Source organism: Vanellus vanellus (genome assembly GCF_965231255.1).
Source record: "Vanellus vanellus genome assembly, chromosome: 15".
NCBI classification, from domain to species: Eukaryota; Metazoa; Chordata; class Aves; order Charadriiformes; family Charadriidae; genus Vanellus; species Vanellus vanellus.
The window spans coordinates 12768414-12826762 of record NC_138920.1 but is presented as its reverse complement, the minus strand read 5'-3'; the positions used below and the strand labels follow the sequence as shown (position 1 = coordinate 12826762).

Sequence of the window (58349 nt, the reverse complement as noted above, 5' to 3'; positions counted from 1 at the left end):
GGGCAGGGGGTGTGGGGAGGGCAGCTGCAGGGGGTTGGGTGCCGGAGCGCAGCAATCTTGCGACAGCGTGAGCCCCCGACCTGGGGTGGGTGGGGGGGTGCTCCCTGTCCCCCTCCCCGCTGACTCCAGGCTCTCTCTGCCCTGGTGCTCTCCTGGTGCTTGTGCAGCGGTCGCGGCGTGGAGCTGCGGTGTCCAGAGCTGAGCAGAGGCCCCTCTATGCGCAGAGTGAGCCGGAGCCGCTCTCCGGCTGCTGGCGCTGCGTGGGTGCCACCGACCCCCCGCGGCACCAGTGCCTACTCTTGGCCTGGGTGCAGAGGAGTCCCGTCCCTCCACCCCGCTCCCCAGCCACACTGCACCGGGGGGCACTGGGGGCTCTCAGGCCCCCAGCACCAACCAGCCCGGCGGGTTGCAGCACCTGTATGTGCATCTGGGTCCCCCCGTGCCCCGCTGTGCTCCCTGCTGCTCCCCGGGGCTTCGCTGCTAACCCGGCCCCAGTCCCCGGCAGTCGCAGACGCTGCCGTGGGGCTGTCGGGAAAGTCCGGATCTGTGCGTAGTTATTAACATATGCAAAGTCTGTTTGCCTGGTCTGACAGGGCCAGACCCCGCAGCGAGGGGGTGGCTGTAGGGGTCCCACTGCCCCCTATCCCCCCGGCATCACAGCACTCCCTCACCCAGCTGGCCAGGGCGACGCAGGCGCTGGCCATGTGGGGCCACTGCAGCCCGAAGCCTGTCCCTTCCCACTGGCCCACGCCACAGCAGGCAGCCCCCGCGCACAGGCAGCAGGGCACACCGGGGTGGCTCAAACACCTCTTACCTTTGGCAGCAGCTGCAGGGTCAACCCCCTCCCCCCCCGCCCCCCCACCCCGTCGTCGTCGTCCCCCCAGCATCTCTCACGCCAGAGAAACTGAGGAGCTTTTAACAAATGTGAACGGTTCCAGGAACCACGCAGGAAGCGGTGCCGAGGGCAGCCAGGGCGCCTGCCGGCGCCCGCCCTGGCCCCATGTATATAGTGTACATAATACAGTACGTGTATTTTTAAAGTGATCATATTTATGTTAATAGAACCAGATGAAGTCTATATATAGAGATCTATATCTATTCTGAGAGATGCAGGGCTCTGCTAGCACCAGGCCGCGGGGACAGAGAGCCGAGACGGGCTGCTCCTGCACGAAACGGGCGCCCATCGGTCGCACCGAGTGCTTTGGAGCGGTGGTGAAGGCTACAGCCTTCCCCGGCCACCGGCAGCCCCTGGGAAAGGGCCAGGTCACAGCTTCATTCTCTTCTCGATTTAGCTTCTTAAGAGTTTTCAGGGAAAAGAAGTCACAGACTTTTCTGAACTTGTTTCACAGCAGATTTGAGCTTCCACTCGAAGTGCAGCCTGCTAAGAGTTGCCCTCTCCCGGCGGTGCTGGCTGCTTGGCACCAGCCTGGCCCGAAGCGGCAGCGCTTTGTCCCCTGGCCAGAGCTGAGCCCCTCTGCTGGAGCGCTCACCTCCTCGGCCCCCCGCAAACCGCTCCCCAATGCCGCCCCGCACCCCAGCAGCCTCCCGGCCAGTACAGAGGGTATGGGTGGCTGCCACAGCATCCCCATGGGTGGCAGCGGCTGCCTGCTGCCCGGCACGGCTGGTCCCAGCATCCAGCCCCCTGCCTGCCCGTCCCTCCTGCCCGCCGAGAGCGGCTGCCGCCCCCGGCTCCTGCCTCACCGAGGGCGGGAAACTCCTCTGCACTGGGTGACTCCAGTCCCCGCTCCCTCTGCAGAGCTTCTCTACTCCTCCAGGTCCAGCCCAAAGCTATTTGGTGCTGCCTGGATAAAAAGCAGTGGGTTTTTTGATGTTGGGTTGGGTTTTTTTGTTTTGCTTTAAGATACTACTTGGACACACTCCCAGACCAAAATGAAGCCCCAGCTGCACATCTGTGCCTGCTCATACCTTGCTCCTACATTTCCATCACTCCCAAAGTGCCTCCCTTCTCTCCAGCAGCAGCCACAGCCACAGCCAGACCTTCTGCCACGGTAGCTCAGCTATCTGCACGGCTCCATCAGTCCGTGTTGCAGACTGGTGTGGAAGCTCGTTCCAAGGGCATGGGGAGTTCAGCGGTTACAGGAGGTGACCGTCAGGGTGAGCTGAGACCTGGTTTCAGCACGGGAGCTCCAGGCTGCTGAATGATGCAGGCGCATAGGGTGGCACTCCCTGGTCCTGCCACTGCCTCACCCGCGCGGGAGCTGTTGAAAGAGCAGGCAGGCGTCCGCAGGTGAAAGGTTCCTTTAGCTTTGGGAAGGGCAGCCCCACGGGAACCGGGATTTGCCAGTGTCTAAGCTCTCTGCCCGTGGAGCTGGTCCTACGCCGCCACGCACAAGCTCACATGCTGTTTCCAGCCTCCCAAAATTATTTGAGGCACTTCTGCAGCAACGGGGGAGGCATGCACAGCAACCTGCCCGCTCATCTCATGTGCTCACACCACGCTTGTTGGGCCTAGAGTGCTTGCCAGCTGCTCTGCCTCTCCAAAAGATGCCACCCGCTCCCTGCAGTCACCTTCCGATCACGGCTTGGTTATTGCCCAGCGGTGCCACTGGGCTGCGAAGCTGCGGCTGCTGTCCTGCAGCAGCCAGCCCGGTCCCCTCCCGCCCCGGCGCATGGAGCCGGTCAGCACCGGGGGCTCCAGCACCTGCCTCTGCTGAGGCTGCAGACAGCATCCGCCCCCGGCAGTGTGAGGGGAAAGAGCTGTTCCTTTGGCCGCGGGTACAGGGTAGCAGGGAATGGCATCGTCTGCAGCGCAGCCGTGAGACAGCAGGCCAGGGCACACTTCTCCGCTGAGAGGTTTGCTTCATCGCCTCCCCAGCATCACCAACAGATGCCATTCCCCCTCAGCACCACTTCAATCCCCGACAGTAAGGTCGCAGTCCCGGCTCCCCCGGGGAGCAGGAAGGCGAGCCCCTTCCATCGCTACCGCTGAAGAAAAGGCATTTCCCTTCCTCATCCTCCAGCAGGAGCAGGGACATGGCTCTGGACAGAGCCAGGGCTGCCTCAACACCCCTGCCAGGCAAAAATTGGCTGTGGCAAGAAAGGTGCTGGTTTCCGCAGCGAGTTCTCACTCGCCGTTGGCTGGAGAGGGCCAGTTTTAGCAGACAGCACTGCATGTTAGTTTACAAACCCAGCCCTGCACGTTTGGCCTCTGTGAGTGTTCAGTTTCCCCACGGAGCACCCTTCTGCCGTTCCACCTTGGTGAAGACAGTGTCCTCCTCTGGTAGACATGCAAGTTCCTCCTTGGCACATGCGCAGACACATTTCAGTTTTTGTTCCAGACAGGAAGGTCTTGACCCCCAAGTTCGTTTCACAGGCAGGCTGCTGCCGGGAGCAGCGCTCAGCAGACTCCCACCAGGCTGGTGGGATGGCAGCGTGGCCCACAGCAGGCGGGGAGCACACGTACCCACGGCCGCATTTGGGCAGTGCACAGCACTGGGCTGGCGGCGGCGTATGCTCCAGTTCCTGCTGTGGGAGCACTGAGCTGCCCAGTCCCCATCAGCTGGGCAGGACCAGGTCCCCGCACGCAGCAGCAGCAGCAGCAGCAACAGGCGGCTCACGTCGCTGCAGCCACCATGCGGTACAGGCAACAAGCCACAAGACAGCACTTGCAGGAGGTGCAGGCAGCATCCAGCCTGGGTGGGTGGTGGTCCATGGCTGGATGAGAGGAAGGACTAGATACTGCACAAGGGTAGAGTTGCACTAGAAGAGTCAAGACCCTCCTCTGTGTAGCAGGACTAAAAACTAGCAGAAAGACCAAAAGGTCTGAGATTTGCTGGTTACACCACTTTCTGTGCTACATGTGCAATATATTTGTTATGAATGTTATCACAAAGTCAGTTCATTCAATAATCTTTTAATCACTGTAGCTAGATGTTCTACGTCCATTCAAGTGACTTTTATTCGAGTGCAATATTTCAATAGACATGTAGTGACCTAGTATGCTTTGTGTTTTAGAGAATCTGTGTGCAGAGCAATGCAATTAAGTTTAAAACCTTGTAAATAAAACAGGTTGCAAACCAAAAAAAAAAAAAAAAAAGAGTATTAGGCTTGCATTTAATTTCTGTGAGTGTTTCAGTATTGTGCATTAGGCCGCCTCAGTACAGACCCCGTGTTCTCTGTGCAGGTATTAATGGAGGAGTGGCTCCTCGGCTGTTGAATGCTCCCTGTTAATGCTTTACTGCTTTAACTGTATTCATTTTTCTAGACTCCTGTCTGCACAAAATGCAATAAATGATTTTATTACACCCTTCACTTCTTGCACGGGGATTTTTCACTTGCTTCCAGGGTCTCCACAGCTATTTTACACTTGGCTGCTACCACTTCCATAAGAAGGAGCAAGCCCCGACAGGAAGCAGCAGATGGCAGAGGCAGCAAAACAACAGGAGAGGAACAGCCTCTCCCAAGTGCCACAGTTCCCATGTTTAAGCTCACGCAAATTTCTGATCACCCCAGCAAAGATGCTTCATGTGTCTGTGGGGTTGTAGAGACAGAGAAAGGGATTGAACAAAAAGAGACTGGAGGAGGAAAGGTGGAAGACAGACATACTTCCATCCAATTTCAGGTTGTGTAGCAACGGCAGCCCCAAGTCAAGGAAGGCCAGGCTAAATGCAGAGGGACTCGTAGCCCTAACTTCACGCAGCAGCCGTACAATTAGCAGCAACTAAGCACGGACACCAGACCAGCTTGTTGCTGGCCTGAGCGCAAACCCTCCCTTCCCACCACCAGCAGCCAGAGAGGCTTCGGACCTCTCACGCTGGCCCATGCCACACACTGCTCCCGTGCACGGGTCCCTCAACGGGCACATGAGCTGCTCTGCCCGACATCGTCTGAATCCACTGTGTGAGAATAAGGACCTCTGAGGTACTTCAAAACCAAAGCGTTATAAACTGAGACCAACTACAATACTGTCACAGTAAGGTTCGTACATTTTCTGCTTAGCATCCAGCGCAGGGCAGTGTCAGACAGAGCTTATCTGGAAGAAGAGAGTAATGGCAAACGCAGCGGAATAATGTATTCCAGTAGTACTCAAGCTGTCAAGTGTCAAAAATGCAACAAAACGTTTTTCCTGACTTTTTATTAAAAAGTAATGTCCTCTTGTTAACAGCACAGAGAAAAAAAATGCTACAACACAAACCACCTGGGACAAAGAAAATCCTCTGCTCTGAGAACACTGCTTTCTCAGTTTCTTTCGGTTCTCTGCAGGAAGCCTACAGACTCTAAGAAGGCCGTGATGGGCAGGACCACAGGGTTAAGAGATGTTTTGTGTTCTGGTATCAAAGTATGTTACTGGTTAAAAACACGGTGAAGAATTACTGCCTGATTTTCCACTCAACTGTCCACTGCAGCTACCAAAGTGGTGAAAAAAATGTATAAAATTATGGTATTGCGTCTTGGCACTGCCTTTCCACCTTAGATGGACAAAACACCCATTAACAGTGAGGTGAAGTTTCAGAGAGCAGACTTCCACCACCTGGTAACTGGCTGCAGGTATTCCCAAGGGAGGGCCAGCAGGGCCAGCAGCACATCAGCGTGGCTGCAGCTGAGCTGTTGGGCTATAGTAGCCAACCGTCCCAAAGCAAGATTGTAAGAAAAGAAAATTTATATGCCAAATTTAACAGATTGATCTTAACGCTGACTACTTGGTGTAGGAAAATTGACAGACCATTTGAAATCTCTGCCTTGGCTGGAAGCTCTTGTGTTTCAAATCTGCCACGGTACTCAGACCAAAGCTGCCAGTTTCCGTGAGCTGGGTGAGGTGAAGAGCGTTTCTCTGCCTCACTCTGCCAGGACATGACAGTCCAGCTTCAGAAGGACTGAATGGCACGGTCCTGGGTTACTGAGTAGTGGTCAGGCATGTGCTTCATGAGTTCAGCTGCTAGCGCTACCACTGTACTTTCCAACTGGCTTATATGCCATTTAAAAAAAAGAAATTAAAAAAGAAATCCAAAGAAAAATAGTGCCCATTCCAAAAAGGTGGGTCTCCAAGAAGGCCCAGCCAGCATACCGCTCTGTTCAGTCCCCTATTTCCTCAAAACCACTGACCCAAAACTATACTAAGACCATTCAGTGAGACCAGACTGCACCTCAATGTGAAGATGCACCAGCTACTGGGAGTGAGGAAAATTGAGGACTGTCATTGCAGCAGCTTCTGGGACTGGACAAAACAACCGATTATCCAAAGCGGCTCAGCACATCGTGCCGCTCAGAAAACAGAGCATATTTCTCCAAACACTGCTAACCAGACCAAGGTGAGGAAGGGCAGCACTAGCAACAGTCAGCAGCAATGCCACTGGGGGTATACTCTCACCAAAGTGGAGAGGACATGCATATCCGGGGGCATTTGTCCCATGTCAAAGATAGGAGACTCTTTAAACAGCTATAAGTATGGAATGGCAAAGGGAAAGGGAAAGGGCCTGAGAGCTCAGCTTTAATAGTGTCGCTGGTAGGAACCCATAGGTTGCTGGGCTGAGGACCCTGCTCGCCCCTGGGCCACGGTTTGGCTCACTAGGTGGGAGAGTGCAGGACCACTCTGGATAAGGGTGTCCAACGCTTTCTGTACACTAGGGTTGTCAAAGTTGATACCAGAAGATACTGGCCTTTGAGCAGGTACATTGCCAGGCGCAGGGAGGCGATTTTGGTGCTGACCATAGAGCGACTGAGCTTGTGGAGGAGCTCCAGGTCTTGGACCTGCATTTCTTGAAGGGCCTTGGAGAGCAGGAAGTTGCGTGCTCGGAGTCTGCAATCTCTGCTGAGTTTGGTTTAAATTTCCAGCACTCATCGGTGCTGACCGGGCCTGACCACTGGCCATGTTAGCAAAGTTCTGGTTTGGAGTGCCACCTGACGTGCCTGCAGAGGCTGCAGAACTGCTGTTTGCTACAGCAGCTGCTGCCGCTGCTGCCCCGCTGTTGAAGAGACTGAGGATTTTTGCTTGAAGCTCCTGCTGAGGATTAGAAGAGGACACTGGAACAGAAGGAGCAGAGACCAGAGGCTGTGAACCCTGATGAGCCTGAGAACTTGGAAGGCTGGACTGACTACCCAGAGATGATGCTGAAGGTGCCCCCAAAGACTGTCTTGACATGGATGCTGGGAAAGAAAGGAAAGAGGGTTAAAGCTCTGCAAATGCCCTTGAAGGGGCACCTAAAGAAAATTAATGAAACAGCTACCAAAGACACAAGCACCAATGAATACCCACCCTTTGAACAGCAGAGCTGCACAGCTCAGGGGAACCCAAACCATCCCGTAGAACTACTGCCCTTTGTGTAGCAGTCAAACCAGTTATGGAAGTCCTGTGGTTTCCCTGAGAGAATCCAGTATAAACATTCTTTCACAGAAAAGATCTGAATTGTCTCAGGACTCCCAAGGACAGGTCCATCTCAATGAAATGAGACGCTGTGTGAGGAAGTTAAGACACTAGGACTCTGCTGCAGTCCCAGGACTGTTTTAGGGTCCCAGCTCAGAAGGCCCACAAACCATATGATTAATAGCCTCATCTGGGGCTGAGAAACTTACCCTGCAGAGAATCAGAGCTTCCCCTCAGTAACCGTTCCTTCCGGTCTCTCAAGTAATTAATTACTTTATCAGTCTCCTCAGCAGTTAGATAGCGATTGTCTGCCAGCAGGTTCAAGAGAGTCTGAATCCCTGGAGGGTGACCTCCTCTGACACCCTCCTCCATGGGGGGTGGGCGCTCCCGCTCCTGCAAAACAGCTTCATCTGCCATCTTGGCAGCCTGCCGGGCAATTTCCTCGCGCTCCTTCTCCCGTGACTCTGTTTTGTAGCGCTCGTAATTCCTTGCCACTAGCACCATGGCATCAGCTTGGGGCATGTTGCGGTGTTCTGCACAAGGAAAAGAAACATTTTAAATAAACCAAAGTGATGTTAACAGGAGGTGCCTTGCCTCACGCTCACCAGCACATCTCATTCAGCAGGCAGGCACCGCTTTGGGATTGCAAGCGTAGGCTTGGAAAGCTTCCTAGGCACACAGTAACAGTTCAATTTCCTAAGCCAACAGAAGGCTCAAGGCTATCACCCAGCAAGGCCATCCTTTTCTTCCATAGCTGAGGGCTCTGAGAAGATAGTGTATCAGCCCAAGAAATGTCTTTCTTGCCTCTCACCCAATTAAAACGGAAAGCAGCTCCCTCCACCTCTCACATAAATTCTCTGTGCTCCAAGAGCAGACAGTTCCAGCCATTCTACTGCTAAAGCCTTGGACAGATATCCAAAACTTGCCCTCTGAAGGCTGCTAAAGCTTCCCAGAGCAGGACAGTGATGGGAATACTTTTTGGTTCTGTACTGCCAATGCCTTAACATAGTGTGTGCGCATACAGGAGATGGGGAGGAAAGAAGCACTGGCTCAATGTCACGTTGCTGCTTATGTTTACTACTCTGGGGCAATAAGCAGTAACCAAGTTCTTCTGTAATACAATGAATAATGGCCTATTCCAACTTTTTTTTTTTGCACATGCATTTTCAAGTTTTTGAGGTCATTATTTCCTGAACACAGATTTAAGCAGGGAGATCAAAAGAGAAGGCCTTTACCTTCCAAAAAGTGCCCAAAGCGCCGGGCACTTTTCACACCTGCAGATAATCAAATCCTGCCACCCTCTTCCTTGCAACAGGAAACTGGCGTTCATTTTAACATTACGCTTTGCACAAGTTGTGAAAGAGTTCCCTGAAACTAACGTGAATGGCTACGTGCAGTTCAAGCGAGTGTATTTAATCTCTAGAAAGAGCTGTGGATGAACTAATGACTGGTGTTCTATCAGATCTGATACGCCGTTAGATCCAATAAAGAAGTGAAGCTTTGGAGGGAGGACAGTTGTTAAACCAAAGGAGTTAGAGTTAAAACTAATGGCAGTGGAAAGCCCAGTGAAAGTGTGCGTGAGCTGTATTTGTGCAGGAAATGAGAGAACCCTTCTATCACATCTGCATCCGACGTTAAAGGAAACCGGGCTTCTTCAGTCAGTAAGCACGCAAAAACCAGTGACTGTGCATTCAGAAATTTACTCTCCTAGACGAACCTCACAAAACATTAGTTGAGAACACAATAAGGAAGAAACAACCTAATCAGAGCAAAAGGCTGCTTTCTGAGATCACATTCTGACAAGACCTTTTTTTAATGCCTACACCCACCCTCACGCTCACAATAACTAAGTCACACCCTGAGACAGAAAGTGATGCGACAAGTGTAAATGGCGCTAAAATGCTAAAAAGGTGGAGCATGTACACCAAATCACTTTATAGTTGTATCTTTTTATAACTCTTCCCAGTTTCACAACCAGATCTTTACCTTGACCAAATACGCTACCCTTATTCTGTTTTCCTTAAATCACATTTAGTTTTAAAATCCGTCCTGTAATTTGTCACATTCTAAACATGCTCTCTTTGAGAGTAACTAGTGATAAACTGAGGTTGGACTGCTATTACTCAGAAATCTACCAAGGCAATGCAGTCATTTCTAGAGCTGGGGTTCATGACTTGCCCTAAAATGCAAAGCCTGGTGATATTAGGTGCTAAGAATGCAGACGAGATTCTCTCTTGGCAGAAATTAGACAGTCCTTTTGACAAGGGACAAATAAAGTATTATGAAAACTTGTAAATAATGATATTCACATTTATGACATGGTGTCAAGTCATTAATAACTACTTATGTCACAGCAAGGATGAACTTTGTCCTGTGTGATTCTGCTTGAAAGAAAGTATTCTAAAGCAGCACTTTGAGTGGTTCAGGTGACCACAGAGCTACACAGCCTACTGAGACCTCAGTACCTTGTGGGGTGCCAAACATGATGTTAACAGTGCAAGAGCGGTGAACTTGATGTTGCTGGGTGATGACAATGGCAAAAGGAGACCCTCCTCTGCTCACATCGTCCAGGGCTTGCGTCAGTGACATCTCTGTGTTGAGGAAGATCAGGTCCACTACCATGCCCAGATCCCGCACCTTCCGCCCCACTGACTCCGCGTACTCCCTACCACAAAGCAAAGCCAGCAGAGTTTAACAAGTCAGTCGCATACAGAAACAGAAACCCTGGCACATTCACCCTCTCCGTCATCTCAGATTTGTTTTTCTGACAACTTGCCAAACTTCGTAATGTTTAACAGGACAGTATTAAAGGAATCTCATTACAATAATATAAAAGCCCATATCCTACCTTTAGTTTGGTCTGAATCAGTCATTTCATTTTAACTGAATTAGATTACAAATCAAGCCTCAGCTTAGCTGAGAAACAGAGTGTTTGCAAAGGGATTTACATTATTATAAATTTGCTTACATATAAATGTGTTTAAACTGAACTCATTAAGTGAGGCAATTTATGCCTGCAGAGATCTAAGGGGTACACGGCAGAGCAGCTAACCTACAGAATTCAGTTACTTGTGCTACATTCAGTATCTTAACTGTTCAAATACGCCTTATCCTAATTCACCGTATCACAGCCCAACTTCTGGACTTAAAGATTAATTTTCAGAGGAGAGCTACCCATCCACAACATTCCCTTGAGTTCCAAATACATTTTCTCTTGCTCTTTTGTTCTACTAGCTGCTTTCTGCTCTAACCCAGTATCAACACTGCATCTATGGATCCACTGTTCCTGTATCCACTCTCCTGCAGACTTCCCATTCCAAACACAAACCATAGCTCACATGGCTGAGCTTAAAGTTTTCAAGTCTTTTTTTTTTTTTTTAAGTTTACTATACTCACTACAAAAATTGCAATACTGACTGTATGAGCATTCTGAGAAATCTAGTCGGCATCCACCCTCACCTTTTGAAAGAGGTTCAATTTATCATCTTTGAATGCGAACATTGTAATGGTGACTAAAATTGTTCCCCCTCGCTAACTGTCTTTTTAAGGATTTCTAAGTTACACCAATTGCGTATCTAAGTTATTCAGGAGCCATCTTTCAATAGGTCTATAGTAGGTGACATCAATGCTTCAATATCCAAGATTTATTAACACACTCCAGCTCTTAAGTTTTGTAGATATTACAGACCAAACAATTCTTAGGATATTAAGTTGATCCTATTGCACAAGAAAATTCTCCCTGTTATCAAGTATAATAACCTGTGGTCTTTTAGAATATCTTCCAAAGACTTCTTGTCACCAAGGGATAAAGAATCTAAAATTTCGTTCCAAGATTTGTTCAACAGGTAATCAACTCCATTAAAAGCAAACCACAATTTTATTTCTAGTTTCACTGTTTCCCTTGTTCCTATTTCCTGGTTTGACTTCTACCACCAGATCAGGCAAGTGCCAGCTCTTCTATTCTGCCTCGCAGATACAGCAAAGTTAAATAAAAGCAACTCTTGATCATTTTTCTTAAGGGCAAAGGAGAGAGAGCTTTAGATTACCCCTTGACAAACATTTTCTTCAGACCCCAAGCCAGATCTATGATTTATTTATATCTTTGCCATTCTTCATTACATTTATTTGTAAAGACATAGACATCAGACTGGTGCCATTGTCACAGCCCCCCTCACACTGTACCAGACATAGGTGTACCCCTCTGTTCCCACCACAGTACCCACTCTCGAAAATAAGGACATTCTAACATTTTTGACACAAGTCCCTTTGACTCCTAAAGTTGTTTTAAGTCCTTACATTCCAAAAGAAAGCACACTGTTCTAGAGGGATCGCCTGCATTTTTGTTTCTAGATAAACAGTCTTGCATTTAGCAGAATAAAAAGACACACTATGTTTGAGTGGGGACACCTCAGTAAATGTTCAGACTGCCACGTGAGATTGCCCTGGTTACTACTTACACATGCTTTTGATACCCTTCATGACTACTTTCAGCAGTGATTTTATACTTATTGCACTTTGGATGAACGGTATTGACTGGTATCTGACCTAGTAATCAATCTGACAGGAGGTCTGAAACGAACAGCCCCATGACTCCACCCTGACAACTGCTCTGTACTATCTCCTGGTTGGCACACATTAATAAGTTCCGCATCAGTCAACCCATTAATAACAAGTACAGGGCCCTATAACCTGTTGTGACAGTAGGCTGATATGAAGAGTAGGTAGAAAAGTATCAGGAGAAGGTATAGTGATAGGTGACAAGGAAATAAAAGTAAAGCACAAGATACATTTCTCCATCTAATCAACATATATTCCCAGAACAGCAACAGAAGCTGTCACTTTCTGAGGGCTCTAAAGCCACCCTCCTCAATAGCAACCTGTAAGACACACAGCCTCAAGGCAGGACTAAGTTTAATTCCATTTTTTTCTACCATGCAATAATAAAATTGGTCATAACTATTTTCTTACTTTGTCTGTTTATTCACCACTATCACAGAACAATCCACAGGTCGCTCTGCATCAAAACGTCTCTTGATTTCCTCGTAGTACTGACGGTACAGCTCCTCTCGGCGCCGCTCCTCACGCTTCAGACGGTCTGAAAGCAAGCCACAGGGACAGAACAAGTAATGCCTTTCGGACATGCTTGGAGCAATGAGGTGCACACAGCCAGTCTGTCTAAACTTCTGAACCATCCAGTGTCAAGAACGTAACACACTCAGCACTGCAGGCATCTCCCGCATCCTCCCAGAGGCAGAATGTGAATCTGCCCTTTATAACGTTACAGGTACTCACCTTCTGAATTCACTGGTGCTCTATCAAAATGCTCTTTGTAACGGTCATAGTAAGAGTCATCCTTCCGCCGACAGTAGTCTTCAAGGTGAAGGTAACGGTCATAAGCTTCATCTCGTCTGCAAGATTTACAGAAGAAGCAAAGGTTTCCATGCTCCAGCACAATCTCAGGCAATAACTTTGGCCAATGCATCACATGCAGACCTTCCTCAAGTTTAATTTCTGAAGTACTGACCTGCTCTCCACAAGACACGAAGCAGACACCCAGCTGTCAACAGTCAGAGCAATTTCCGTATCTTAAATGCCTGACACTACTGAAACCAGTGCAGCCATTGAGGTAGGATCACCATAAAAATGAGTTGGCAAATAAAATCCTGCGGAAATTACCTGTACAAAGGGTCCCGAGGGTCTCTCATATCCCGTGGATCCCTCATATCGCGTGGATCCCTCATATCCCGTGGATCCCTATATCGATCATAGAGCGGCTCCCGTGGGTCACGAAGATCTCTAACATCACGAGGGTCCCGCAAGTCTCTTGGATCCCTGATATCCCGTGGGTCTCGCATGTCCCGTCGGTCCCTGTGGTCTCTGGCATCACGCATGTCTCTAGCTCGAATGTCTCGAGTGTCTCTGGAATCTCGCCCGTTTCTACCATCCCTGCCATCTCTGGGGTCTCTCCGTGGGCTCCCCCGAAGAGGGGAGCGGTCGCGTCTGGCATCTCGGCCATCCCCATAGGCATATGGCTCTCTGAGGAAAACAGCAGGGACATTCCATTAGACTGCTGACAACACGAGTACTGTTATCCCTATATCTCTTACCTGAGGTGCCAAAGTGACCCTTCTCTCAGGAGCTGAATCCTCCCTCCTATCCCACAACAGCAAGAATTGCCCAAAAAACATATTTATTGAAGCAGCCTGGGAAAACTTCTTAATTCTAGTGTTTATCATAGCCAAACAAGACCCAGAAAGCTCCTTAATGAATCATCACTAAAAGTGTAGAGCACCTGTGGAGGAATTGAACAGGCACCTCAGAAAGCACCATTTCAAGGCCTCTGGCCTCCAACATTAGCCACAGATCATCTACCAAACATATTTTTGCAAATTCTTTGAGAGAATTCAAGGTGTTGAAGCCTAATACCCACAAACATGCAATAGCCAGGAGCATTCAAGGGATCCATTAAATTCACTAGTCAATGACAGCAGAACACCTATTATTGGCATATAATTAAAAAAGTGATTGTTGTGACCAAAGACACTGGACGTTCCATGGTGTGGTTTGGTTTGTGCTGCTAGCAGAGAGCAATGATAGCTACCGCCGTATCCTGGATTTGAAGGGATAGTTTCCGTAGAAAGCCAGTCTTATGTTTACGATGCCCCATGTTAAGAGGGTACTAAACCCAACCAGCATGGCATCCTTAGCAGCAACAGGCTTCTCTGTCACATCTGAATGATCCATCTCATTCAGACTTCGTACTGCACTGTCTTCGGAAGCAAGGAATAATAACGTTCCAGTCTTCATCTTTTCCCAAAACAGCAGGGTTTTTTCCAGGTCATATTTTGTTTTTCAGGAAAAAAACATAACTTCACTGTAGTCTAAGCCAAACATAAAAAAGTCTTGCAGAGAAACTACTGAGCTTCACGCATTTGGAATGTTCTTTTCCCAAGATACTCACAAACATCAGAAAAAAAACCCAGCTTTTTAAATCTTTTTATTTTGAAAAATTGACAGACTTTGAGAGTCCTCTACCAGCCTCATCCAGTTTATGAAAAGCAAGCAGAATATAAGTCTGCTTCTGCTCCAGAGCATTCACATAGTAGTCACCTGGACAGAACTGCAGGAGCAGCGAGTCAGATGTGCCCAAGTTCAGTGTCAGGTAGAGCAGACAGTACAAGAAGGATGCGCAGAGTTTGTGAGTGGACTTTGGTGGTTAGACACCCAGCTGAGCAGGGACATACAGAGGAGCGCTGGCATTCTCTAGTTTTATGTCAGATACAAAATAGATCTTGGGACAAACTACAGTGTTGCTACTAAGAGCATATATAGTCCCCTCCTGTAAAAGAAACACTGTATTTGCACACAAGCACCCTCAGTCTCTTGGACACACAAATCTACTTCTTGTTTGTGGTCTGTATTGAAACCATATCCCATGAGAGATAAACATCATCGCCCACTTCCCTCCCAACCTACAATGAATGACGGCAGAAGCTCAGGGGAAACTTCTGATTTGCTCTAATGGATATTGAATAACTGATCTTTCTGTAGTTGTAAGACTAAATAGCAAAAGAGCCAGATGCAGTGTAATTGTTTGGCATATGACATTTATTCCAGCTGGCGAGGGGGTGCCCAGAACAGGCCATATTCATTATCTGCAGAGACAAAAAGATCCAGAATGAACATTGCACAACTGCAAGAGAAGTACAGACGTGGCGCAGGTCCCCTCTGCTCTTGCACCTGCATCACTGTCCTGCTGCTTGTGGAGAGGCAGCACCATGAAGGCAGAGCGGCCTTCTTCCGTGCCTCTGTCACCATGGTCCAACTCCTGCAACATCAGCACTGCTGACCGCATCTGCTCGGGACTCAGTACCGCTGGCCCAGCACCGCCACCTGCAGCGCAGCATGGGACTCTACACCCCAGCATCAGCAGCTGCCGTTCTCACACCTGCAGCGTGGTCCAGAGTCCACTGTCCGCAGCCATGCCCAGGACTTGATGCCCATGACCTCATTGCCACCTGTGCCCACGGGGCTGCTTGGGACCAGCAACAAGGGCCGGCCATGGTGTCTGCAGTGCCAGCTGGAATCCAGTGCCTGTAATAGTGGCACCAAAGCCTTCGGCAGCCGTGGCAGTAGTCCAGTCCATGGCCCGGTGCCCACAGCACCACTGCCCATGGCTCATGCACCTCCAGTGCTGACATGGGTATCTGCTCTTGCATACATGCAGGATGACACAGGTCCAAATGCCCCTGGCATCAGTGGCTGCTGCTTGTCCCTCTGCAGTGTGGTCCAAGGACCAACAATGATGGCATAGGCGCCTGCCTCTCACAGCCACAGTGCTGCCTGGCACCTTCACTGTTACGCACCTGCAGTGCCACTGAGGCCAAAGACGTGCCATCAGTGCCTGCTGCTCATGTACTTGGAGTGTTCTTGGGGTCTCACAGCAGCACTGTGCACACCTGACACTGCCCAGGCCCAAGGGTTGCCACATCTGTAATGGGAACGTCCAGCTGTGTGCCGAAGCACTTCCCAGGCGATGCCCACATGCTGTTCTCTGCAAGCACATTTGGCCCTGCGCAGGTTAAGTGCAACACATACAAAAGATCTAGATGATACCAAGGATTGCAGCTGCTCATTCTGTTTTCTGGTGGTAGTTGTCTTGCTATTTGCGCTTTTTCCCCATTTTTGGTAATTTAACAGGTCAAGTTAGTAGAGCACACCAGACCTGTGAGAGTTCGATTACCTTCAAGTCCAACATGCAACAATCCTTTGTGTTGAGAACTTTACAGTATAGGTATAGAAGATGCATGCCTTACACCAAACTGTAATCACAGCATGTTGTCACAAGCTCCCTAGTAATGCCATGGAAAGGAAACTGAAGTCATCTTCCTGTGACAGGACAGTCCATGTCTTCTCCAGTTGCCAGTGACTTGAAACACAGAGGAAATGCAGGAGCTGCAACCGCTGTGCATACCGAGGGGTGGGAAACCAGGAGAAGCTGGCAGGTATACATCTGTAACTGCACAGAGGGGACTGGTTCCAGGTACTGACAATGCAAGCACACGTGTGGATGGGACAGTGCAACAGAGACATTTGCTCTACCTTGTGCTTCGCTCATGCACTCTTTTCCAGTCTCATTTCAGCATTGGAAGTTTTTGACATCAGAAGAGGCAAAATCCCAAAGTCCTCTGCAGCATGGCACTGGGAATGCTACAGCCCCTCGGTGTTCTCTAGACATGCCTCAGCTTCTCTGATACTTGAGGCAGGAGAAAACATCAAGTGTATTCTTCCTCACAAGTCTTTTACAACCTGTGCTGCAAAACATAACACTTAGCTGTAGTAACAGCAGCAGACACGAGGTTTCCCTCGTGCCTCCTGAGGTGTCAGCGCCAGAAGGGCTCTGAGGTGGAGCGGCCATGTCCCAACTGTCTCGCTTGAGTATCTCCATTTGACTGGGGAGGTGGTGGTAGGGAAGAGACACAGACATTTAGCACAGGCCACTGGGCTCACGCCCTAAAAGCCTGACCTTCCTAGTATAACTCACTGCTTCCAGGTACTTTACCTTCGTGCCGGACTGGACCTTGATGAAGCCTTATTCATATTTCTTCTTTCCACTGCTTTTTTAATATCTGTAAAGAATAATCAACCCATCTGTTCAATGCTATGGAACAAAAAAAAGATCATCAGCACAATTCAAATGAAAGCAACTTAAGCTCAACAACATCCAGATGGTGCAAGAAAATCCATTCAGCAGAGAGACATTGTCACTTTGACAATATTTTATTAAGTTTAGGTAGTACAACATAATGAGTTTTTCATTATTTCTCTGACTTCAAAATAGGGTGGACAGCTTGGGTGAAGTTTTAACCCTTTACATTCAGGCCTACATCCAGACTTTTCACTCCATAAGAGAACCTCTTTCTTCTGCAGTCTACAAGCGAGCAGAAAGCGACTCATGGACTGCAGGAGAAAAATCAGAGTCTGAAAATCTCCAAGAAAGGAAGCTGATGGCCAGCACAGTTTTACGTTCACAGCCAGTCCTGTTCAATGGAGCATGCTGCTACCCTTGTTGAAAATAACCCAAAGGTTCTCAAGTGGCATGTGCAATTGCCTTCCAAGGGACTACTGCAGCGTTAAGTTGTACAGCCTCCACCAGTGAGGAAATGGGATCCAAGGAGCCTGAAGCACAAGCTCCTTATGAAGTCAACATGGTGCATTCAAAACACCGCTGTTAACATGATGCAAACTGATGCAACAGATCAGAATTTTGAAAATTGGTTGGCTTCTGAGCATCTCCAGGAAAAACACCATGAAGTCAAATACAAAGAAGTAAGAGCTGAAGAAAGAGTCTTGTCCTCAACCAGAAAAAGTGAAGTTGCCCAGAAATGGCAGGGACCCATATTGTTCTACTGTGAAGAAAGCCTTCTGTAACAGCTGACTGAAGATGAAATAATGTACTGGAAGGGGGCAAGAACAAACAGAAATGACCTCACATCTTTTACTCTGAGAACCTTCTAAGGAAAAGAACAAAACAAGCCTAGGGCCTATCTGCTCCCTGAGAACCTATCAACAATTAAAATTTCTTATTAGTTATTTACATTAACTAAATTCAAAGCCCTTGCAAGTGAATAAATGTGCCACAACGTCTTTAGGCAGACTCTGTCTTAACATCTTCTGTAACTTCCCAAGCTATCCTTCATCACTTTCAAGATCAAAATTAGAATTAAGGGATTAGTTCTAATTTTTGCTCGTTGTCAATCAAGAAGCAGCACGTCATCTTTTGGGGGGCGGGTGAGAGGCAAGCGCAATCTGAACATTAACTACAAATGCAGCATAACAACATTCATAGGACCACAAAGCAGTCTCTCCAGGATCAAATACAGCTGCATTGTCTACTTTCACAAAGTAAATTTGATGGACATTTATTCCCTACATATTTTTATTCATTAAAAGATAAGAAAACACTTCTATGCATTTGTGGAAGTATTATTATAATGCAAGACTGTAGGTTAAACTCTCTCAAAGCCTTTTACCTTATTGTGTTATTAGCAATTAGATTTAATACTCAGACTGCATAACTGAAACAACTGTTTTCCTTGCATTTATTTTTTAGTTGAGAGGTTCCCCCCCCTTAAAGTCAAGTGTTATCTTTAAGCAAGACACTATCTGCTTTCTTTGGTTTAAGATTATTTTTATTTTCTGTTTTAAGATGCCATTGCAGAAACCTATTGTTTTTACACTCAATACCATACATTTATTTCAAATAAAAAAAAAAAGTACTTAAATCTGAACAAAAATATTTTACTAGAAGAAAAAACACCTTTGACAGGGATCCTTCTATTGTGCAAAATGAACAGATTTAATAACATTTTATTTAATGCCAACAGCATTTACAGGTTAAGCATTTGAACATTGACAAAACTTCCAAGAAAAAAAAAAATTAGTCTTCTGTCCTGTAGGATTTTGTGATGACAGGGCCACTGTAATCACAGAGTGTAACCTTCTGAATAAACACAGCTGACAAGAGTTTCTTGAATCACGTTCCTATCTCAAGTGCAGCAGTGCTTAAGTGCTAGAGCTTATCTTTTAGCAAAACATCCAATTCCAATTTAAAAGTCTGCAGAGCACAGAAACCACCAAAGCTCTAATAAGTTATTCCAGAAACAAATTACTTTGCTGTTAGAGAAAACTATTTATTTCCATTTAAGGACTTGTCATGCCTATGCCTACTAGATTAAAACTCGCTTATCTTCAGGTCTGTCTGTAACACACAGATCACATCACCCCTATATCTTGAGGCTTTTGCTAGGGCTTGTTCTTCAATTCTTTAAGCCTTCTTCAGATTTTTCTGAGGCTTCTCCAATTTAGCATTATCCTGTTTGAACCAGGCATACCAGAACTGAACACAGTATTCCAGCAGAAGAAACCCACAGGTACCAAAACCTCCCTACTTACAAATCTGTTTTGTACAGCTAAGGATGACAAAAATCACTCTGGCTGGGTGCAGATCTTCCCTTTTGGTTTTACTGAAAGCTCAGTTCTGCCTGCATCCAGCTTAGGAAGAAGTCCAAGTCATTTCACCATCAGCAACTCAATCTTCATTATTTCATTCTCTTTTTAAAACATGATTGTGTGTTTTCTTTCCAAGTCACTTAAAAAAGCACTATATGGCCAGGAATCATTTTTTCCAGAACACCACTCAAAACACTGAGCAATTCCATCTACGTTACACTGAGATTAATTTGAAATTCATTTAACCCTCTGTTGGTTTTAATTGTTCTAGTTTCTTGAACAAATAAAACAGCTTACAGAAGTCTTTTACATAAACACTCCTACTTTCAGCCATAAAACTTGCAGTATCATAAGTTAGTTTGACGGGATTTATTTTGATTGGCATTAATTAATTCACTTATCATTGAGAGTCAGGTGAAAGAATCCCTTTGTTATCGAGGATGATGCCAGGCTTATCCCATTTATGCTGCCTACTGGCACATCTGCAGCACTCTGCTAGGTCCCTGGAAACTCCCTAGTTTTCCAAAGCTTGTGGAAAAACAGCATTAATAGCCTAGACAGGTCTTCACTTCACTGGGCTTCATAGATGTTAGTTTTTATTTTTTGGAGAGGTATAGTTTTGGTACCATTTTACTTTTTTTAGTTTGCTATTGAAATGGAAATTATATTAAAAACACCTCCTGCCTCTTCAGAAATAGACAGCAAAAACACTAACTGAAGGCTAGGTGGTCCTTTCCAGTTGGAAAATTTATCATTTCCAAACAGCACACCTTAACTTCTAAAACAGCCGCAGTTGTTCCTACTTAAGCTTCTAGACTTCAACAATGCTGGCCTATTTTCTTCTTGTATCCTTCTACCCTCCTTGTCTATTCGCTTCCGTTTCCATCTTCATGTTCATATTTACTACTGTATACACACATTCCCACAAGTTATTATTTATTGCTCCTTTCATTCCTTTCTAAGTCAAAGTGTTTTTCTTCAAACTAGCATAGGCTTACTTGGAAGGTAATTTTTTTACTTGCACTTAACAGATTACTCTTAGATTTCTAACCATTCATTTCTGTTTGCTCCCAGCATATTTAGCAGAATTATTTTCATCTTTATGAGAACAGCTTTTTAAAGCACCTACTATTTATAGCACTACTTACACATTGATTTCACATGTGCAAAAAACCCCAAGTTTAGATTACTTATCTAACAAGCCACTAAGTGCTGTGACCAATTCCTCTGAACCTGTCAAGATGAAGCCAAATACTGGTTTACAAATATTTTTTAAAACTAAGCGCATGAGGTTTCAATGACCACTTTCCAGGGCTTACAGGTTGAACAGTTACTTACACAGGGTAAGAGAGCTTTTGAAATACTAACACACAAAAATAAGTTCAGAGTAAGACCTAGGTAGCAAGAGAAAACACTGCAGATGAACCACACAGCACGTACAGCAAATAACTCAGAAAGCAAATACATACCTAGTAAAAGTGATTTTTAGACTAACGCCAGGCAAGTTTCATATAGTGATCTTTCCAGAGAGCTTTAAAACAAAAGCACTCTTTCTACCAGAATGCATGCTGGGGTCAGTAGGAGAGCACGGATCAGTTTTCCTTACCTAATCTATACCCTTTATAAAGGCGACCCTTCTCACCGTCCAGAGCGGCCTGGACATCTTCTAGACGGTCATACTGCACGAACCCATAGCCATGGTACATGCTGAGGGCTGGAAAAGTTAACAGCAGGGCAAGACCGGTTACAACTAAGGGACAGTACTAACCCGCACCCAGGCCATCACGTAACCCCACCAGATGAACAAGCAAAGGGGCTCTACCCAGAAGTGACTGTGCAAGTTTCCTGGGAAAACCAAATCTACCAGGATCAAAATGCAGAGCTCAAAGACTCTGAAATATATTTTGTAGATCAACTTCCTTCTGACAAGGCAGTGACCAAAATACAGCCCATGAAGTGACCAAGACTTGATTAAGAGACTACAAAGTCACTTGGAAGAATACTGTAACATCAAACTGCAACCCCAAAAACTAAAACATAGCTGATATATATGCATTACGTTTCAGCTGTACTGAAGGAATCAGAGAAAATGCAGACAGAGAAAATTATCATTAAAAGGTCACTTTTTAGGAACATTAGTCACTCCTCTCATCACCATCAAATAGCATTTGACAAGCATGAAAGTTATACTTCTCACTGAATTCCCAGCCACAAAAAGGCATAAGATAATATACTAACCCCTGATTTTGCCATATTTTGAAAATATCTCTTGCATTTCTTCACGAGTCATGTGGTCTGTGGGCAAATTGCCGATAAAAAGTCTTCTCTCTAAATCCTGAGGATTGGTGCTGTTAGTGAAGTCGCTCTGATTGATGCTATTGCTCTTGCGTCCTCGAGCCATTTTGCTTTCGTTCCAAATCCAACTCTTCGCAAAAAAGAAAAATGGCCATGCATATAATTTCAATCCATGACATTAAAATTAAACTGGAACAAGATTAAACTTAACAGCTTTGCAGACTAGAAGCCAACTGGGTCTGCTTGACGCAAACTTCACTCCAGAGAAATCTTAATACAAGGGATACAGAGGTCTGGCAAAAACGCATAACGCAGCATTTTGGTCGAGCTTTTCTGCAATACTGAAAGGTATTATTACCTTGCAGGTAAGTTTTAATGGTTTAACTCTAAACTAAGATACAAATAAAACTCATTTTCCACTAAAACCTCTTAACTTTAAGCTTTTCAATACACCCATTGTTGTCATATCTATTTCTTCAGTCCACTGGTAAGAAGCGTTGAAATTTATGCAATATTTTAATAAACGGAAAGGAAACACTCATCCCAACATTGCATAACAGGACCCAAATATTTCAATACAGGCTTTGAATGAGACATCAGGAAGTACTGTTTAAATGCTCATGAAGTGATCCAAGCCTGGTCACTTAATAACTGTGAAATCTTAGCTTTCCAATACCAGAAAACAGAGTTTCTCATTCATACCCCTACTAAACATATCTTTGTCCCCACAGAGACGTCAGCTTCCACAGAAGGCGGGTCCACAGCTGGGAATTTAACCATCCCCCGTGTAACGGCTGTACTGCTACCTCATCTCCCCCAGTATGGTAAAAGTATGCTTCTGTCCTGGTTTCAGCTGGGATAGAGTTAATTTTCTTCCTAGTAGCTGCTGTGTTTTGGATTTAGTACGCAAATAATGTTGATAACATATATTGTTTTATTTGTTGGCCATCATGCTCAGTATATAAATGGGGGTTGCCCGGGGGACAGGAATCTGCGATCACTGCTCAGGACAGGCTGGGCAATCAGTTATCAGGTGGTGAGAGCAGCTTGTGTTGTATGACTTTATTTTGTATATTTTTACCATTATTATTTTCCTCTTTTGTTACCGTTCTATTAAACGGTCTTTATCTCAACCCACGAGTTTCTTCTTCCACCCTCCTTTTCTCCCCCTTCTCCCTAGCTCCCCTCTCACCATCCCGGTGGGCAAGCAGCTTCATTGTCCTAGTCACTGGCTGGGGTTAAACAACGACAACTTCATTAACCCACACTATTGCAGACAAAGCTGGAGCAGTCAGCAACATTCACTGCACAAATTTGCCCAAAGAATTACAGCAAAAAAACACCAAACAAAAACCATCATAACAAACTCCACCAAGCTAACAAAAAAACCCCAGCAAGCCCTACCCAGGATTCATACCTTCTGGTTTAAAAGTCATCACTGCACAAAGCTTAAAAAAAATGAAAAACACTGAAACTGTCAAGATGAACTTGAGAGTTTGAAAACTATTTAATAAAGTTGTCATACTTCCTAAACATTCATCTACAGGAAAGCAGGATGGGATTTTCTGTTTATAATATGCAAGAAACCTGGTAAGAGAAAGCTGATGAAATTGAGTATATCAACAGAAACTTCTACTGTAATCGTGAGATGCCTATAACCAACACGCTCCACAACAGTAACCTATATTCATTACATTTGAAAAGTAGCCACTAAATAAACAAGGTAGATGTCCAAAAATACAAAACAGTTTTACATACAGTTTACATAAATACTAAACTGGCATGAAAAATACATCTACTCCAGATCTGAGACATAAAATTTTGGGGTTTTTTTAAGATCAATCAACCTTACTCTCATATCACTTTTCTCCTTGTTTTAGGAAACCCTGCAGGGACAGAAGGTAGACAAAGCATGTCAGTCTTAAACTTTTTTAAATGAACTGAACTGCCAGAACGGGGAGGAGGAAAAAAAACCCCAACACTCAAACCAAAATCAAACAAAGTAATTTCTTCCACCATATTTGCTTCAATCCTCCTGTAAGTTTGTCCACACACAGAGTTTTACCCTTCCTATCAGAAGTACCAAATCTTATCCCATTTTTCTGTATGGGAGCAGTAGATGTTTCTTCTATTCTACTATTACAGCTTGAGTTCTCATCAGTTTATAGGAATTAAGTTTTCAAAATTCTCCCAAAATGATTAAGTAGCTACAAAACATGGAAAGACCCATGTAGTCCAAGCTCCCATTTGGAGCAGGCTGACATCCAAGCTGGATTCAGTTGTCGTAGCCTTCTTGAGCCAGGCTCCGAGCACTACCAGGAACGGGGACTCGGAGCCCCTGTTCAGGCAGCACGACCTGTGCATACAGTCTCAGGATGTCACATATACACACAGCAAACAGGGGTTAACAAGACTCATAACTGCTGCTGGCAGGACATTTCACTTCCAATATAAAAAGCAGTAGGAACTTCCCTTTTCTTAAGGGTGGGGATAGTAGGGAATGGCTGGGGAAGAGGGCGCAAGAGCTTTCCATATGAAGAAAACCAGGGAGCTACTTTTCCACTTGCAGGTCACTTTCAAAGCAAAACAATGAATCTCAAGTGCTCAGAGGGGTTGAATTACTACACAACTTTCATATAAGAGCATTTATTGTCTCTTACCTTTTTCCACTCAGTAGTTTACATAGTTAAGGGCCATTTAGTAATCACACAACCAGTATAAGAGAATTTTAGAATGTTGTCCCAGCTTTAGGCACACTACATCAGGTGAATGACTAATTTCCACATTAAGTCTTCTACGAACGCAGCCAGAGAGGTCAACTATACACCTAAGCAGCTTAAAGGTGGCAATCCCCCCGTGCAGAAACCCAGCACCAGGCTGAGCAGGTTACTACAACAGGACAGCCCACACCAGCTCATGGGCCAGTAAATCCTCCAGAAGTTAATTCAAGCCACATTTCCCTAAAAATCTTATATTTAAAACCAAAGTTATTTATTAATAGTGATACAGCTTCAGAAAGCAAGACAGAGCTGAAGTAGGATGTTGAAACTAATTTGACACAAGTGAAATGTGACACAGAAATCTGCAAGTTCCTGGGCAAGGCAGAAACAATAAAGCCATCCACCACAGAAAGGAATGCTGCTGAGGAGCAGTGAGCTTCCCACCCAGCACCAGCCAGCGGCTCCCAGCACCTCAGAGCCAAGCTCTGCCAGGCAGCCACCCCAAAGGCCAGGCCTGGGGCCAGCAGGGCCGTTCTCGGGCACCCACTCCGCCTTGGTCCGCTGTGCCCTGGGCAGCAAGCAGATGCAGAGCTGCCCACAAGGAAAACGTTAACATGGAGAATGCTTTCACCTTCCTTCCCGAGGACCCTTACTACTGCTGCGAGAACGCGAGCCAGGCTTCTCAAAGCACAGCTCCCCAGGCCCCTCCTCACCCGCTCTGCCCAGCACCTTTGCGCTTCTCGCTCCTCACAGCTTTCTCAAGCAGCAGTGAGGAAAAAAACCACATCCCTGACTCTTCACTGGTGCCCGCGGAATTCTCACAGCAGGCCGGGGGCTGCACTCCTCACGACAGCGACAACGACCTCACCCGTTGCACATCTTGACTAGGAAAAAGACGCTTTTCAGCTGTGTTATCCCTGCGTACCTACCGGCCCCGGGCCGCTGGGGGAGCAGAGGAGCTCCAACGAGCCCGCACTCCCCACTGCCACTTCCCGGACGCGGTGAGGCAGAGGCGCGGGCCTGCCCGCGGGCCGCAGGGCCCGCCCAGCCCGGCCCCGGCCCGGAACGGACTCGGCCCTCCACGAGATTTGCTATGGTACGTCTTTTATTCGAGCGCTCCGCGTAAAGCCGCACCGGAGCCAGAGGGCCGCCCGCCCGCCCGCCCGCAGACTTACCGCCGCGCCGAGCCCTGTCCGCCTCAGGCCGCCGCCCGCCAGGACAAAGGCGCCAACCGCCACTGCCGCACGGCGCCGTCGCAAAGCGGAGGGGGAGCGCGGCCGGGATAGCGACTCCTCAGCGCTTTACGGCCCGCCGCCATAACTACCGAGGCAAAGGGCCCGGCGAGCAGGGCTGCGCGCCTTGCCTGGCTCCCGGCATGCCCCACCAGCCGCCGCTGCCGCAAGGCAGACTGGGACTTGTAGTCCCGCGGAGGGCGGCAGCGCGAAGCCGCTGGGTGGCGCCACCAGACCCCGCGCGAGGAGAGGAGAGGCGGGGCGGGGCGGGGAGGGGAGGGGCGAGGTGTCCGGGACCGGGACCGGGACCGGGACCGGGATCGGGATCGGGATCGGGACGGGGCGAGAAGGCCGGGACCGGGACCGAAGCGGACCGGGCCCTCATCGTTGCCGTCGCAGCCCCGCTCAGCGGAAGGGTCGGGCTCCTCGGCCGCCCCGAGCAGCAGCGCCAGCCCCGGTCAGCCCCCGTGGGCTGGGGGCTCCCGCCGGGGCTCCTGCCGGGCAGGGACCACCGGGCCCCGCCACTCCCCCGCCGCTCGGGGCCGGGAGCAGGGAGCACTCGCAGCCCGGACCCGCAAACGCGCCGGGTGCCCGGGGCTGTGGGGACTTCCCAGGCCGGTCCCGCGGGAGAGGGGCCCAGAAATCCCCTCCCCATCTTTGCCTCCTCGTCTCCGCCCTCGAGACTCCCCTGGGACCCTTCCCGCGTTCGAGCGAGTCAGTTTTGGGAAGTGACGGCAGGCCGGGGAATCCAGAGCACGCGGTTCCCGCCGCCACCAGCCCCACCGTCACCCCCGGGGAAGCACGCTGCCCTCCCCTCCCGCCAGAGAGACCGGGCGAAGGCCACGGGCAACGTGTGGCTGGCAGCCTCCGAGCCGGGGCTGAGGCCGTGATGGCTGTCGTGGAGCGCGGCCACACAGGCGTCACTGCAGCACGGCCATGACGGCAGTGCGGTGTGTGATGGGGATGATGAGAAGGTGCTGCTCCCTGCCCGGCCACACACCGCACGGGAAAGGAGAGTCCGGGGAAAGTCTCCAAAGTGGGCAGGGGAGCCTGGAACTTCCCTGGGGACCGCTCAGGGACTCCTCCGAGGGAACTGAGCCAGAGGCGGGTGGCCGGCCAGAGGCACAGCCGGGCCTCCGGCGCTTTTGCCCCTTTTCGTTTCTGGGCTGACGTATTTGTGGAGATTCCACGCAAAGGCCCGGTCCTGCGGGCAGCGATGAGGGGGGTCTCCAGGGCCACAGCCCTGTGTTACTGTTGAGAAAATGAAGTGAAACCTTGAACTTCTGCTTCAGGAATGAGCTGGCGGGGCCAGCACGGATGCTTTCCTCGTCATGGCCCACAGCTGACTCCCACCGCTGCCTGCACCTCCTTCACCCCGGGAAGGTGCTGCCAGGGCAGCGGCTCGATGGGGCTGGCAGGGAGCTGGCAGGAGCCACCTTCCCACCTCCAGCTGCAGCACGACGCTCACACACAGCCACCGCACAGGACCCCCCAGCCGCAGCGGCTCTGCCGAGACCCCCGGGGGGGACCGGGTGTCCCAGCAGGGACGGCTGGCGGGGAGCTGCCCCCGTGGGCTCACCGCCCCCCCCCCCCTCCCCGCCCCGTTCTCGCCCACCCCGGCCCGGCCCCGCGCGGGGAAGCCCCGGGGGCGGTGGCGGGCGGCCCAACGCCCCCTTCCTGGGCGGGAACGGGCCGGGGCGTTATAGGGCGGACGGCGGCGGTGGTGGGGTGTAACGCCATGAAGAAGTTCAGACTGTTGGGGCTCCTCGGCGCAGTGCTGCTGGGCGTGAGTGGGGCTGGGGCTGTTCTTTCCTTTCCTTTCTATCCCTCGGGGCAGAGCTGCGGGGCTTTCCGGGAAAGGGCATGGTCCGGCTGTTCTGGTCCGTCCTCTGAGCGCGGCCCGCCCCGGCAGGAGGCCCGGGGCGGTGGCGGCGGAGGAAGTCCCGGTGGCGCCGCCGCCGCCGCTCCGCACAACCCGAACCAACCGGGTCCGGGACGCCCCGTCCGCCGCCCGGGAGAGCGGGTGGGGAGGGCGGGTATGGCGGGCATGTCTCTACCCGCGGTCCCTCAGTCCCACATCTCGCTTTCACTTTCCATCCGAGGGAGCGGGGCGCGGCGGGGTCCGCAGCCCAGCCCGGGCCGGGGATGGGGCGCGGGTCCCCGCGGGCAGGGACGGGCAGCGTCGAGCACTGGGGTTCCGCAGCCCTGGGCACAGCCTGAGCCCTCGGCCGGTGTCCCCCCCAGCCCGGGACACAGGTCGGGCGCTGGGAGGCTGCAGGGGTGCAGGGGATGGCCCTTACACTTTGCTTTCTGCCCAGTGTCTGATATATATTATAGGGGGACCAGTTACCTTCCACTGGGTCAGGGGTCCCCAGGTAGGATCTTGGGGTGCCCCACAGCCCTATCACTGCCCCATCGAGCCAGGGCTGCCTGAGGGGCCCCACAGGATTCAGCTACTTGATAAGCTTCCCTGGGGCTTTCCGGCCCGCAGGGCTGGCCCACCAGCCTTGGGAAGGGGCCAGCAGTGCTCTGGGAATGGGAGGCTCAGGATCCCCCTGCCTGGGACCCCAGCACTGTTGGCAAGGGCACGGGGTGATGCGAGATCCGAATCTGTTGGGAAATCTGGGGAAATGTGGGGCTGCCCTACCGGAATCACTGCCACCCCACTTCAAAGAGAGCACTAGTGGCATCAGGCAGTGTGGGCAACTCTGCTGTGGTCTGTGGTTAGCACAGGCATGGGAAGAGCTTTGCGAGGAAGCCCTTGCCTCGGGACGTGGGTTAGCGCACAGGTTAGCACATGTGTGCTTGTAGAAGCGAGGCAATGCTGGAGCACTGGGGAACAGCATGAATTTGCAGGTCTTGTTTCTTCCAGTGCTGGGAACCTGGTAATGCCATAACATGCTTTGATAAGCAGTATGAACACAAGGGCAGGTGCTGCAATCGGTGTCAACCAGGTACGGAGACCCCTTCCCCTTCCTGGGGCCACAGGGCCCGGCTGTGCCAGGGCCCACTGCCTGGCCATGACAGAGCAAGCCCAGCTTGGTGTGACCAATCCACACCCCACCCTGTTGCCATCAGTGCCAACAGCTTCACCTCCCTCTGTCATCTCAGCGCTACAGCAATTGGGGACCTCATGGGTGCCCTGGGAGAACCCCTGGACCTCACCAAATCTGCCACAGCTGTCTTGGGACTGTCTGTGCTCTTGCAGCTGTAGGACCCCATGGGATGGGCAGCTTGCAGGGAGAGCACTGCCACTGGCACTACCAGATTGTGATGGTATTTGCCAGCTCCCGCTGTCACTCAGATTGTTTCCCAGTCCTTGGGGTGCTGGAGGCAGTGAATGCCCCCCCCCCCCCGCTCTCCTGCCCCAGCACCCAGCAGCCCTTTCCACCCGGCTCCATGTGTAGCCACCTGAGTGGCATTAGGCTACCAAGATGCTGCTTGGTGGCGGTCCTGGCATCCACAGCTGCTAGTGTTCCCCTGTCCTGCTGGAAGAGCTGCTGCCTGGAGAGGGGGAAAGCCCCCTTGTCCCCTCCTCACCAGCCTCTATTGCAGGGGAAAAGCTGGTCTCTGAATGCAGTGGCACGGAAAACTCTGTCTGCACCCGCTGTGAGAGCGGGCACTATCAGCAGAGCTGGACCAAGGAGAGGCACTGTGCCCCCCACGATATCTGTGAAGAGAGTAAGTGCTCCCTGTGCCCACTGGCGCCAGCCTGGAGGGGCTGGTGTCCCCTCGGGCTCACTTGCCTGGTGCCTTACCTTGCCCATGCTCCCTTTGCCCAGACGCTGGCCTTATCGTGAAGACGCAAGGAAATGCAACGCACAACACGGTGTGCCAGTGCCGGGCTGGCATGCACTGCTCTGACAGCAGCTGCCAGACCTGTGTGGAGAACCAGCCCTGCCAGCGCGGCTTCGGCTTTGTGGCAGGTGAGTCCAACCAGCTCCTCCCTCTCAGTGGGACCGATGCCCTGGCAGCATTGACCTCAGGTCCTCCAGGAAAAGGGGGACTCCCCCAGCAAGGTGCCCCTAGCAGGGCTTCGGGAGAGCGGTGCCTGCTGCTGCGCCCTGGCAGCATTGCCATGGGGAGGGCTGCTCACCTGACCCCCACAGCCCCTCACCTCCTGCAGACCATACTGACCTTCCTGCAACCCCTGCTTTTCTCCAGCCAAGGCTGTGGCCCGGATGTCATCACCCTGCGAGCCCTGTGCAGAAGGCACCTTCTCCAATGTCTCTTCTAAAACCGAGCCGTGCCATCCCTGGACAAGGTATTGTCTGAGTGCTGACCACATCCTTCACCCATCCCCTGCTGTCCCCAGTCCCTGTGAGCACATCCTCTGCTGACAGCCTCCTTAGGGTTTTTAGGGATCGGGCAGCTGGGATGGCCTCTGAAGGACACAGCATCAGGCTAGCGTAGGGCAGGAGCTTGAGGAGCAGAGCTATGATGGTGGTGAGGTCCAGGGCAGTGTGGCTGAGCAAGAGGCAGACATCCAGGCTGTTGTGACTGTCTGTCAGCATGTGCACAGAGTGCTGGCTCCTCCAGGGATGTTCATGCTGCTGTTTGCACTGGGGAGCAAGGGATGAGGGGCTGTGGGGACCCCCCCCCCCCCCCCCCCCATGCCCTGCCCAGGCTTTCCCTGCTAGCACGTTCCTTGGATGTAGTCATCAGCCAAGGCACCAGCCCTCTCCGTGGGGAGTCTGGCTTTGAGAATGCCATGGGCTGGCATGTTGTCCCTGTCTTTAGAAAGCTGCTTCAGGGTTAATTGCGCTCCCTGGTAGAAACGTGAGCCCTGTTTCCAGGCTGAATTAGTCTCGCTTCAGCTGCCAGCCATTGGATTTCACTTTGCTTTTATCTGTGCCCAGAAATTACCTCCCCATGGAGCCACTTGTAGCCTGTCATCGAGTCATCTCCGAGCTGTTCAGCAATAGCTGCAGTGCCCAAGCTCCAGGGTCTCCCTGACAGGGCAGGTCTCAAATATCTGCTCCCTCCTCTACCTTGTCCCCAAACTTCTCCCCATCTTTGGCAGTTTCGGCAACTCCAGACCAGGACCCCAGGGTGGGACCCTGCTATGTACCTGTTGTCTCTGTCACACAGCACCGGCCCTGGTGTTGGCTGGGGGGGTCCCCCAGCCACTCGTCCCTCCAGAGCCCGTCTTGGGACACTTTCTTGTGCAGTTCTGGTGGCTGCCAAGCCCTGGCAGTTCCTCCTCAGGGGCTTTCCGTGTGCTCAGGCTGCTGCTGTGGTTACATGGTCTTGTTCTTCCGTGCAGCTGTGAGGAGAAGGGGCTGGTGGTGAAGGCAAAAGGGACGAACACCTCGGACGTAATCTGCGGTAAGTGCCCAGGGCTGGTCTGGTGCAGAGCAGAGCTCTCCTGGTGCTCCAGTTCCCACAGCTTGGAGGAGCTGACCTAGCCCATGGGTGTTTTGGGGAGGGAGTAGCGCACTGCTGGCATGATGCCTTCCTGCTCCCCTCTGTCCTCATGAGGGAGTCCCCGTGGGACTGGGCTTGGAGCAGAGGCAACCTGGGAACCTTGGTGTTGTGGTGGGAGTGTCACATGGGTGCTTCACTGGACCCCATCTTCCTCCGCAGAGTCGGGCAGGCGCTCCTCGCTGTCGGTGCTGATCCCCATCACGGCTGCGGTCGTCACATGCCTCGTGGGTGTCTGCATCTACTGCCTGGTCCACACAGGTAAGGGGCTGGCACACGGGGAGCAGTGCCTTGGCCAGAGGGGCCACATGGGGCTGAGGAGCCAAGCAGGCAGGATGACGGCAGCTCTGCTGAGAGTGGGGCAACCCCTCTGGGGACACCGCCAGGGCATGGCTCCCAGAGCCCATTGCCCTGCCGGGTCAATGGGCTCTGTGCTCGGCAACAGGCATGTTTGTGCTGCTGCAGCCCAAGCCGGGTCAGCTCTTGGAGGAAAGCAGTGGTGCCCTGTGGCTCCAGTGTGGCTGCTCTGCCGTGGCCCCCAGCTTCTCCAGCCTGGCAGCAGCAGGCACAACATGAGCTGCAGGACTTGCGGTGCAGCAGCTCCAGCTCTGATTCCTGACTGTTGCCTTCTCTGTCCCTCTTTCCATCTAGATCCCAGACGACGGGTGCAGAAGCAGGTGAGTCTGCCCAGAGCCCTCCTCCAGCAGTGGGTTGGGGGGTCCCTCCTGAGCACAGCCTGGGATATGCCAACAGCAGAGCAGGGGCTGTGGCTCTGCAGGGCAGGAGGGGTGGGGGCTGTCCTAGGGCTGCCTGGCTGGGATGTGACAAGGGCTGGGGCAATGCTGGCATGCTGCTGAGACAGGAGAGGACCTACACAGGGTGAATTCTGCCCTGCATTGGGAGCATAGCAGCAGCCTGTGGAAAGACGTGGCTGCAGAGATGGGGGATATAGCTGCCTGCCCCTGCCCCTTGTCCCTGTGCAGATAGAGGCTGGGAAGCCCACAGAGAACCTAGAGGCCCAGCAACCCATGGAAGACGGGGAAGACATGCACCCTATGCAGGAGACCCTGCTCAGGGGCCAGCCTGTGGCCCAGGAGGATGGCAAGGAGAGCCGCATCTCGGAGCAGGAGAAGCTGTGAGGGCACAGGGCACTGCCTGCAATGGGAACACAGACTGGGGCCAGCACCGTCTCCTCTGTCCGCTCTCCATCTGGGGAGGAAATCTAGCATCTGGCCTGGCTGCATATGCTGTGACACTGCAGCGGACCATGGCATGACCACCCGCAGCAGCACTTAGTCTGGCTGCCTGCCCAGGGCTGCTATGGCGGGCAGGGGGGTGCAAGAGCAGAGCCTGGTCTCACCGCCCACCCTGGGTGCTGCAGCAGAGCACAATGTGGCTGCTCAGGTGCTGACCTGGCAGAGCCTGGTGCGGTGACCACACTGGGGCTGCCGTGGCAGGGCAGAGCATGGCTGCTCAGGCGAAGACCCCATGGCAGATCCCAGTCTGCCTGACCACTGGGGCTGCCAGGGCCCCCGGAGAGTGTGGTCTGCTGACGTGGGACCACCATAGCAGAGCACAGTTCAGCCACACACCCAGGGAGGCTGCGGTAGCACCCGGCTGGGCCGCCTGCACAAGGGCTCTGTGCTGGAGCTGGACCCGGGGGGTGATGGAGGGCAAGTGGCTGCTGGTGCAGTGGCAACCTGGGCCAGGGTGAAGCAGCCCCATGTCGCCCTGGGCGCCCTGTGTTGGCCCAGAACAGCGCGGCAAACAAAAGCAGGACTTGCTCTCCTGGCAGTGGGACGGGGGAGGGGGGGGGGGGGAACGACGACGACACACGACAGGGACTGGCGCCTGAAGCAGCGGGGCCGAGACCCCCCGAACACCGACGTGCGGCGGCCGGGAGATGGTGCTGCGGGACCGGCGTGGGGCGGCACCGTCCGCCACCACCTCCGGTAGCGGCGGAGCGTGGTGCCGCCCCGCGTTGGGGGGGGGGACGGGGGACACACGGTCCGGGCTCTTCGCGGCCGCACTCCCTCCGCCGGTCGGGCCCGAGGGGGGCTCCGCTGGTCTCGGGGGGAGGGCTGCCCAGCGCGGGACATCCCCGTCCACGCACACCCACGCACGCACCGAGGGCACGCGCTGCCGCCGGTCCCCGCTGCCTTCAGCCACCCGCGGGGGGAGCTGCCGCACTGACGGCCGCGGCCCCGTCACGGCGAGACTCGATTATTCTCCACCGCACCGCTGGACAAAAAGCTGTAATTAAACTTTACTCTTTTCCCCGTGCGCTGAGCAGCGTGGCCTGCAGCCTCTCCGCTTCACTGGCTCCTGGGACTGGTGCTCCTGGGAGGGATGCTCCGGGGACGGGTGTGCCCAGGACAGATGCTTCCAGTAGAGAAGGGAAGAGACACCATCAGCTGTACTTCACCCCTGCCATGGCCCCAGACCTTCCCTACACGGCTCCCCAGCCTCCAGCACGCCCCAAGCCTGGGCGTGCCCCCCCCCCGCAGTTAGTGTCCCCCGCTGCTGCCAGGCAGTGTGACAGCTCCCACCCGCTGACCCCTCCAACACAGCCCCACCGTGCATGCCCTGACCTCAGCCCTCCACGGCAGGGACAGGCAGAGCTGCCTGCAGTAGGCAGGTTCAGCACATCTCGCCTTGCCAGTCCGTTACCACACGAACGATGTGGGGCCCATCTCACTGCAGGGCAGTGCTGTGGGTGGGAGGGGGTGGAGGGGACAGCAGAGGAGCTGTTGAGAGCACTGACTCGCTGGCATAGGGCTGGACTGCAGTGGCACCGAGCCCAGTCCAGGCTCCAGGTACAGAGACCAGCTGCAGCTGTGACTCGCCACCACCCAAGCGCATGCAGCGTGGCATAAGAAAGGCCGTAAATCCCAGAGCCAGGAGCAGCTGGAATACGGAGTGACTTTTACTGTAAAGGCAGCGGCACATTATTTAAGGCTCCTCTTAAAACCTAATGTTAGGTTTAATAAGGGAGATAAAAGCATGTCAGCAGCTCTCCCTCTCAGGGCTCAATGCTCCCACATTGCCAGCGGTATGGTCCCAGGACTGGGCTGTGTCCCCTCAACACCAGCCCAGTGAACACCCTGCCCTGGGGACAGACGTGACCCTGATTCCTGCTGGCCCTGCCAGTCCTGCTGGCGGAGATAGCTGGCATCATGTGGGCCACAAACAGCCCCCAAAGGACTGTTGACCCACAGCAGCGGGATGGCCCCTCTGGCTCTTTGCCTCCCCCAGTGCTGACCTCTCTCTTCCGACACGCAGTGTGTTTAATGCCGGCTCCCGCGTGTCAGACATGTGCCATCTCATTAGCACGTCTGTCCCCCAAAGTGAGAAGGGAGAGTGCGTGAGACCTAATTGAATGTAACTAATTATTCACTCTGCAAATGCTCTGTTTAAATGGGATTGTGAGGGACAGAATTACTCATTCTGAAAAGGGGAGAGAAAGAGAGAAAGACAGAGAGAAAACAAATAGAGGCGGATGCTGGAGCTGCAGCTCCCTCTCTCCCCAGAATACCAATTACAGGATGAAGTGATTGTATAAATCTTTACCGAGTGAACAAACTGTACTAGTCACTTACTCCTGTCCTCTTATTATGAGGAAGCAATGAAAAATCATCCCACTCTCCGGTCCAGTTAAGGGCTCCCAGTGGCTGCCTTGGATGCTGTCCGCAGCTGGAGAGCTTGTCCTGGTGCTTTCCCGGGGCAGAAGTGCTACAGAGACAAGGCTGAGTGCTCATCAGGGATGCACATCACTCCTGCACCCCTGGCCCTGAGCGGGGGCAGCGACTGCATGTGCCCTGGGGAGCTGCGGGGCTCCTGCCCCAGTGGGAGCCAGGTGATGCTGTGCAGCACCCCAGGGCACGGAGAGGCTTGGGCTGGTCAAGGACCCCAATGCCACACGAATGACAGCTCACCTGGGGACCCCAGCACCCGGCACAGAGGCACCCCAGACCTTGTGCCTGCAGCTTCCCTGCCCTCCCCTTCGGTGGGTCCAGCCCTGTCAGGCCCCTGGCCCCTCTCTGCAGGCTCCCGCAGAGCTCAGAGACCGCTCCAAGCACTCACCGTACGGGGAAAGCACAGTGCTTCCTGACCCCTGCCCATGCCAGAGTCAGCGTTTCTCACTCCCCAGCGTCTCCAGTCCACAGGCTGGAGAAATGTGCTCATTAGCAGTGATCTCCATCACTCTTCCCTGTCACATCGTTTAACCCCAGATCCCTCTCACAGTTTCCTCCAAACACACCCATTTCTGTCCTTAGCAGCGGTGTGGGATGGGAGAGGAGGTCCTGGCCATGCAGGGCAGGGAAAGCAGACAGACCCTCCCCCTCACCCTGCCCTGCAGTGGGAAGCACCCGCTACAGCAGCTGGTGAGGACCCAGCCAGTCCCTCACTCCCTGCAAGCAACACTGGGAGCCCTGTCGTCGTGAGGCACCCAGCACCCTGGGGGCTGGCTTACCAGGATGAAGGCCACCCAGTCTCCACATCTTGCTGCTGCCAGGAACAGAGACAGAGCAGCCCCAGCATGCCCCAAGGAGGGACCACTTTGCTGCATGGGCACCTCGGGATCCTGCAGCGCTCTGGGTGCTGTGGCTCCCCAGCTCGGTCAGGGGATGAGAAACTGCTGGAGAAGTTGTGCTGTTGGGTCACTGTGGGGGAAAACAGACCAGCAGTAAGTCAACAAGGAGAGGGCAAAACCTCCAGCCAGTCCTGCCTCATACGGGATGGGGATTTGATTGTTGCCAGAAAGAGTTTCCATGCACTGGAGATGTGTGTGGGTGGGTGTGAGGGAGAGATAACATCATCATAACAAATGCAGCTGTGCAGCTCCATTCTGTGCTTATTGGCTTTCTTCTGTTTATCTATAAATAATTGCAGGGACACAATAGACTTTTAAGACTGCCAAAGAGTTTGTCTCCCTCCAGCAACCGTATTGCCACAGTGCTGCCACCTTATCTGCTTGTAGAAAGATGAGGGTGGGAAAAATATTTACTGTCGGGGATATTTGTCATCTGCAAATTACCTCTGCCGACAATCCGCAGCAGGGATAGGACTGACAGCGCTGATCTCTATTGCAGGCACGTGAGCCCTGGGGCTCTCCACGCTGCCCCAGACCCACCTGAGCCTCCTCCCCGTTAGCTGACAGGGTGGGCAACACTGCGCTGGGAAATCCACTGTGTGTGCAATTCCATACCACAGGCTGCAGCGGCAGCCCAAAGGGATGAGAGGTGCAGCAGACAATGCTGAACTAGGTACTCAGCAAGTGGCTTGACACAGAGGAGCACCCTGATGGGACAACTGGGGCATTGAGGAGCTCAGAGGTTTGCAACATTGGCAGCACCTTCCCAAGCGCACATCTGCACCCCCATACTGCACAGCCAGGGCAGCATTCCCCCAGCAGAGCAGCCCCAGGCACCGACCACCTCAAGACCCCCAGGTCTCACTGCTTTCCTGCAAAGGACAAATGTGCCATGTTCCCCTGCCGCTCTCTCAGCGCTCAACATCCCCGCTGGTCCTACTCTGCCCGCTGTCTCCAGCCCCACCAGCCATCAGAGTTCCTCATATCCTGCAGCCCAGAGGCTTTTGCACAGCACTTATCACCGCAGTATCCAAGAACCGATCTAATTGATGTGACACCAATTATTCAAGTATCACTAAATGCAGAACTAATGCATCTGTGTGTACAAACCTCCTAGACCCTGACCATGAAATTATAACTCTGACATGAAAGGAGCCAGAGCGGGAGCATCAGCTCTCAGCTAAGCCCCTGCCACTGCAGCGCCGGCCAGCCCTGCCGGGACACCTTCCCGATGGCCATGCAGAGAGGTGGCATCTCACGGGACGCCTGCAGCAAGGTCCACATCCAGCTGGCTTCGTGAAGAGCCAGGGCCCACAGCTCCCCACAAATCTGGTTGAAGCCATGGTGGGTCCGGCACAGCATCAGCCACGTGAGGACTGGTAGAGCTGCCACAGCCATCATGACAGCCGGCCCGGGGAGCAGCGTGCTCTGCAGGGCAGCGCAAGAGCCATTTCTGGGCTGCTCAGCACAGCCCGTGCAGCTAGCAAAGCTCTTGGCTTGGACACGGACTGGTGCTGGGAGAAGCCGTTCATTGCATTTGAAATTTTACTGTGAAATTAAGCTATGCCTGGACACGCAGAGCTTGGCATAGGCAGCAGTTTGTGTTTTGTAAATTGCTTTCTACAATCAATTAAAGAAAAGAGATGGCTGGCGGCCTGGGGGGGGGCACACAGGGTGGCCCCTCTTTGGGCTGGCTCCAGGTCCCTGCCGTGCAGCCCAGAGGAGCAGTCTTGGTCCCCAAGCAGCCTTGGCACAGGGGGACCGCGGGGCTGGGGAGAGCCGGCACCCGACAGAACAGGACACGGGCTGCTGCCCTCCACCGCTGTGCCGTGAGGGAGGACAGCCCCATCAGGGGCTGCTCTGCTGCCCCCATGCCCGCACCGATTACCTGGGTGAGGGGGCTCTCGCCCTCCTGCTGCTGGAGCCTGCTCCCCTCTGCACCCCACTTGTGGCTGGGGTCACTGCTGCCCCAGCCTGGGATGGACCAGCCACCGCTGGAGCCACATCTCACTGCCACACCGCACACCTTCCTCGCACCGCTGGCACCGCCACAGTGGGGGTTTGCGGGGCACAGCTGCACAACATTTACCACACAGCCACTGAGCTACCCCACTACACGGGACATCGTGCAGACCCACAGGCTGACCCCTGGCATTGGCACCGTGCTGGCTGGCAGCAGCTCGAGCTGGAACCCTCCTTGAGATGAACCTCTGCCCTCCCAGTCTCACCCCAGCTCTGGAATCCCCATTATCCCGCAGGTACTGGGGGGGACTGCAGAGCCGGCAGCATACCATGGTCCCAATACCGCTTCGGGGCAGCGAGGCAGAGAGGTCCCGTGTGAACTGGAGGATGCAGTGAGGCACAGTGGACATCGCAAAGCTCTGGCACCATCTCTCATCACATTTGGACAGCAAGTGTGGCGAGCGTAACGCGAGCGTTGCGTGAGCGTTGGGCTGCTTGGATGGCCAAGGGCTCACCCTGGTTCTGGTTTGCTCAGTGTTTTCATTAAGGACCTGGATGATGGAATAGAGAAAGTGCTTATTAAATTTGCAGATGACACGAAGCTGGGAGGGACTACAAGTATCTTGGAGGACAGGATTAGAATTCAAAATGATCTTGACAAATTGGAGAAATGGACTGGAAAAAATAGGATGAAATTCAACAGGGACAAGTGCAAGGCAGTACGCTGAGCCGGGAACAATCAGCTGTGCAAACACAGGCTGGGGATGGCATGGCCGGCGGCACGGAGCCCAGCCGGGCATGAGACTGCGCAGGCGCTCGGGCAGGAACGGGGCAGGCAGGAGGCGCGCTGCCTGCTCAGCCTGGCGGTCCTTTGGGAACCTGATGACTGTGGCGCGCGGGGAGGCAGGAGGAATGGATGGAGGGAGTGAGAGGTGAGCAATCACCTCCAGCCTTAAGCACAGACTGACCCCTCAGAGCTGCACCACGGGCTCTCCTGGGGTCCCACACGTCTCTCTCACGCCAGCCAGGAACCATGGTGAGGAGCAGGCATCCCCCCCAGTGTCCACCATCCCTCTGCCTTTGCCAGCTCAGAGCCTGGGCAGCCGCTGCCCTGCAGTGCCCCAGGGAGAAACCCCTAAACTGACCACAAAAGCTGCTCAGACTTTCCCATTACAGCCTCACCGAGGCACAGCCCCGGGTACCGGCACAGCGCAGCGCCGAGAGCCAAACCACCCCCACCAGCTTTGCTCTGACAATGCTCCCATGCGTGTTCCCCACAGCGCACACCCCTGCCGCCCCAGATGTGCCCAGAGGCAGCGGAGCCCAGCAGGTGCCCAGGGGTGGCCGTGGCTGCCTGGACCGGGCTGAGCTCCCACAGAGCCCCTCCTGCTGCCTTCCCTTCACTCCAGCAATTAGAGCTCCAGCCAGCACCCTCCCAGCCTGTGCAAACACCGAGACTCATTTAAATAAATTAAGAAGACATAATAAATCAAAGGGAAATGAGGGGCTGTGCCTGGGGGCAGGGGAGTCACTCGAGTTTAATTACATTGGCAAGCCTCTCGCAACGGAAGCGCGGCGAGTCCCACATGCGGCGAGCGCAGATGTGCAGGAGCGGGCACAGCTCCACGGCAGGGCTGGCGGCACCGCCCCGAAGCCCGTGCCCGGCACAGCACCGGCACAGCACCGGTTCCGCCGAGTCAGGAAAGCGAGACACATGCCTGCAGAGATGGATGCCGGGCACTGGCCGCTCCTGGGGCCCCGGCAGCAGGTGCCCGCATGTCCCAGCAGACGGCGAGAGCCCTGGCACGTGGCCACTGGCAGCTCCTGCGGAGCCGCTGGCAGCGCCCGGTCCCGTAGGGGAGCTGCTGCGGCAGCGCACAGAGCCCTGCTTGCCCCTGCCAGCCACGCAGGGCCACCAAGCACGGCTGAGGCTCGGGGAAAAGCAGTGGCACCGGCAACACCCCTCCGCCACCGCGCGAGATTTACAGCCTGTCCCCCGCTGTTTAAAGACTCTCGCTCACGGCTGCGGTGGGGACTCCAGAAAGAGCCTTGTGTAGAGGCAGCAAATTTATGAGACTGGCTCCGAATCCCCAGTCACATCAGGGGCCAATTCGTCTTCCCAGGGCTGAGGATGAAATTAAATTATTGTAAAATAAATCTGTAAAAATGATGAAAAGACCATCACCCGGCGGCAAGGGCGGGGCACCGGGAACACACGCGCAGCCGTGACGGATGGGGCTCACCGGGTGATAAAGCGCCCGGGACCCGGTAGCTCAGGGATTTTTGCTGTAATCTCACTAAAGAGATGTTGTTTACAGGAAAAAGGGTATTTTGGGGAGGAAATTGCATTTCAAGGTTAAAGGAAAAAAAACGGAGCGAGTCTCCCAGGGAGCCCACTTACGTGCGAGACGGCGGCAGACAGAGACAAGCGCGCGGGTTCCGGAGAGCAGCCGGGCCAGGACCTGGGCTGGAGGCAGCGCCGTGCACACACGTGTGCAAAGGGCCAGTGCCGTGCGTGCCAGCCAACATGGCCCTGGCCTGCTGGCGCAAGGCACAGCTGATGCCGGGCTGCCGAAGCGCCGGCTCTGGTGTAAGGCAGGAGTGGGGCTGTGGATGCAGGCAGGGACCGGCGCTTGCTGGCCCCGCAGGACATGGCTGTGGCAGAGTGGGTGGCACTTGCCATGGGGTCCCGATGGGGGAGGCCAGCATCCAGGACAGCCCGAGGAGGCTGAGCATCCCTGTGGGTGCTGCCGGCCCACCCTGATGGAGGAGTTGTCACCATGCGGCAGCCAGTGAGACAGACGCTGCTCCCCAGCCCAGGTGCCACCGAGGGCTGCCCTGCCCCACAGCGGAGGGTGCCCAGCCTGGCTTGACGCCGGCAAACACTTCCCCATGAAAAGCACTGCAAGGAGAGCCCCAGCGACCAGCACTCCCCACATCTCAGCTCCAGTTCGCACGGGGCAGGGGGCACGGCTGAGCAACTGCACCACATGGGGATTTGCAGCTGCCCAGTTTCAGTCTCACCCTATAAGAAAGACGCTGGAGAGATTATTTTTTTTCTGGGATGATTGGAAAAAATAATAACTTCATTTTATACTGTGTTGGCTGGCCGTTTAACAATGGGCCATTAGCACGGCTCAGCATGGGGAAGGGATTTATTTAGGACACATGGTTGCAAAGACAACCCAGCACCAGGTGCTTAATAGTGTTTCAGAGGTATCAGAGTGTTGCAGTGCTCAGAAAATGCAGCTGTAGGGAGTTCAGAGACTTTATTCTTCACTTCTGTGAAATCCCACAATACCAGTAGAGATTTCTCAGCTCTGCCCTAAGCACAAAATCAGCATGGAGAAAGCAGTGGCTTTGCGGGGCTGAGGTGCCGTCCAGCTCCCAGCCACGGCGCATCCTGGCCACCCCAGCGCTGGCAGGACTGGCTCCTGTTGGCACAGCTCAGCCTGGCACCAGGTACATCCATGTCCTCACCCCCGCCCAGGGCCCTCCTAAACCCAGGGGGTCCCCTCTGCCCCCGGCAAACACACTCTGAGCACGGCACAGGGGAAGGAAATGTTTCCCCGGCTCTGGGAAAGCCCTGTCCTCCCAGGCATGGCTGGGCGCTGGCAAGCGCCTCCCTCGCTCATCCCCAGCCGCTTGTGCCACTGCCCCGGGCAGCCCCAGGGCACCAGCAGGCTCTGCCTGAGCCTCCCCCGTGCTTTGGTGGCCTGGGCAGACACGGTCGCCCACCAAAAACCTCCTTGCTCCTGCAAACGCTGCGGCACAGCCCCAGCTCCAGCCCCTGTCCTGCCACCAGCTGTGAGCACCAGCACATCCCTGACTGCTGATGGGCATGGAGCTCCTGAGAGCGGGGATGGGATGATGGCCAAGTCCTCCTCATGCCCAACCACACTGCCCAGTGAGTGCTCGCTGCAGAGCCCCTGCCCTTGCTGGGGCAAGCTGGCGAGGCTGTTGGGGAGTCCCGGCACCCGGGGTCTCTATGGCTCACCGAGAGGTGCTGTGTGTGCAGCAGCCACAGCCACCACCCCTTCCCCAGCACAGCCCTGGGAGAGACAGGATGGAAGGGCAAAGCGCTGCAGGGGCCCTGGGGGATCCAGCCCGGCCGGACCCTGCAAGCGGAGCGGACTCACCTGCGGCACACGGCATCAGCACAGCAGCGCACAGGCAGCTGCAGGGTGCCAGTGGTCCAGGCACCCACGGCGGTCCTCAGCAGCAGTGCAGACCCATCACATCCCAGACCCAGACCATGCCTGCACTCTCCCTGCCTACTCCACCAGGCTGCAGAGCACTGCTCCCTCCCGGTGGATTCTTCCCCGGAGGAGCAGGCTGGGCTTCCTCCCACCACACCGCCCCAGGCTGGGCAGGGAGGCAGCGCCTGCCTCTCCTCCTCTTACCACCTGGGAGGGACGTGGCGGCCACTGCCCCAAATTAGCCCCATGTGCACCTGATGGTCACATCCACTCAGGGAGCCAGCGAGCTCCAGCTGGCTGCCCCCGCTGCTCGCACAGCCCCCAGTGCATCCCGGCGCTGCCCACATCTCACCCAGGGCTCCCACGGCTGAGCGGCTCCTGGCCTTCCCCAGCCCCTGTGGCCGATGAAGCGGAGCCCAGGAAAGGCGTTTTGCTGGACCCAGAAGCCCGCGCAGCCCCTCGCCCGCAGCCTTGCCAGCGAGCGGGGCCGGGCCGTGTGTGCCGCGGCGTGGCGAGGGGTCCCGTGGCAGCAGGCTGCGGGGCAGGAGCTGGCGGCCATCCCGTGCAGGCAGCGAGGCAGCAGTGTGCCGGGGTGGAAGTAAAGAGTTACTGAGCGAGCAGACGTTCAATAATTCATGGTCACTGAACTGCAACAGGAACAACGACAAATAATAATACAGGAAAATGGGGAAAAACCTGAAATCGTTAGGCCAATGGTTCAAGCATGAAGAAAACGTGCCGAGGGAGCGGGGTGGCAGTCACGCCATGCACAGACGGAGGGCTCGTTGCCAGCTGCACCGCGGCACCCTGCCCCTGGCCTGGCACCCTTGGCCCAAGGGCCCCCGATGGGGCTATTGCCCCACAGGGGCTGTTCTGGGGCACGTGCCCACCCCAGGGGATGCCGAGCAGTGCCACGTGCCACCCCTCAGAGCCCTCCAAGCCTGGTCGGCATGCAGGGAGCTTGTTCACGTCTCCCAGAGGCAGGGAAGGCAGATCTGCTCTCCCTAATTATAATTAGTGATGCTTACCATGGGAGTTTGCAAACATGGTTTAATTAGAGCAGCCGGGCTCCCTCCGCACGCTGCACCCTCCCCGGGGTCAAGGACAGAGCAGAGCAAGGGAAACAGGAGCTGGGGGATGCTCGGCAGAGTTTGGCTGCTGGGATCATGCAGGATTTACCCCTTCTCTCTGCCCACAGCTGTGGCCCGGAGGGCTGGCAGGGCTCGGAGGGCTGGCAGGGCTCGGCTGGGCTCTGCTGGCGGGGATTGCCCCCTGCCTCTGCACAGACCCTCTCCCGAGGACCCGGCACCACCAGGGACGGGGAGGACACCTGCGGACACTGGCTCAGCCAGAGGCCAGCAGACACTGCACTAGGAAATTTAATCTACAGCTACAAGAAAGGGCTGTGGAGTCTCTAGATGCATGAGCCTGCTTCTTCTGTCAAGAAGAAAAATAGGAAAGGGGCATAGGGAATTAGACAAAAGCCACGAAGCAGAAAGGGAGGGTGCGGGGGGAGTCGGGGACAGCAGGCGGTGGCCCACGGCAGTCCCAGCATGGGCACGGCTGATGCTGCCGCTGGGGTGGGGTGGGGTAGAGCGCCATGGTGGGAAGGGCTCGGCTGTGCCTCTCTCCAGCCGGACCTTCCAGCAGCCTGCACCCTCCCAGAGCCGGCGTCGCGCAGTCTGCGCTGGGGGCTCCTCAGCTGCTCCCCTCCCTCCTGCCCCGGCCCTGCGCTGCCTCCGCGGCAAGTTTCTGCAGTGCCATGAGCTGCTGGGGCTCTCCCCAGCTCCACAATCAATGAGGCAGACAGTGTTCACGGCTGTCCCCCCCTGTCCTGTCACCTGTGAGAGCTGCAGAATGCTTGTCTGCACTGCCCCGACCCCACTCTGCGAAGATGCGGTTGGGGACATGACTTGTAGTTGTGTTGCGGTGCCACTGAGCGCAGTGGGGATCCCACAGCTCCCTCCCACTGGGAGCATCCCGGCCAGACCCGTCCCAGCTGGGTGATGCCACTGTCTGCTGCATCCTGTGGGCTCATCTAAGCCGGGCCAGGCTGCCACGTTGGCTTGTCCTTGCAGCCTGGTCATGGCCCATGGCTGGTGGCCACATCCTCCCCTGATGCCCAAAACCCTGCAGAGCTGGGACCAGGATTGTGTCGCCTGGGCACACGGGAGATGTGAGTGAGTGCCAGGAGGAGACGAGGCTGAGCAAGAGCCAGCCCCTGGCGGGCTGTGGCTCTGGGTGCAGACAAGCTGACCACTGCCCATGTTGTCCCATGACTGAGCAGGTTATCTGGAGGGATGAATTTTGGCAACGTGAGTAAGACCATCCCGAGCTCAAGGACAGTTGGCCACGGAGGCCAGGCAGCAGCAGGCGGAGCAGGGGAGGAAGGGCAGGATGCCTGGAGATGCTGCATGGACAGTGGTGATTTGGTCAGAGCTCCCTGCAGGTCCCAGGCACCGCAACCAGGAACCTGGATGACTAATTGCCATTGTCACCAAACCTAATTAGGAGGTTGGCCACAGCCAGCTGGAAACTGTAGGTGTTAATTCTTTCTGGCGGGATCGGTGTCCCGTCCGGAGGGGCTCCTGCCCCCCAGCCTGCCGGAGCAGCTCCTCTCCCCAGCTGCCCGCAGAGACCCTGCCTGCCCTGGTGCTGTGCCCCAGTCCTCTCCCCTCCAGCCGCGCACGCACGGCCGTTCCCCATCGGTAGGGTACACGCCGCCCGGATGCTGCCCGCCAAACCCCCCCTCCACAGATCCGCGCTCTGGGCCCTGCGTGCAGTGCGGGGCATGGCGAGGGTCTCTGCAGGGAGAGGCTGGGGGGGTGCCTGGGTCCTGCTCGCTCTGGGGGGGCCGGGTGGACGCGGGTGTATCCCCATGCAGCGCACGGCGCTCCCGCTGCCCCTGCGAGGCTGCGCGGCGGCGAGAGGGAGCCGAGCTCAGTGTCTCGGTGACAGGTTTACAAATCACCATTGCTGTGTGAAGAGGGAGCTTGGCTGCCTCGGCATTCATCCCCGCGCTAATTACTGCCTCCCCGAGGAACCCGATCCATCTCGTTGTAATTGACAAAAGGCAATTAAAAAGCAGTTGTGAATAAAGGGGGACATCTCTGGAGGGCCTGGCAAGAGAGATTTAGGTGCTGTGCTCCCTGCTGCCTTGGACACGTTCCAGCGGTGTGGTTCAGGAGTGATGCTCAGGGTGGCTGTGCCCCCTCCTGCCCTGCTGCCAGCTCAGCCCTGGGCATGGGTGCTATGCGCTGCGCCCAGCCCAGCCCTCTGCTTGCCCACATCTCCTCCTTGCCCTGCCATTTGCAGGACCAGCCATTTACCCCATGCCCGGTCTCCATACAGACCCCGAGAACTGGCTCTGTGTGCTCTCCAGCCACCTTCCCACGGGCAGGGAGCAGGGCAGGTCCAGCAGTGCCCTGCACCTACCTGGAGCCAAAGCCAGCGCCCGGCAGACAGCCCGTGCCAGGGGCTCCCGTCCAGCCCGTGCTGGGATAAGCCCCCGGAGCTGGGAGAGCCCTCGCTGGGAGCTGCGGGAGACACAGAACATGGGGAGAGGACGATGGAGGCGTGCTGGGAGCAGCGCTGCGCCTGCTGCCGGGGCGCCACGGCCCCGCTGCCTGCACCGCTGCGGAGTGTGGCCTTGCAGGAGACAAAGGGCAATCAGCGGCGAGTGGCACGGAGCTGGGCGTGAAGAGCAGCTGATTGAGGAAGAGACGCGTCAGATGCCTCTTGTGCAAAGCAATCTCCTGATTGTGGAGAGCCGCAGGTGCGGGTGCTGCCAGCTCACCTGCGGAGACGGAGATGCAGCCCTGCCTGCAGAGAGGGAGGCAAGGGCAGCGTGAGGGCAGGGGGGACGCGGGACAGCGTGTGACCAGCGTCCCTGCACAGCGTGTGTTCTGTGCCCCTCTACAGCGGGTGCCCTGCATCCCGGCACAGCAGTGCCCTGCGCCCCCGCACAGCAGTGCCTGATGTCCCTGCACAGCATGTGCGATGTCCCTGCACAGCGGGTGCCCTGCATCCCCTCACAGCAGTGCCCAATGTCCCTGCACATCAGTGCCCGATGTCCCCGCACAGCAGTGCCTGATGTCCCTGCACATCAGTGCCCGATGTCCCCGCACAGCAGTGCCTGATGTCCCTGCACAGCATGTGCCTTGCCTCCCTGCGTGGCCGTGCCCTGTGTCCCTGCAGGCATTTCTCTCCCGAGGGCCGGGCAGCTCTGCTCCAGCCTTGCAGGGACCGACCACCTGGGGACCACATGCCGGGCAGCCCCGTGGGGAGGAGAGGGCAGGGGGACCAGGTCATGGTCCCCAGCTGAGGGGGCAGCGCCTCTCGGCGCAGCGAGCTGTGCCTGCCCCGAGCTGTGCCAGCTGCTGGTGGTGCCTGGGAGCCAGCCCCGAGGCATTGCAGAGCGCAGAGATGCCCTTTCTGCCTGCCACTTGCCCAGAGCCGGGGCTCTGAAGAGCTGCCCAGGGAGAAGTGCAACCACCCCGGGCAAAGCTGCAGCCCTGAAAGCCCCCGGCACGCGTGGCTCAGGCAGCCCTGCCCCCTCCGCTCGTCCCCTGCGCCTGCAGCGTCGCTGGCTGAACATGGCTCCTGACGAGGGGGACCCCGCGTCTGTGGCCCCGTGGCGGAGGCGAAGGTCTGCGGCTGCCCCGTCCCGGGGAAGGGGGCTGCCACGGGGCGCGTGGGTCTGGCGGGGCCGCCCCGCTCTCCAGCGGTGGCAGATGGCAGGATGTGCTGATGCCGGGATGTTCTGCACCATCTGTTGGGTCTAATTGACTTCCTGCAGAAGTTCTTAAAAAAAATTAAACCAGTTGCGAGAACAAAATTGTTAATTAAAAGGCCTTTTGATTAGATAGACAAATATTTACCAATTATGACTGACCCCGGCCACTCTATTTTTTGTCTGCAAACTCCACAATCAGCAGTTATCTCAGCAATTACGTCTGCACTAACATTTCCCCCATGTAGTCGTGTCCCCCCCCCCCCCGGGGGTGTCCCTGCAGCAGCGGGCTGTGGGAGACCAGTGGGAGGAGGGAGCCCGGTGCTGCAGCCCCGCGGTGCCCCGGGCACGGCCATGCACCAGCCCCGCAGCAGGGGTGCACTCCCCCCACCCGCTGCCTGCCCCGCTGCAGATGCCTCCATGCTCCACACTCTGGTGGCTTCTGGTGTTGGTGTCCTCCCCTGGGTCTGGTGTTGGTCCCCAGGCAAGCAAATGAAGCTCATGACGCACCGTGCATTGAGGGGACGTGGGTCTTTTGGGGATGCTCAGCACACGGCAAGGCTCCCCACCGTCCCCAGCGCTCTGTGCCCAGCCTTGGGGCAGGGGCTTTGCCACCCGTGGCCAGCCCTCCATGGCCCTCACCCCCGGGCAGGGGGTGATGAGTGCCGTGTCTGCCACCGGGGACCCTGCTGAAGCACCCGGCACTGCTCCCAGATTGCTGGAGTGGCCAAAGGGACGTGGCAAATCCCCCTTCCCCCCGCACCCTGCCAGCACCCCGCGGCCAGAGGCTGCAGGACGGGGAGCCTGTGCCCATCCTCGCATCTGCCTGTCTTGTGCCGACGGGTCCTGGTCATGGCATGGCCCATCGCCCATGGAGCTGTGCAGGGGCCGGATCACAGCGACTGTAGCCTGCGGCACGCCGGCCCCCCACTCTGCAGGGGGAACCCGTGCAGTCGCACTGCGCCGAGGGATGTGCTGGGAGGGAGTCTTGCAGGGGCAGCACCGGCCGTGCACTCCCAGAGCGGGACGTCGTTTTTAATGTGGTAAGAAATTGATGGATGATTCTGAGCGAGCGAATGTTCAGTGTAAATTACCCATGTTAGGCTGCAATCCGTGGCTAATTCATTAGACACACGTTTCTACACAAAAATAAAAAGCCTTCTGCATGCATTGTTCACCAAATGCTCTGAAGAAAAGATGTGGGGAGGCGAGGCAGGCTCTTGACCCACTCTTCTGGTTAAATCCTAATTCCCAGCCTCTCTGCTCTTGCCGCGATGAGCGGGAACGACTCCAGCCCAGCTGTACAGCCGGCCAGGGAAACACTGCCAGCGCCCGCCCGCCCCCGGAGCCCACCCGGCCGCGGGGCTCAGCACCTCTCAGGGACCCGAGGGGCCAGGGAAGAGCGCGTGGCATGGTGAGCACTGGCCGCCGGCTCTGGCAGGAGAACAGACCCTGGGCATCGCACCCAGCAAAATGCCGGGATGGCTGTGAAAGCCCATTCCCATGATCTAGCACCATTTAGAGTCTTATTAATGGAGTGGGAAAGCTAATTGTGATTAAAGTAACGATGGCGCTAAACAAGATAATTCTGCACTGAAGGGCAAGATAGTTTTTTAAAAAGTGAATTAAAAAAAAGAAAAGACAGGGTAACTGGTCTTTAAAAATACAGAGATCAGTAAGTGAGGACTCATTTTTTTATTAGCACAGGGATCTCAGGGGAGGCGCGCGTCTGCATCCCCAGTGCCTGAGACTGCACAGCTCTTAATAAATGGCACGCCGGCGATGCTGGGCCAGCCCGCTTCATTACCATGACTACTGCACTCTGCTTTTACAGAAAACTAAATATTGAACAGAGAGCAGGTGCGCGGAGGATCCCAGCCCTCCCAAGCCATCAGCGGCATCTCCGCAGGCAGCCACGTCCCCCAGGAGGGAGCTCACGGCGGCGGGGCCGTGGGGCCGTGGGCCAGGCGAGGCGGTCAGTGTCCCCATCCCCATGAGAATCTTTGCACTTGAGATGGGGGGGTAGGGACCAGGCCAAGCCCTGGACAATGGGATCAGCAGGACACTCTTCTCCAGGGAGCTTAAAATTGCTGCCTGAGTGAAGCAGAGCTCCTTCCTCTGCCAGCAGAGGCAGGGAGAGCCCAGCCGGGACCTCACCGTGCACCGACCAAACCTGCAGAGGCTGTGGCAGCGGGACCCTTCCCGGCACCGGGGACCCTCCTCCCCTGTGCTGGGTGTTTTGCCGTGCCTGCCCGCAGCAGGGAAGGTGCAGGGGACTCAGTGCACTGGCCCGAAGCAGAAGACACCGCAAGGATGGAGGATGCGCAGTAGAGACATCCCGTGTCCAGCCTCCCTGCAGGGCTTTGCTGCTGATTTCTAGCAGACCCCAGGACTTAGAAACTCAGCAAACGTCCCGTGGCTCCTTCTTCCCGCAACGACTAGCACAGGAGGCAGCGGGGAAGGAGTTTGCATATCAGGACCGCTGGAGGTTATTGCATTCATAAATAGATGGCGTGCAAGCGCTCGAGGTAAGCAAGACAGGAGGAGAGCCCGTGTCTCAGCACAGCTCTTGCCTGCAAACAGCCTTCACCTCGTCTTGCATTTCAAGGGCTCCCCAAGGCCCGTCTCTGCCTGGCGGCTACTGGACTCCATCTCCCTGGGTACCCCGGGGCTTTCTGCTCCCCAGTGCTCTCCCACCCTTCGCTGTGCATTTCTATTCACCCCTCTAAATGTTCTAATACTGTAAAAGATCCATCAGAAACCTTCCACTCCAGAGGGATATATATTATCTAAATTTGATAAGACAACTTAATTTCTCTCCGTGTCTGTTACTGGCGATAAAACTGGGAGACTTTTATGACCCGGAGTCCTCTGTAAGATTGTCAGGAACTTATTATACAAGGTATAACTGGATTTCTCTCCACAGATGGCTCGCAGCCATGAGCTGTAACGCAATTCTGCAGCACATTTGGTAGAATAAATGCAAAGAGCTTGTTACAGGGAGTTAGATAAGAGAGACGGGAACACGGCTCTCGCAGGCTAATTCGGCATCTGATCTGCCTTTTCCCTCGCTGTGAAGGACGACTTGGAAAAGTGCATTTCACGCTGAGGCAGGAGCCAAGCCCTTCCCAGAGCCGTCTTGGGACCGGCACGGCAGCCAGTGCGGTGCACTCGGGGGGACAGGACCCAGTGTGCCACGGCAGAGCCGCCTGCCCCAGCCCTTCACGCACACAGCAGCCGTTTTCCCGGCAAACCAGCACCGGCAGGTGCCTTCCCGCGTGGCGGTGAGGGACGGCAGGTCCCTCTCTGAGGCCCTTACGGCAGGCTCATCCGTTATAGTTATCACACAGCCCATTCAGGCTCTGACCAGATAAAGACTGGTGATTTTTTATTTACTGATTTTTTATTTCAGCATCCTGTGGGCAGCATGCCACGCAGCAGACTCATTTATCTCAATTTGCTCCCTCCCACCTCCCATCCCTAATTTTTCAGCAGAGCCTTGGAGGTGAAAGCCTTATCTATGCGGTCCTCCTGCACACGGCTTTCCATGGCCTCTCCTTGTAGGGGCCCTGACGGGGCTATTTAGTGTCGGAGCAGTGGCTATGTGGAATGGAGATGCGATCGGTCCCTCCGCGGCCGCATGTGGCCCCGGGCCAAGCCAGACCCTGCACCGCTGTGCCCGAGGCTGCAGCGGGGCTCGTGCATGGGGCTGCAAAGGCTCCTGGTCACACAGCAGCTCTCCGGTGACTATCCCTGAACATCAAATACATCCCCAAACTCAGACTATGTTAGAGCAAACGGGAACCGCTGGAAACCATCAGCTGGTCACAGCATCTTCCTCTCGTGGCGGTTCTGGCTGCCCACGCTCCTGCGGCCCCGCCGGGCTGCAATCCCCGGTGTGGGCAGAGCCAGCCCTGCGCGCCCTCCCTGCGGCTGCTGGCAGCACCCCTGCGCGCACGCTGTCCCCCAGACCGGGGTGCTCGATGGTCCCCAGCACCGCTGCGGGCAGCCCCTGCGGCTATTTGGGAAAGCAGCGCTGGTCCCCGGCCCTCAGACCCTGGGGGCCACAGCGGGGCCGGGAGCCTTGCTCAGAGCGGAGGCTGCAAGCGCAACGGGGCTACATTAATGCTGGGCGAAATATGTTGTTATGTGCATCAGGTTCTGTAATGGAACATGTTTAAAATTCAATAGAAAGAAAGATTAAAAAATAAGTTTCTTATCTAAAGGAGCCATAGAGCCAGTGAGGAAATTATGAATGTCTCGTTGTCCAAGGTTAAAGAGTGAGAGCTGAGGCATGAAAAGGCAGGAGATAAGATGAAATGTTTTCTGTTCAAATGAATGGGCTCCACTCTGCTCCGTAATAAACGATCAGTGTCAATATGACAAATTAATTCTGCATTGAGCTCCATTCAGTGTGTGCAGGGCGGGGAGGGACCGGTGGAGTGGCAGAGTCCCGGCCACAGCCTCCCCTGCCAGATTGGCGCCGTGGGGCGAAGCCGGGACTTCACAACCTGTTGCTCCAGAAGCGTCTCCTGGAGGGCGGCGCTGGAGAGGCCCCACATCCCCGGCAGCCACCCCCGGCCAGGAGCTGCAGGCTGGTTCTGCAGCCCCTCTCCGTGGCTGGTGGAAACCCCCGGCCAGCGGTGGGGCTCACAGAGCAGCGAGGACCCCAATGGGGGGTGGCCCGGCCACCCCAGAGCCATCCACCACACCGGCTAGAGCCCGGCCCCGGCCAGGGGCTGCTGCTGCACGGAGGGTCGGCTTGTGGTCCCACGGGCTCGGCTGTGCCGGCTCCCTGAGCCCCCTGTGCTGGCCAAGGGGAGGGGAGGCAGCCACCCCAGGCACCCCCTGGACCCCAGCTCTGAGCGCTCCTCTGCCCACGGGGAGAGGGGGACCGCAGCAGGACCCCAAGGACGAGGGGACAGGGATGACGTGTCCCGGGCTGGCAGCTGCGGCGGCTGCAGCAGAGCTGTGCCAGCATGAGGAGCTGCTGGCAGAGCAGCCAGGTGACCCCGCGGAAGAGATTGGACCTTTTAAAAGAGACAGTGACAAATGAAGCTCCCTTCCAGCTCGAGGCGCGGACGAAGGGGGCAGGGAGGCGCTTCCAGGAGCCATGAGCTGAAGGTCACCCAGGAGCTGGATGATACTGCCATGGGGTGAGGGGGACCCAGGAGGGGACAGTGAGGGACAGGGGTGTGTGAGCAGGGTGGGATGGTGGGTGCGGGACCCGGACGGGCAGCGCCAGAGGTGCAGTCAGTGGTGGGAGGAGAGGGGGAGCAGGAGCCATCCTGACCCCGGGGAGAGGATGGGCAGGGAGCAGGGGACCTGTGGATGATGATCCTGAGCATTGTGGTAAGTGCCTGGGGCCGTGTTGTGGCTGTGCCAGCCCTGCCCAAGGTGGCCCTGCCAGATCTGCCACGGTCCTGCTCGAGGCCCCGTGCTGGTAAGCGATGCTGCCGGGAACCCGTTTCCCACCGAGGAGCAGTGAACACGGTTCCTTGGGGTGGGAAGCAGGCTATCCGCCCAGGCGAAACACGGTGAACTGGCCACCAGCCCTGCTGCTTTCAAGGCACCGTTCCTGGCGAGCCCGGTGACGCAGCCGCCTGGCAGAGCGGGAGCCAGCACAAAGGGCTGTGCCGCATGGAGCAGGGAGAGGACAGCCGCCCCGGCCCAGTGGATCCCAGTGGAGGCATGGCAGTAACAGCAGCTGTTATTATTCAGGGGAGATCCTCAGTGCAAGCCACACTCTCACAGAAGACAAATCGGAGCCGACGCACAACACTGTTGCTCCGTGTTTATCTCCAGCTGCCTGAGGGCAAGAGCAGGGGAAGTTACAGGAGATGTGGGACTGCTGGAGCCAAGACCTGCCACAGCCCCGAGCAGATGCACGGCCCCATCTTGCCCCAGCACCGGGCTCGCTCGCCACCAGCCTCTGCCCAACCAGCTGGGTGCAGGCAGGGATGGAGCAGAGCTTCGCCCTTGCGCTGGGCAGGCAGACCTCTCCATCGCTACCATGGGGCAGGGCCGGCTGCCGCTAACGAACCAGGGGGGTGCCCCCCCAGCAGTCCCCAGGGATGCAGCCACACACGGGGGACAGCATTTTCGAGGACGGGCTTGCTTTGCAGGTCCCAAGCAAAGTGTGTGGCACCCGGCCGCTGTGCCGGTCCCACGCAGCCGTGTCACCGCCGCCCGCTGCACCGCTGCAGAGCTGAGCTGTACCCGCCGGTGCTGCGGCGGTCGGCAGAGCCACGTGGCAAAGTGTCCTTTGGAGGTGCAGCAAGTGCTCCCGCACCAGCACCCAGCGCCCCAGGAGGGGACGGGCAGGGCTGCCTCTGCCATAGCGTTCCCCCTCACTGCAGCGCCGCCGGCCGGCGCGGGAACCCGGGGAGCTGCGGCAGCCGGGCTGCAGGGCCTGCTCCTGGAAGGGTTAACAGCTTTCCCCATCTTGTTCTCAAAACACTGACACTGGAGCTGAAATGGAAACAGCTGAGATTAAAACAAGAAAATGAGTATAGAAATGATGTTTGTTAAAGCGAAGTAGCTAATATAATCCTCAAAGGATTTTTCCTTTTGACTTAAAAAAAAATCTAATATCTTCATTTCCATACCTTTTTTAAGCTAATTTGTGGAAAATTAAAATGGTGAGCCCACAAAGGCTGCAGTTTAATTGAATCTTGCATCAGCCCTTGGTGAGCAGTCTCTCTTGGATTCCTTGATTAGTTCCCTCCATTAAATCATTTTTGCATCGTTTAGCTGAGATACTGTCTTCTGGCGGGTCTGGGACTCAGGGACCTGTATAACTCAGTCTCCATCTGAGCAGATGTAAAACGACATGCCATGCTCTGGAGAACTGTCTTATTTGGTCTCCCGTGTCCGCAGGACTCGCTCCTGCGGCTCGCTGGCCCGGGCAGGCAGTGCCATGCAGGCACTGTGCATCCCCCCGGCACCGGGTGCAGCGCTGCGGGACACACATGGGGAGCAGCTGGAGCGAGCCCAGAGGTGGCAGAGGTGGTGCTGGCCTGGCCATGGGGGACACGGGGTGCAGCACGGACCACAGCGTGGCATCCCGGCAGGGGAAGTCCTTCTGCCCTGCCTGCCTGGCAGCACCTAGTGCGCAGTGCGGCAGGCACTGGACCTCAATGGAGCACCGGCCCTCAGCATGGAGCACGTGTGCAGGATGCGGCCACAGCACTGGGAGCCGTGAGAAGTTCACCTTCTGCCTCTGCCTGCTGAACATTCCCTCTCTCTAAGCGCAGATAAATTACACCTACCAGGGATGGCACATAACTTAGTAGGAAGAGCATTTACAGCCTCCCTGTCCCATGGCACCACATCCCGACAAGGACAGAGCCACTAAATCTCTCTGAAGCCACCAGCAGCAGCTGCACACCAGGACAGCCAGCACGGCTCCGGCCTGGAGAGCCACATCCCAGCCCCGCCGGCTGCCCGACGCTGCCCCGCTGCGCTACGGAGATGCGGGCTCTTGACAAGCCAACTCGCCCTCGCGCATCCCCCGAGCAACCCTGGCACCTCTCCCTGCCCCAGCCCGTGGCGCACGAGTTTTCCGATGGCCTTGTCAGGCTATCATGTCCTGTAGATTAAAACAGATTTATATAAAGTCCTTTTCACCCCATTAGATTACTCTGGATTAACCTTGATCTCAGTAATAGATGCTATAAATGTAAGTCCCGCTCAGGGGGATTTTATCCATATGTTCTTGGAAGGCAGAAAGTAGATAAATTCTTAGAGAAGGTCTTACTGAGCGATTAGAAAGATTTAACCTCTTCAGGCCCAGTCGGAGCTGCGTGACCCTCTGCGGGGCGATGGCTCAGCCCCACCGCCTTGGTCAGCGTCCCCCCTGCAGCCCCCCCCCCCACCCGGCTGTGCTGGGGCACGTCCCGTGCTGCCACCTGGGGAGGGGGACACAGCATGTGATGGGATGCCGACTTGACACTCTGCTGGCCAGCTGTGTGGTAAAGCCTTGACTTTGCACCCGAGCGAGAGTCCCACAGCAATTTCCTCCTGTATCCCTCAGGACTGCGAGTGCCCCGGAGCGGATGGTCACCACCAAGCACCTGAGCTTCGCTAGCGAGTCCTGCGCTGCCTCTTCAGAGCCAAGGGCTGCCTGATGCTGCTGCCGCCTGTGATTTATAGCCTGTGGTTTCCTTGACAGCTTCGTGCTTTTTCCATCACCAGAAGGGGAGAAGCCTGTTGGGCAGAGCAGACTGCAGTCCTTTCAGTGTTTGATGGCCAAGAAACAGTTAATTCGAGGAGTGATGAAGGCAGGGTGTGGAAATTCAAGCAGCTGTGAGAGCAGAGGAAGGAGGGAGCCAGCACATCGCAGTTCATGGCACCACGCACGCACCCGCAGGTGTGGCCTGAAGGGGTGGCAGCAACCGAAATTAATTCCCCATCCCCTCCTGCTGCTGATATTAAATTGCTCTAAGCATGGGCTAGCGCCAGAGCCAAGCTCAGCTCTTCCAGGAGAGGTTGGCCAGCAAGTTACCTTCTGCTTGCTGATCAGAGAAGCACCTAATGGACGAAGAAGAGTTTGGCACTGGGCTGGGCTGCAGAGAACTGGCACTGCTGGAAGCTGCTGCGATCACGCAGACCGCGCAGAAGACAGGCGCGAGCTGTTGACAACAGGCAACTGTAATGAAGAGGAGTCAGCTCTGCAAAGCTACGCGGCGCTGCGGGTTGCGTTTGGGGTGGTCTGTGAACACGCTGGCCCCTGGGGAGTCACTGGTTTAAGCAGAGAGCTCTTGAGGTTGGAGCTGGTGGGAAAGGCTGGTACCACTTTGGCTTTACTTTAGCATTAATCATTGACTGCCTGTCACGGTCCTGGCAGGAAAGAGGCAGCGGTGGGAAGGGGCTGCAGTTCCGCCCCTGGCAGCAGAGCTGGGTCTGCCAGGCTCCCCAGCACGCTCCCGAGCAGAGCTGCTTCCCCGGGGTCCGGCTGTCCCTGTGCCAGGCTGGGAGAAGGCTGGCTGGCTTGTCACCATTGCCTCGTGTTATGGTTTGAGAAATCCACAACAATTTGTTGTCATTTAAACAATTATTCTATCACCCGATGACCCCTCCCCACCCAGGAAGGGGAATCGGGAAAAAACAAGGCAACCCGAGGGTTGAAATATAAACAGATTTAATAGAATAAGACTACATAATGAACATTAATAATACTAGAGAACGAGTATTGATCCCAACACCAATATGAAATATACAGGGACTATACTCAGGCAATCACACCAGTAGGAAGCTGTGCACTCCCAGCAGGGGACAGCAAATGTCAGACACCGGGAGCGCTCCGGCTTCAGGACGAACAGGAGGCCTCAGGGGTCCGGCTCCCGGCAAGAAGTTCTCAGGATCACAGCCATCAAGGAAGAGAGAACTTTGCAGCAAACTTTCTAATTTGTATTGAATGTGATGTTCATGGTATGAAATAACCCTGTGGCCCAGCTTGGGTCAAGCGCCCGCGTCTCGCTCCTCCTCATCCCCGCACCTGGCGAGCTCCAAAACACTGAGACCTTGAAACCCCCATCCCACAGCTGGCTGTAAAGCAAATATTTTCACAAATTCAGACACCAGAGTCTTTTAAAAGTACAGTTTTCCCAGCCACTAGAAAGGAAATTAGTCCTGTGTCGCTCAAACCAGGACCCCTTGCCGGGGCAGGGTGCGGCGCTGTGCAGCGGGAGATGTCCCTGCGGGACGGGGCAGCCCCCGCACAGTGCAGCCCACCCCGGGACACCGCGTGGGCAGCCCAGCCGGCGGCTCGGCACGGCAAGGGAGTGCGCCGGCGAGGAGGCAGGGAGGTTACTGCCCTCTTTCCTGCCTGGTTGGGGTCCCTCATTGCACTGGACTTTGGCCGCCGTACTGGTGGTGTGTCCCCCCCAGACCCGGGGCTGCACGAGCCCCACGCACCACGGACCCGCCTGCAGCAGAGGAAGGCAGGGGGGAGGAGAGCGCGCCATCCGCCCCCCGCTCATCTCCCCCAGCCAGGCTGCGCCGCGCAGGCACCCCTGCGCACGTGGCAAACGTGAGCACCGGAGGAGGACTCGCACCGCTCGCAAAGTTTGATGAAAATGCGTCCGGTCGGCAGTGCCCTGCAGACAGGGCCTCCGCCTGATGAGCTGCGGCACGAGGACAGCCGAGCCAATGAAGCTGGCACGGGCGAGAGCTCTCTGCTAGGCAGCAGGCGCACGGGATGCCGAGTGAATAATACATGGCCTGCCCTCAAAGGCCAGCGTGTTCGTTAGTGCATTGACCTCACTGCCTCCTTCCCCTGCCGGCATCTATAGCACAGTCGTAGCCACGCATCTCCCCAGGGTGGGGAAGCCCCATGTCCATCAACCAGGGCTCTGTCCACACTTCTCCTCCTGCAACAGGAGTCGTTTCCCATGCTGGCTGGTGTGTCCTTCTGCAGGGCTATGTCCCTCCCCACACCCCGCAGGGACCCCAGCCGGGCAGAAAGCAGTATTTGCAGGACTGTGTGTGCCGCTGGGCTCTCCTAAGCTCGCGGGAGAACCAGCTGATGACTGCTCCCCCATAACCGTCGCTGGGATCAGGGCTGCCGCCGGCAGCTCTGGAAGGAGAATCTCTCTTGACAAGCCTGCTCTGTGCTGGCCCCAAGCAGCCCTGCCAACTACTGCACAGCGCCGCAGCAGCGCCGGCTCCTGCCTTAATGCTGCTGCCACTGTGGGTTTGCAGAGCATCTGTGCGCGCCCCGACAGGCCGGCAGGTTCCCTGTCCGGAGGCACATCTCTCCGGGGGGCGGCTCTGCTGCATCCCTCTTTCCTGCTGACCGGGCTACTCCGCACGCCCAGCCAAGCCCACGGGCACCCTGTTCCTCCGGTCCCAGGACCCTCTGCTTGCTGGACCTCTCCTCGGGACGTGGCTGCATGGCCATCACCAAAGGGCTGGGGTGCACCAACCCCCTGCGTGGAGTCAGCAAGAGCCCCCCAGCGCCCACGAGACACACGCAGGCCCGGCTGGTGCTCACAAAGCGTGGCAGCCATGGGCGGCACGGATGCTGCACGGATGCTGCAGCCCCTGGGCTTGCAGGGGGCAGCCAGGGGCAGCCCAGGCACAGCACCGGCCTCGTGCCCACACAGTCATCAGGTCACCAGCAATGGGAAGCACAGACAAGCCTGGCCAAGCATGGCACCGTCCCAGGCTGCACAGTCCCCAGCCACTGCCTCGAGGTGCCAGGGTTTGTCCTGCTGCGCTCCCCCTCCCAGGGGGCCGGGAGGTCTTACTGAGATGTACAGAAATTCTGCCTGCTGCCATGAGCTGTCACCTCCGATTCTGCTGAATATTTAAAAACCGCCTGAATCTGAAGTGACAAATCCATCATTGACCATCTGCCACTCTGCACGGTCACCCTGCAGCAGTCCCTGACATTTCCAGCTCTGCCCTGACACGAGCCAGTAACTCGGAGATGAAAGGCATCAGCCTCAGCAGGCTGACAGGCGCTGCCCCCCACCAGCCCCGGGCCCCTCCACGTCCCATGCGGAAGGGACAGCCGGGGTACGGGGTCCCCTCCTGCCCCTCCCCAGCACAGACGTGGTGACATTCTGCTGATTCCTGCCGAGCACGTGGCTCCACACGCGCCGACAGCACCGCCAGCACAATCTGTGGGACAGAGCCTGTGGGACACCCCACTGAGGGCACGGCCATCCCCAGAGCCGGCTGGGAGCTGCTCCCCGGCCATCCCTCAGAGGGGTGCCGTCCCCGCGGACACAATCCCCGTGGGCAGCACGTACCCTCCTGCACCTGTGCCATGTGTTCCCCCAGCACAGCCAAGCGCATGGGGCTCCAGCGTGGGCTCCTGGCGGTGGCGGTCCTGTTTAGTCCAGGCAGAT

At 55.2% G+C, this 58349-nt stretch overlaps 2 protein-coding genes across 2 annotated transcripts; one reads left to right on the top strand and one right to left on the bottom strand.

Moving 5' to 3' along the window:
* Positions 1-5086: 5086 nt before the first annotated feature.
* On the bottom strand, positions 5087-25549 carry NCOA5 (nuclear receptor coactivator 5). The gene is made up of 10 exons (XM_082491057.1): positions 25524-25549; positions 21572-21758; positions 20940-21047; positions 16884-16950; positions 12998-13357; positions 12614-12729; positions 12290-12416; positions 9787-9986; positions 7531-7854; positions 5087-7104 (listed from the first exon to the last, which is right to left on the bottom strand). Exons 2-10 carry the CDS (start codon positions 21732-21734, stop codon positions 6449-6451), a joined length of 2121 nt encoding a protein of 706 aa, XP_082347183.1. The 5' UTR covers positions 21735-21758; positions 25524-25549; the 3' UTR covers positions 5087-6448.
* A 3164-nt stretch (positions 25550-28713) lies between these two features.
* On the top strand, positions 28714-32775 carry CD40 (CD40 molecule; the record flags this gene model as incomplete). Its single annotated transcript, XM_082491056.1, is given in 10 exon segments — positions 28714-28791; positions 28795-28828; positions 28831-28983; positions 29136-29261; positions 29363-29506; positions 29745-29844; positions 30847-30908; positions 31167-31265; positions 31656-31681; positions 31988-32775. Coding segments are annotated over 10 exon segments (978 nt in total). The 3' UTR covers positions 32144-32775.
* Between the last annotated feature and the right edge of the window lie 25574 nt (positions 32776-58349).

What these genes read in the sequence shown, in the direction of transcription:
- NCOA5 (XM_082491057.1), bottom strand. Translation starts at nt 21,734, where the DNA reads ATGGCTCGAGGACGCAAGAGCAATAGCATCAATCAGAGCGACTTCACT. An exon ending in AGCACCAGTGAATTCAGAAG is followed by an intron (nt 12,417 to 12,613) that starts GTGAGTACCTGT and finishes GCTTGCTTTCAG; the next exon opens with ACCGTCTGAAGCGTGAGGAG. An exon ending in GTGGTGAATAAACAGACAAA is followed by an intron (nt 9,987 to 12,289) that starts GTAAGAAAATAG and finishes GCTTTGTGGTAG; the next exon opens with GGAGTACGCGGAGTCAGTGG.